This window comes from Trifolium pratense, linkage group LG5 (assembly GCF_020283565.1).
Source record: "Trifolium pratense cultivar HEN17-A07 linkage group LG5, ARS_RC_1.1, whole genome shotgun sequence".
In the NCBI taxonomy this organism is placed as follows: domain Eukaryota; kingdom Viridiplantae; phylum Streptophyta; class Magnoliopsida; order Fabales; family Fabaceae; genus Trifolium; species Trifolium pratense.
The window spans coordinates 10,012,471-10,084,559 of NC_060063.1; positions in this window are offsets into that span (position 1 = coordinate 10,012,471).

A 72,089-nucleotide genomic window follows, 5' to 3' on the forward strand; every position below is an offset into this window, starting at 1 on the left:
AGCAAAGGAAGCTGTTTGGATAAAGAAGTTCATTACTGAACTTGGCATATTCCCTAGCATTGTGGATCCCATTGAATTATTTTGTGACAACAATGGTGCAATCGCACAAGCTAAGGAACCTAGATCTCACCAAAAGTCCAAACACATACTCAGGCGCTATCATCTTATTCGAGAAATAATTGATAGAGGAGATGTGAAAATATGCAGAGTACCAACACTTGACAATGCTGCTGATCCACTTACAAAGCCTCTTGCTCAGCCGAAGCATGAGGGCCACACTAGGGGCATAGGTATTAGGAGTATGCCTGATTGGCTCTAGTGCTAGTGGGAGATTGTTGGTGTAAGCCCTAGAGGCCAATTATTTATAATTGAATAATAAATGTATTGAATAATTTACTTATCAAATAAAAGGCTTTTCTTTATTAATTTTATATATGTTAAAATGATAAAGTCCCTAGAATAGTCAGTTCACTTATGGAACGTTAAGTATGACTTAATCGTGAGATTCCATTAAATATAAGAACACTATTCTTAAACATATCCATAGTCAAGTTTTATTGTGAAATGGGATAACGATAAAGCATAAAGACTATTATGTTGGTAGACTGATGATCATATCTCACTGATCATGGATAATGAGTTATCAAGTCTTCACATAGATATAAATGTTAAGGGTAACTTTATATCGGATTGACCCACCATGAGAATACTACATAGAGTGTTATGAAATGTCATAAGTTTTCTCATAGTGATAAAAGGTGTATTCCACCCTTCGACCTGAAACCACTATGTACCCTAGATGCAGGAGTGTAATACCTTGTTGTCATTCAAACGTTATCCGTAACTGGATAATTATAAAGATGGTTGATGGGTATCCCACGAATCATGCTGAGGGACATGAGTGACCTAGATGGAATTTGTCCCTCCTACATAACGGGAGATATGTCTATGGGCCCAATATTGAACTAGACAAGGATGACATACTATGCCTTGTGTTCAATATAGACATGAGGACAAAAGGGTAATTGTGCACAAGATATTTATCACGGAAAGGTTAGTCAGATCACGTGACATTCCTATGACTTGGGTAACAGTGATGTGTTGCTAGATACCGCTCACTGTTTATAATATTACGATTAATATTATTGCCAACGTCATAAGAACCTACAGGGTCACACACATAAGGACAGTTAAGAAGGGAAAAATAAGTAAGACTTATTGTGGGGGTGCAGTTAGTGAAAAACGGTTATTGGGCTTGAGAAGCCCAATTTCGTGTGAACTAAAGACCTCATAAGAAACTCTATAAATAGAGCCTTATGAAGTTCAGAAGTTACATTTTTTGAAACCCTAACTGAGTTTAGAAAAATTCTGAATTTCTCTAAACCCTAAACCGCACAAAATTCCCTCAGCCTTCATCCAAGAACAGCTAGCACTGTGAGATCGAAGGTTCCTGTTCGTGTGGACTAAGTGGAGGTGTTGCAAGTGCGGTGCTTGTGATCGATAAAGGCGGCCACAGATTTGTTCTTCAAAGGTAATATTCTAGACCTGATCATGCTCATTCACAAGAATCCATTGATGGGAAATCTTAATTTTAAAATTCCGCTGCGTTTATAAAAGTGTTTTATGAAACGATTTTCCAACAAATTGTCCTTCGTTCGGGATATCCACTAGGTCCTTAGATTTTATTTTAATATGATCAATATTAAAATAACTAATACTAGAGAATGGAAAGAGTTTAAAGTAGAAATAACTGAATTTATATAAATAACTAATATAAATAGTACAACCAAGCATTCGTAAGGGAGTTTCTCGACTCCACCTAACCTAGGAAAATAAATTACAAAGACAGAAAGAAAAGAACCTTATTGGCCTTGGAGTTCCTTGGCCTCTTTGCCTCCTCCTTAGAGTAAATATTCAAAGTATGGAATATTTTGGAATGTTTGTGAATGAATAATAGTGGAGGAAGGAGACTCTATTTATAGTTTTACAGCTGGGTTTGGGCTTTTTCTGCGCATCCATCGAACCCATCGTGGCCACGATAGCGTGTAATTTTGCCTCATCGTGGCCACAATGGATCCTATCGTGGTGCGATGGAAGATTTGATCAGGATTTTCTGCTTATTTTTCAAGTTATCATCGTGCCACGATGACAAGCCATCATGCCACGATGATAAAGATTTTCAGCAGATTTTCTTCAATTTTAACCGTCTTCTCATCGCTCCACGTTGAACCTCATCGTGGGTACATTGGTGCGCTGCTTTTTTCCAGCGGTATTTTTCCTGCGGATTGAGGTTCCCAGCTAAAAACTTTGTGAGTAATTGTTTCCTGCCGTTTATTATGGAATCCTCGTGAAACTTTCCTGCGAAATTTCCTGCCGAAAATGAGAATAAATCCGCAGCAATGTTTTGAAATTTCCGCAGATAGTTCCGCTGTAAAATCCGCAGGAAACATGTTTCCACAGAGAAAACTGCGAAACTTCCCCAGGAAATGAGTTGCCGCTGATGAATCCGCAGGAACTTCCCCTGAATTTTTTAATTTTTTTGCAGTGATATAATATGTAATTTATACGTTTAGTTGGCTTAAATAAAAATCTACAAATATAAATTAGACCATAAAGTTAGGAACCCACTTCAATCCATGGTAATATGTTATGAAAAATGCACTACTAAATGCTACCATCATGCTGATTATTGAGACAAACAATGCTACTAATCCAGAGATCAACTTCAATGGCAATGACTTGAGAAAATCTTGAGTTAAGGATCGAAAGAAAAATTAGGATCGAAGATGAAGATGAAGATGAAATACGTGCCATGGAATCTGATAAAGCAAATATGAGGAATGATGGTAATTTGTTCAAATAATTAATTGGGAGATTATGTGTTATCATTATTGCCACCTTGCAGGGGCGCACCTATTCAAGGCTTGGTGTGGCTATAGTCACACCAGCCAAGCCCAAATTTTTCTAAAAATAAAAAAATAAATTTTTTTTAAATAATTTTAAGTCATTTTGTATACATATTCGTACAAATCTTAATATAAATATTAGTTTAGAATTTATTATTGATAACTGTAAGTATCTCGTATACAGATTAGTTTAATTTTTAGTGCAAATTAATATTAGTTCATAGTGTATTGTTGATGATTTCAAGTTTTTGGTTATACATGAAGTGTTATGTTTATTTTAGTCCCTTATGTTTATTTTAGGTTTCAATTTGGTCCCTTATGTTTAAAAAGTTTCAAGTTGGTCCCTTATGTTATTGATCTCAACATAAGTTGGTCCTTTTCGTTAAATTTGAGTTAATTTTTTTGAACTTTTTATTAAATTTTGAGTTAATTTCTTCTAAAATTTCACATAGTACTCTCCTAAGTGGCTCATGTAAGCAAATTCATTAGATATGTCGACGATTTAAGCAAAAATTTGAGGAAAATGACCAAATTGAAACTTTTTAAAGATAGGGGACCAAATTGAAACCTAAAATAAACAAAAGGGACAAAATATGTAATTAAGCTTTTAATTTTATAAAAATCAACATCGAGTTTTTTGTCAAAAAATTGTGGACAACTAATTGAACTTATAGGATTGGGTAAAATTAGTAATTGAACTAGCATATAAATATAATATGACATTGACGGTCGGCTCTGCAAGTGCACAGAATCACTACCAAGTAATAAAGTGATAAGTTATCGTTCTCCACAGGGATTGTGCCAAAGTTACTAGTTTCGTTTACGAATATGGATAGTTGTCTTCTCTTTGTTCATTTAAGAAGGTATCTTTGCGGGTACTTTAGTAAATACAGAAAATAAATGCGGAAATTAAATGACTGAAAAGTAAATGTTGTGTGTGTGACCACACAGAGTGGTTAAGTGTGGTCGGATCCCTCCCTTACTCCTGCTTGGTTGCTCAATTATTTTCCTCTTCTAGGATTTAGACTATTGAAAATAGGTGCGATGTATTTATTATCTGTGTCTATTTCTATTACAAGCTTTTACAGAGCCTAGTTAAAGCTTACCCTAATTTATTTAGACACCATGATCCAGAACTCCACTTTTTCGTTAAAATTTTGGTCTCATTGCCCTAGGGACCCCTAAATTATAAGCTGTCACGTTTGCCTAAAACTAGTCACCTACCCATAGGCAAACTCTGCAAGGTATAAATTAACATTCTTTTCCAATCTTATATTAACACCGCAAATACTGAATTTAATGCTCTCATGTAGGCCTTAGCAAATTGTCCTTCGTTCGGGATATCCACCAGGTCCTTAGATTTTATTTTAATGTGATCTGTAACGACCTAAATTTATTATTCACTATTTAAGTGTTTAATTATTTGGTGACGTGGTTTTTAAGTAAGATAGTAACTTTGAGTTATTCATCGAGAGTTTTAGTTAACGCGCGAGTTAGTGAGAGTTAACGCGAGTTGGGCCAAGCTATTGGGCTTGAGGCCCAATGGGCCTTGGACTTAAGGTGGGGGGGCGCTTATATGAAGCCCTTAGAGAGAGAAAGAATTCATTTTTCTTGTTTTTGAGAGAAGTAGAGAGAAGGGAGAGCAAGAGGAGAGCTAGGGCAAGCTTGAGCAAGAGAGATCAAGAGCAATCGTCGAGCTTTCGTCGGATCTAAGGTAAGAGAGTAGATTTCATATTCGTGGGTGATACGAGGAAGGGGAGAATGTCGATTTCTCCTCACCCGAACTTCCTCCACCCCATTTTCGTTTTGGCTTGGAATGGATTTTCTTGATGGAAATCGTTCCTAAGGTTCTTAACATGCTTAACATGCTTTTAACATGATGAATGAACGAATTTAATGGTTAAAAACGAGTTTTATGAAAGATTAAACTCAAGAACTTTGTGTTCTTGAGAGTTTTGATGAAAAAATGTTCAATCTTTACTTTTTCGATGTTTATGATGTAGATCTATGAAATGAACTGACCTTTTGTGTTTATCCATGTTTGTTATGCTTGAATACAAACTCATTTGGGATTTATAACATGAAAAATGGGATTTTTGGGTGATTGGGTGTGGAAAACGCAGGTTTTGAGTTTTCCTGTCAGGAGGCACTCGCTAGGCCTTCGCTCAGCGAACGTGTGGCGAACAGCTCGCCACAGCTCGCTGCAGCTCGCCACGAGCAGGTGATCCACTGGTGTGGTTCGCTTTGGCTCGCTGAGCCTTCGCTCAGCGAACAGCTCGCTGATGCTCGCTACTGCTCGCCATGAGTCAGTGTCTTCCTGGCGTTGTTCGCTGATGCTCGCTATGGTTCACTCAGCGAACAGCACTGTGACAGCAACATTTCTGTTAATTGTTTAAGTGTAATTGGACACTTTTAACATGTGATTAGGGTATTCTAACATACAATTAGGTGTTTATAACCATGATTAATTGTATTGTGATGATAATTGTTGATTATATGTGTGGAATATAATTGTTGTTGATTGTGTTGATGATGTTTATTTAAATGTCAAAGAAGTATATTAAGGTGTTAATCAACTTAATAAAGAAGGATATTAGGATTATATTATTCTAATAAAGAAGGATATCGAATTATGTTATTCGATAAAGACGTATATTAAGGTATAGTGTTATCTTAATAAAGACGAAATGTTGGATAGTGTTCCACATTTATAAATGACGAGCTTAATGCTAAATGTGATTATTGATGTGAGAATATTCATGAAAACATACATGCATTCATGAATTATATTAGGGATATTGGATATTCCAATAAAGAAGGATATCGGATTATATTTATCCGATAAAGAAGGATATTAGAGGTGAGATACTCTAATAAAGACGATGGTACCACATGCATTAGATATGTCTAGGGGACATAGCATGAAGATTGTGGCATTAGATTGTGAAATTCTGGTATAGCAGAACCAGATGTTGTATAGAAAGTCGAGACATCTGGTCTGACATGAATAACACGGCAAGGCATATAACATTAAAACGGATACTGAGAAATAATGTTTTATCAGATGTTCCAACATTCAACTTAAAGAGAATGTCATACTTAATGTTGGAACATCTTACGAAACATAATAAAATCAACAAGTAAATAAACTGCACAGGAAATTGTTAAACCAGTTCAGCCAAACTGCCTACTCTGGGGGATACCAATCCAGGAAGGAAATCCACTAATAGCTCTAGTCACTAAGACCTCCAGCAAACCCTTTGAATTTACGTCTTACACTAAGACCTCCAGCAAACCCTCGGTTTACGTCTTACACTAAGACCTCCAGCAAATCCTAGGTTTACGCCTTATGACCTCGACACTACTCATGCAACTTCTGCCTAGGAACTCCTAGACATGAGATCCCATCTCACTTCCACACAGCCAACACAACCTGTGTTGTTCATATAATGTTGAATAAAATGTGGCGACAATCACCGTGACATATTTTACTCTTGCTTAAAAGCTTCGAGTAAATCACACACAGTTAACTCCGTACTTCAAAGCTTAGGAGTAACCTTACACAATAACAAACTCAGTTCTTAACTCGTGTTATAGAATCCACAAGTAAGAATCACAATTAAAAAAATACAAACACTATCTCCTTGCTTAAAAGCTTCAGAGATATTACAATACTCAACTCATTACCTAAAGGTTTCTGAGTGAGGACATAGTGACCATCTCACAACCCGAGTGGTTCACTTACACCAACTCTCCTAGAGAGTGGCTTAACGACACGAAACCCTAAAGACTACATCTTTGATGAACAATGGTTTCGGTTTAAAAAAATCTTGGTCTTGAGTCTTCTTTATATAGACAGAGCTAGCACGCTCCTGATCTTCCAAGATAAGCTTCAGAACACAGCTGGTCTTTGAGTCACGTCCAGCTAAGCAAATCAGACCTTAATAAAAACTTTCCTAAAATAGTTTATCCTCTTTAGGAAATAAACAATGTGTTGAATCATTCTATTAAGTCTTGATAAGAACATATCTGCACTAATAACGTCTTGATCAGATCAAATCTTGATATACACGTTTGTAGAGTGGATTTCCATATATAGCAGATACGTGTAATAAATGCGCGAGATTTGGGCAATCTGACTGTCGTACCTAAACATGTTACAACATTTGGTCCAACATCTTTTGTACCTAACATGTTGAAACATTTGGTCCAACATCTTGCTTGTATATTTGTTTTAGCAAAATGAGGCCAACACACAAATATCCAACAATCTCCCCCTTTGGCAATTTTTGGCTAAAATAAATTCAGCCCATTAATTATCATAGAGAGATTTAAAAAACCATACAATCCTTCAAGTCAACGTGAACACGCAAATATGAAGGAAGGTAGAACATCTTCTATGTTACTTCCAAAAGAATTCCTCAAATGAAAATAACGCGCAGGGTAAAGAAATAAACTTTACCATAAACCATCAGAGGCATACACAGCAGCGGAATCATAACATACTTAGCTTCATCATTCAGTAGAGAGAAATAAACTCTCACAAGCACACTTGGGAAAAATAAATTCCCACATCAGCATCAAGATGTTTCAACATTTTGTAGCGCATCATAACATCCATACATTAAGCACACATAGGCAGAGAACTTGATATTGCATTACTCCCCCTTAATATCAGATCAGAGAAAAACATACTTTTGCTCCCCCTGAATACATCAGCTCATGCATCTCATCAGGCCATCAGAAAAACTGGTTCTTACTCCCCCTGAATTCATGCATGTCACTGCACACACTACTACTTCTTCATAGACAAGCTAGACTAGCATGTCACAACATCAGATACAACATTATAAAGTAGCAGACAAACACAAACATACTACTCCCCCTTTTTAGCCACAAAATATGCCAAACAAAAACTTCGTGCATTAAGAGCAATAGTAATGAACATCACAAAAATCCATAGTGCAGAATATCAGAGCATAACAAATCCATATATTAGTATCTAGCAATCCATAGTCTTGAAATAGCAGAAGCTTTACATCACGTACCAACAAAAAGGCAAATGTCCTCAACATTATGCTCCACATCATATAATCATCAGATACCATACATCACATACTGCTACCGCACACAAAACACATCACAGATCACAACTCCTTAAGCAAACCACAAAGTAGCAGTTGGGAAGAGTAAATTCTCACATAGCTGAGAAAAATAAGTTCTCATGCATCCAGGATGTTCCAACATATGGCAGGACATCATCCAGAGCAAACAAATAGAGCTTTGCAAAACATAATAGTATCCACTTACTGCATTATGCTACTTCCCCTCAAAATCAGAATCAGAGCAAAAATTAATTTTACTTCCTCCAAATACATTGACACATGCTTATCAGAATGATCATCAAAAAACAATTATTACTCCCCTCAATTTTATCATCCATATCAGCACATAAGCATACAGCAGCACAGATTCAATACTACACCACTCAGGTTAGCAGATGTCTAAGCATCAGATACCACATCATATAGTAGAACACATCCAACCACTAAAAGAGCATGCATATGTGTCAACATCAGGTAGCACAACAGACATTAGCAGCAAAACATATCATGTCTACCAACTACTTAAGTACTTCCCTTTTTAGTCAGAAGTGTAGACAAAATAGGGTCTTCATGCATTAATCAAATAGTACAATAGTAGAGATATCCAGGAACATAGTGCACAGAGCTACTACAAACGAAGACAACACCATGGGATACATACCTCATCATATATAAATCAGCAGTGGAGTCATCATTAAATAGCCTAAAACAGATCACACTTCATCAGCACAGAATTTTCAACGTGGTGACCAAGATCTTTCACCATCTAGTAGCACATCAGATAGCACAGGTTCCTCCGGTATGGTATTAGAGCATTGACAACAAAGATGTTTCAACACATGTTAGCACAACACATAGCACATGTTAGCAAAGATGTTTCAACATGTCTATCTAGCGTGGTATCAGAGCGAATATGAGCAATCACAAAATACGTCACATGTTATCAAAGATGTTGCAACATATGGTAGCACAGCTTCTAGCACAAGTTCTTCCAGCATGGTATCAAAGCATGTGGTCCTCCAATCAGGGCATGGAGCATCCATCTAGCAAAAACTCCTCCTGTACACATGATCCCATCTTTGTGCAAAGGAAACACGATGAAAGGAAACATTGTCACAGGGAGCAACAGGCACATTCTGAGGGATCTTTTTCCCACCAGACTTTTTCTTTGAGGCAGAGGGTGTGATGTCTGGTACATCCTCCTCAACATTATACTCAGAGTTACTTGAAGGTGCTTCCTTTCTGTTCAGACTCTATCTCTTCTTACTAGCAAGCACAATAACCTCATACATGTTCTTCAACCACTTCTTCATTAAGTGGCACAGTTTGATGCCTTTCTTTAGACTGAGAGACCCTTCTTCAACCTCAGTAGAATTCTCTTCATCAGACCCTGTTTCTTCATCAGATGAGTCAGACGGGTCAACAGATGTCCCAACATCTTTCACCACAGCAGTTTCTTGAACAGGTTTCTGGACAATAGTAACATCAGCCTTAGGTTGGTCCACAGATGTGTCAACGTCTGTCACAACATCCTTTTCAGGAACAGTTTGTTTTGATTTATCAACAACAGAACCAATAGCATCTTTTGTCTGAGATACATCAGCAACAAGAACATCTATAATTGTGTTTGTGGAATCAACAACATTCACACCAGCAGAGATAATAATGTCAGGAGCTAGTAATACTTTTCATAGCTTCTTTCTCCTTTAAAGCACAAAGGGAGAAATAAAACTCCCATATACAGAGGAAAATGAATTCTCACACATCAGAGAAAAATAAATTCTCAAAAATCAGATCAGGATGTGTAGACATCATGGATGACATCATAGCATAACATATTTCATGAGAACATAAAGCTAGAGGTTTCAGAAGCAGATCTGAAACTATCACACATAGTAGTAGTAATCACATTTAATTATCACATATCTGAGCATTATCACATCTGATTACAACACATCTGAACACATATAGTACTTCTCAACATAATGCACATCCACACAAACAGTCATAGCATGACCAGTTCTCTTTCAGTCATACTTTGAGCAATGGAAGATCATCAAGATCAGTTTCTTCCACCACAGTCTAAACTTCAATACTCCAAACCACCATCTGGTTTAAGACTCTCAGAGCCATATTAACATCAGTTTGGGGAATTGTAGAACAGGTTTCAACAACACTATCAGGTTGGTCCAAGATGTTTCAACATCTAATGTGACATTAGACTCAGGTGAGGTTTCTTTGGGGGACACAACCACAATTTTAGTGGGGGATAACAAAGTGACAGAATCAACAACTTTGAAAGATGACACATGAAAGAATTAAAAAAAATGTCATCAACAACCACAACATTCATACTAGACTGACCTATGGTTTTAAGAGATCTTGGTTTATCTAGAATTCCAATTTCAAAGGCAGATCTCACAGATTTTTCAACACTACTCACAACATTTGAACTGACAAAAACCTTTAACAGATGTAACAACATTTGATTCAACATTAGGGGTAACAACTGAATCAATGAGGTTATCAAAACGAGTTTGGTAGGTTTATTAACATCATCAACAAACATAGATAGACTTTTCTAGGACCTTTTGAGAGATAAGATTAACCTGGATAATGGATTTAGAAATAGGTTTCCTAGATGATGCACATTTAGTTCACCGAGCAATATAGAAGTAGTTTCAGATGGATTCAAAGTATTCACAGACCTTTTATGCATTCCCTTTTGACACGTGGTTGATCACACTGTCCATTTCACTTCCTTGTTGATCTTACAGGAAACATGTCTCGAATAATGTTCTAACATTCAGTCAGACATTGTCTTCTTTTACTTGCATTGATCAACACATCTTCAAACATACTGTCTTCCACTTGATTCTAAGTGTTCTTCTTTCACTTAGACTTAGTGACACATACCAAGACATCTGAATATCACATTTGTGACATCTCTCAATAATGAAGACTCCTGGAAAGTCCTTCCAAAAAAAACTGTAGAGAAAAATAAATTCTCCCAGACTCAACCATTTAACGACTCGAGAGATATGTGAATAACTGATATAATTATTAAGCTTTACATGACTAGAATCAACCATGCCTTGTTAATAATTTCATAATGTCACAACATGTTGTCTGACATCATATTCTCATATGAGGCAAAGATCTCCAGAAGCTTGTACAACACTCTAGACAATATATATGTACCAATGCAATCCACAGAAAAACACATGACTCTACCTGTCATAGATAATCAGGGCTCCAGCTGAAGATGAAAACTCGAGCACTAAATGAAAACATGTGAAAGACTTCATGCTTTCATGTTGAAGGGCAACACCAACTCCTTCAGTAGAGTCGATTCTGAGTAGATATTCTCACTTCTTGAGAATAGATTCAAGCATTCTGACCTCTTCAGTTAACAAGGACACATCTGATCAATGTCCTAGCAGAACCACACTATGTATCATGACCTTTTGAATAGGCAGGATGTCATGCATACAAGGTGTAAAGTCACTCACAAAGTCCAAAACATCTTAGTTTGCTTAAAAGCTTGACTAAGATCCTGATTATCAACCCTTTTCTAGAGTGACTTGCAACAGAAGAAAACCAAAGACAATTATCAAACCTCAGTATTTGACAATATTCTTCTGCCCTTACATTCACTAGTAGTTGTTGATACTAGTGGAATAAATAGTCATGCATTGCTAGAGCATACTATTAAAACAAGATCAGAACCTCCACATTCTGATTCACATAGTCAGAAACACGTCTTCTGACCACACAGCTTGAGCACTCCCATGCAAAGTCTCAAGCACCTTCCACAGAACAGCCATCAATAAATATGATGTTACAACATCATTTGGGACACCAGCTTCTGATTTTGGAACCCAATTACATTGATTCATAAATCACCATTCAAAAGGACTCATTGTGCATAGACATCCTTCAAGAAGCTCCCAATAGAGTACCATCAGTGCAGATCATCCAGGTTTTTCAAAGCACCTTCTCACACAAGGTAGGACATTAGATCTGACATCATTCTTCTGCACATATATGGCACCAACAGATAACATCCACTCATGACAGTTATTCTTACAAAAAGGTCATTCCAGATTAGGTCAGTTGCTTGACCTTGTACTCCACCCTGAGTAGAACCAGCTTCCTTGGCTGAAGGAGCAGATGTTAGAGAAGATGTTTCAACATTAATTCTGACATCAATCTCAATCCCATCGGTTTCATCCTGAACTATGGTCTGAAGATACCATAGTAGTCCATAACTCTTGCAAGGGGACACAGGAGAATCAACCATCAGTAGTTGATCAACCTTCAATATCATATCATCCACACATGCAGGGACGTGCATATTTTACATCTCAAAAAAAAAATTCTTCTAATGTTCCAACCCCTTGTCTTACTTTGAGATGTTTGATGGCATTCTTCTGAACCTATAGAGGAGATTCCCTCTAACAGGTATCTGGAACACTTTGATCCAACATAATATCAGGTACTACAGATGTGACAGTACTTAGCACAACATCAGTCTTAGGTGCCAAAGATGTACCAACATTCGACGCAACATCATTTTCAGAGACAGATCAACAAACTCACTTGTGACCTTAGTGGAAGCATTAAATACATCAGATGGATTTCCCTTGATTAGTGTGCACCAGACAATGGAGAGAGGGATGCAACATATACTTCCTTTCTCTTCAACACAAACACATATCATGAAGGGAAGTAAAAACTTCATCAATCTTAATTCAAAAGATATCTTTAACGCACAAGGTAAAGAATTAACTTCACCAAAAATACCAGAGAACCATAATCCTTTGGTCCCAAAAAAAATAAATCCTCCTTGTTTAATCATGCATTCATATAACTAGATATTATCACAAGAATATAACATGCATGGTTAAAACATCATATAACACATCAACACTGCGCACAACTTCAACTACCACTTACTTGGATCAGACATGAACTAACCCAAGAGGTCAACCATATGTTGATTGTGTCCCAACAAACTTATCTAAGACATGTTTCTAGCGTAGAAACCATCTCAGACACAGATGCCTCCTCTTCCAGGTCAGGAGAAGGTTCCAAACATATGTAACCAACACACACATTTGTTTAGCACCCAAGCATCTGTCATGCCCTACTGTCATCCAACAAGATTCTGCATAATCTGCTCGTCAGATGTTCCGTCAGATGTTCCAACATCTGGTAAGACATCAGTTCCCTTTTAACGGAACACACCAAGAAATCCTTTATCAAAGCCAATGGAGGTTAGCTTTTGGAAGCAAAAATAAATTGCTCATAACTTTCTTCAGATCCCTTTTCAACAAACTCATACATGAGTGCCTTTATGAGTGGACTTAAGATCACCCCCAAGTATCTTTGTCATCTCTAACAAAACTCTCCTTGAGCATCACCACACCAGGGCTTACATCATAGAACAGAGTGGTGCATCCTCAACAAACAAAACCACCAGTAGTTTTCCATCAGATATATATGCAGCGGAATTCAGACCACAAAACTCCTCAACAAACCTCAGGCACACTACAATAACACATGTTTGAAAATAAATCAAACCATACAGCAACTCATCACCAGATCTACACGCCTGACCAACAAAAGATATGTCTAATACACACCCTATCATGAATAGTCCATCCTCCACTTCTAGGGACCATTCAATCAATGTGAACTTCTCCAAGTTCAAACAAATTTTCAGTATTCCTTACTTGCCCATAACCAGAAAGTATCTTCCCTAAGATCTCATCCAGAAAACAGAACAGGATGCCTGCTCTGATACCAATTGAAATTCTGGTATAGCAGAACCAGATGTTGTATAGAAAGTCGAGACATCTGGTCTGACATGAATAACACGGCAAGGCATATAACATTAAAACGGATACTGAGAAATAATGTTTTATCAGATGTTCCAACATTCAACTTAAAGAGAATGTCATACTTAATGTTGGAACATCTTATGAAACATAATAAAATCAACAAGTAAATAAACTGCACAGGAAATTGTTAACCCAGTTCAGCCAAACTGCCTACTCTGGGGGATACCAATCCAGGAAGGAAATCCACTAATAGCTCTAGTCACTAAGACCTCCAGCAAACCCTTTGAATTTACGTCTTACACTAAGACCTCCAGCAAACCCTCGGTTTACGTCTTACACTAAGACCTCCAGCAAATCCTAGGTTTACGCCTTATGACCTCGACACTACTCATGCAACTTCTGCCTAGGAACTCCTAGACATGAGATCCCATCTCACTTCCACACAGCCAACACAACCTGTGTTGTTCATATAATGTTGAATAAAATGTGGCGACAATCACCGTGACATATTTTACTCTTGCTTAAAAGCTTCGAGTAAATCACACACAGTTAACTCCGTACTTCAAAGCTTAGGAGTAACCTTACACAATAACAAACTCAGTTCTTAACTCGTGTTATAGAATCCACAAGTAAGAATCACAATTAAAAAAAATACAAACACTATCTCCTTGCTTAAAAGCTTCAGAGATATTACAATACTCAACTCATTACCTAAAGGTTTCTGAGTGAGGACATAGTGACCATCTCACAACCCGAGTGGTTCACTTACACCAACTCTCCTAGAGAGTGGCTTAAAGACACGAAACCCTAAAGACTACATCTTTGATGAACAATGGTTTCGGTTTAAAAAAATCTTGGTCTTGAGTCTTCTTTATATAGACAGAGCTAGCACGCTCCTGATCTTCCAAGATAAGCTTCAGAACACAGCTGGTCTTTGAGTCACGTCCAGCTAAGCAAATCAGACCTTAATAAAAACTTTCCTAAAATAGTTTATCCTCTTTAGGAAATAAACAATGTGTTGAATCATTCTATTAAGTCTTGATAAGAACATATCTGCACTAATAACGTCTTGATCAGATCAAATCTTGATATACACGTTTGTAGAGTGGATTTCCATATATAGCAGATACGTGTAATAAATGCGCGAGATTTGGGCAATCTGACTGTCGTACCTAAACATGTTACAACATTTGGTCCAACATCTTTTGTACCTAACATGTTGAAACATTTGGTCCAACATCTTGCTTGTATATTTGTTTTAGCAAAATGAGGCCAACACACAAATATCCAACAGATTGCATTAGGATATGTGTACATTATTTGATATTTGATATGTGACACATATGTTTGCATTTATGTGATAATTGTTATGTGACACATATTTTGCTAAGTGTGCTTATTTCTATTCGATGAAGTGATGTTTGATTATAATGATCTAGAACTTATAATTGAATGATAGATGATGATGTATGTGTATAATGTATGATTATGCATGTTTTATGAAGAAGTGTTTAAGTACCATTTACTTACACTTGTATATTTTGAGTATGTTGTCTAACTCTCTTTTATGTGTTATGTGCTGGACCGTTGGGGGTCCAGATTCACAGGTTTTGTGGTTATCGAGGTCGAGTCGTCGATGAAGCTCCGCTCTGATTGTGACACGGGAAAAAGGAGTTTTATATGTATATAGAGTCTCCTTATCTAGGTTGCTTTGTATAGTTAATAAATACATTATTTGATTTAAGATTTGTATAAACAAGTATTTTTACTAATTAACTACATTAGTATTTTTGTAAAGAGGAGTGTAATACCTAGAACCAATGTTTATAAATAACTTTCAATTTTTCCGTTGCGTATTTTGAAAAAGATTTAATAAACGTAGAATCACTATAATAATGGGTTTGGGTGTTACATGATCAATATTAAAATAACTAATACTAGACAATGGAAAGAGTTTAAAGTAGAACCAAGCATTCGTAAGAGAGTTTCTCGACTCCACCTAACCTAGGAAAATAAATTACAAAGACAGAAAGAAAAGAACCTTATTGGCCTTGAAGTTCCTTGGTCTCCTTGCCTCCTCCTTATAGTAAATATTCAAAGAATGGAATATTTTGGAATGTTTGTGAATGAATAATAGTGGAGGAAGGAGGCTCTATTTATAGTTTTACAGCTGAGTTTGGGCTTCTTCTGCGCATCTGAAATTCCTGGCACACAGTGGACAGGTGTTGATCAAGGTGTATCAACACTTGTCTGTTGTAGACAGATGTTGTTACCGGTGCGCCAACACTTGTCTATAAACAGAGCAAATAACATAAAACAATACAAACAGTAAAGTAAATAACACACGAGAGTTGTTAACCCAGTTCAGCCTAAAGCCTACTCTGGGGGATACCAATCCAGGAATGAAGTCCACTATCAGCAGTATTACTTCGAAGCTAAACTCACCCGTTTACAACTTCTCACTTAATCACTACCCAATGACACTTCTACCTAGGAACTCCTAGATATGAGACCCCGTCCCAATTCCCACCTTAACAACACAGACAGCGTTGTTATTCAATTCAACAATCACAACAGGTGGAGACACACTCCTAAGAAACTAGGATTCACTCTTGCTTAAAAGCTTGCGAGTAAACCACACAACACACTAGAACAATCTCCGTACTTCAAAGCTTAGGAGAAGTTCACACTTACAACTCAATAAACTCAGGTCCTAAGCTTGCATCAATGAGACACAAGAAAGGCTCACAATTAACACTCTAAAATCCCTAAAACACACGCTTTGTAAGACTCGATTTTAGATGCTTGAAACCATATGCTTGCCTTCGTATTTATAGCAGTAGAATGACTTGGGCTTCAAGACAAAATTAGGGCTTCTAGAATTGCGGCAACTGTGATATATTTTTGAAAACAATAGTTATATTTTTGAAACGCAAAAATATATTTTCCAAAAATATAATTCCTTTGGAAAATAAAACTAGGGTTTGGCTGCCTCATGAAACACATTAAACACGTGCGCCTTCCTCTGTAAGAAACCTTGAAACAATTCTTCAAACAGATCTTCAAAAGATTGAGTAGAAATTTAAACCCGCTAGCTGGCGCGCACAGATACAGAGTCAGGTGTTGTTCCAAAGTGTACCAACATTTGTCACAACACTTGGGGTCAGCACATTTGTCTCAACACTTGGCTAAAATATGTTTTTGCAAAATGTAGCCAACTTACAAAAACCCAACAATCTCCCCCTTTGGCAAATTTTGGCTAAAACAATATTAGACCAGTATATAGAGAGATACAGTATTACCTTTCCTTCGAGTCAACATGATCACACAACTAGGAAAGAAAGTAACACATAATAAAACTACTTCCAAGAGAGGTAAGTAGCATCAGAGGCAATGCAACAGCGGAATAAAACAACTAGCCTCATGGAACAACACAAGGGAGAAATAAACTCCCATAGTAGATGCTAAGAAGTAGGATGTTGGAACAAAATTGATTTAAAAATGTTAGCCCCTAAATCTATAAAGGTTTTGATGATAACAAAGTATTAATAAACAATTGGAAGGACTAAAAATTTATTTTAAGTGCGCAGATATAAGCATCAGATAAGCTCTGAGTGAAGCTCAGAGGATGTGAATTCAGAAGTTCACAAGCGCTCAGAAGATGTTGGACTTCAGAAGTTACAACCTTCAGATGATGAAGTCTTCAGAACTTCTTGAGTAACTAAAGCTTCATCAACCTCTGAAGATCTTTTTGAAAGCTGTGAAGATTCCCTTTGCAAGTCAACTCTTCTACCAATGAAGAAAAGGACCTTTCAAGCCTGATCAGTTCAGCTACTCTCGTTTTGTCTGTCCTCACTTGAGAACGTGGGTCTTCAGACTTGTTAGCTGAATAAGGAAAGTCTACTCTGCAGTAGTCAAAGTATCTGAAACTCTTACTCAGTTTAGATACAAACAAACTGCATCAAGACAGACTGCTTGAAGACAAAAGATTATCAACTCCAACGGTTCTTTTTGCAACGACTCTTTTCTGGTGGTATATATACTAGAAGGATCAGTTGCATTCATATATATATAACAATCATCAAGTATTGAACGTGCGCTGAACAAACTCTGAATTCTGTGTATACAAGCTCTGAACCTCTTATCAAGTGTTTTTGCACTTTAGTCAAATACTCTGTACTCTTTGTATTTGCTCTCTTTAGGTTCATCTAAGAGCATTTATATATTTTCATATACTTTACTATTACTTGAGGAAACTTAAGCTTGTGTGCTTAAGTGTGAAGTCTCTTGCTTGTGTGCTTGAGCATTGTTGAGAAGTCTCTTGCTTGTGTGCTTGAGCAGGTGTAATCTTGTGTGATTATAGTGAAATCCCTTGGAAGTGCAAGGGGACTGGACTACTCTCGTTTTGTGAGAGGAACCAGTATAAATTGCCTGTGTACTTTCTCTCTCTATCTTGTTATTACTTGTGTTATTTATCCGCTGCTAACTTAGTTGAGTTAAGAACTTGAAAAAGTTTTAACTTAGCTAAAACACAATTCAACCCCCCCCCTTCTTGTGTTTTCACACCTTCAATTGGTATCTAGAGCTCTGGTCTGTTACTCTCACTTAACAGTGAGACAGTAAAGATCTTGTGAGAACACTATGTCTGGAGGAGACGTTAGTAGTACTAGAACTACCGGTGAAGCCGGTGAGGCCAGTGGTGCTGGTGGTGGTCCTAGAAATGCTTTTGGTTTTGACTACTTAAGTAATGAATCACATGAACATAGTGGCAATAGGAAAGCCCCTATATTCAATGGTGATGCATCATTATTTGAGTGGTGGAAGGAAAGACTGTATAGCAATATTACTGCTATTGATCATGAGTTGTGGGATTTGGTTGAGCTGGGAGTAACTTTTGAAAACTTAAATGAACATGGAAGATTGTCCATTGAGCATAGAAAGTTACTCACACCAGCTAACTTAAAAACCTACACTAAGCATCATAGAGTAAAGGACATTGTTGTTGGTGCTATCAGACATGAGGATTATGTCAGAATAGAGAACAAGTCTACTGCTAAATCTATCTTTGACTCTATGTGTGCTACCTATGATGGTAATGAAAAGGTTCAAGAGGCTAAGGCTAGTCTCTTGATAAGGCAATATGAACTATTCACTATGCAACAAGATGAAAACATTGAGACTATGTTTACAAGGTTTCAAATCCTTGTATCTGGTCTTAAAGCTCTTAAGAGAAGTTATTCCACCTATGACCATGTTCAGAAGATTATGAGAAGTCTTCCTATTGCTTGGAGACCTAAGGTCACTGCAATAGAGGAAGCTCAAAATCTCAAGACTCTGAGTCTTGAGGCTCTGATAAGCAATCTCAGAAGCCATGAGATGGTTCTGAATGCTGATTCAGAAGCTAAGAAGAAGTCCAAGTCTGTGGCTTTACAGTCAACTAGGACTCCTTCTAAAGCTCTTAAGACTCAGCTTCTTGACATTGAAGAGGAATCTTCTGCAGATGGTCAAGAGGAGGAAATGGGTGAAGATGAGTTTGCTTTATTCACCAAGTTTCAGCAATGGAACAGATTTAACAAAAGAAATTTCAGAGGTAACAGCTCCAGAAATTTTGTCAGCAAAAAGGATGATCAGAAGAACTGCTTCAACTGTAAGAAGCCAGGACACTTTATTGCTGATTGTCCAGAAATGTCTGCTAAAGACAAAAGCAAAAGATACAGCTCAAAGAAGCAACAATTCAAGAGCAAATTGAAAAAGAGTCTGATGGCTACTTTTGAAGAGCTATCATCTGAGGAAGAAGTTGAGGAAGAAGAAGAGGCAAATCTAGCCCTGATGGCTTCAACTGACTCAGATGCAGACTCAGAAGATGAATCAGAATCAGATTCAGAAGTGACTGATGAGGTATTTTCTGACTGCTCTAAATCTCAACTTATAACTGCACTTAACAAGGTCATTGAGAAACATCTCAGAGTGTTAAGTAAACAAAAAGTTTTACAAGAAAAGCTTAACACTCTGACTGAATAAGCAGAACACTTTCAAGGTCTATATCAAGAAACTCTGAATAGAGTAAATGACTTTGAAAAGGGTTGTGCTGTTTGTCACAAACCTATTGATGAGCAGGAAATAGCTCTTCAACAGTTTGTGCATCTCAACCTTGGGAAGAGCAAAGCTGCTAATAGAATTTATAATGTTTTGAGACATAGAGGAGAAGGACTTGGCTATGAATATGGTAGAACATATTCAAAGCTGAAGACCTTTGCTAAAAAGGTTGGAAAATCTTGGGTTTATTATGTTGTTCCACCAAGTGAAGAGGGAAAGAATCCTGGTATTGTTGAAAATAACAATGATGATCTGAGTGATTTAGAAGCTGACAGCTCAGAGGAACCCAGTTCCTCAGGATCTGGAAAGAAAAGTTCAGAAGATAGAAGTTGTTCAGAACCTGAGAACATCAGTTCAAAAGTTCTGAAAGCTTCAACATCTGAGACTTCAAATTCTGGATCCAAAAGAACTTCAGTACCTGAAGCTAGTCAATCTAAAAGATCAGAAGTTTTTAAAAGAAAAAATTCTAAATCTCAGATGAAGTACAGGACTCAGATTATTTATGATTCTAGAGTCAGTAGATATAATCAATCAGAACATGGGATTGATGATAAATACAAACCCTGGAATCATAAACAATCCAAATCCTGGAATAATAACGAATTTCAAAAGAAAAGGTTTCAAAAAGGTTATTATTCCAAACCAAGATCTTTCTCTAACACTAGACAACATAGTAAGCATGTATGGACTAACAAGCGTGGACCCAGAAGATGGGTACCAAAAGCTGAAATAATGTATCATTCAGATTTACCAACTAGGAAAGGATATGTCCTACCTAGAGTATGGAAACAAGTTCTATGCAAAGGAAGAAGGGCTTATGTCCTAGACAAATGGCTGACAAGTTCTCAAGTTAACAATCAGAACTTGAAAAATGAAGAGGAAGAATACTGGGATGACTTTATCATTAACTGTGATGAAGAGTTCTATCGCAATGATTAAAGTTGTTTATCATACAGCCTGCCACTCAAAGAAGTATCATGAATCATTCATGGTATCTGGATAGTGGATGTTCAAGGCATATGACTGGTGACAAACAACTATTTTCTAAGCTAACTATGAAAGAAGGAGGATCTGTTGGCTTTGGAGGTAATCAAAAAGGAAAGATAATAGGTACAGGTACAGTAGGTAATTCATCCCTATCTATTAATGATGTTTGGTTAGTAGATGGACTCAAACATAACTTATTGAGCATAAGTCAATTTTGCGACAATGGTTATGTAGTTGTCTTTAATAAGGAATCATGTACTGTATCTAAACAATCTGATAACTCCATTATATTCAAAGGTCTGCGAAAGAACAATGTTTATAAAATTAATCTTTCTGATTTGAATGAACAAAAAGTGATGTGTCTTTTGACCTTGAGTGAGGAAAAATGGATCTGGCATAAGAGGTTAGGCCATGCTAACTGGAGGTTAATCTCTAAGCTTAGTAAGCTTGACCTTGTCAGAGGTTTACCAAAAATCAAATATCACTCAAACACACTTTGTGGTTCTTGTCAAAAAGGAAAAATTACAAAATCATCTTTTAAACCTAAAAACATTGTTTCTACCTCAAGACCATTGGAACTTCTTCACATTGATCTTTTTGGGCCAGTTCACACTGCCTCTATCAATGGAAAGAAGTATGGATTAGTAATTGTTGATGATTACAGTAGATGGACTTGGGTAAAATTCTTAAGAACAAAAGATGAAGCTTATGATGAGTTTAGCATCTTCTGCAAACAAATTCAAAATGAAAAAGGCTACACTATTTTAAAAGTTAGAAGTGATCATGGTGGAGAATTTGAAAATGAACCTTTTGAAAACTTTTGTGAAAAATATGGCATTCTGCATGAATTCTCTTCTCCTAGAACACCTCAACAAAATGGGGTTGTAGAAAGGAAGAATAGAACTCTGCAAGAAATGGCCAGAACCATGATGCATGAAACTAATGTAGCAAAATTTTTATGGGCAGAAGTTGTAAACACAGCATGTTATGTTCAAAATAGAATCTATATCAGATCTAAATTGAACAAAACTGCTTATGAATTGTTCAAAGGAAGAAAGCCTGACATTTCTTATTTTCATCAGTTTGGATGTACTTGTTATATCTTAAACAACAAAGTCCATCTAAAGAAATTTGATGCTAGAGGTTATAAGGGTATCTTTATAGGATATTCTGAACGCTCAAAAGCATACAGACTGTATATTTCTGAAACACACACTGTGGAAGAAACTATGCATGTCAAATTTGATGACAAAGAGCCTGACCAAGTGTCAGAGCTTGTGGAAGGTTTGTCTAGATTTCAGGTATCAGAGGATCAATATTCAGATATTCCAAACTATTCAGAACATCCATTCTCTGAAGAACCTCTGAACATAACAGTTCCTACAGACTCTGAAGCAACTGCTGAACCTGATGTTGATGAGTCTGAAGATGATGAGCCCCCAAGAAATACTTTCAAATACAAATCATCATATCCAGAGGAACTGATCTTAGGCAACAAAGATAGTCCAATGAAGACAAGATCTCAACTGAGAAATGAGGAATCTTTAGTTGGTCTTATCTCAATGATGGAACCTTCAAAGATTGATGAAGCTCTAAAAGATGATGCTTGGATTGTAGCAATGCAAGAAGAGCTGAATCAATTTCAAAGGAATGATGTATGGACTTTAGTGCCCAAACCTTCACACAAGAACATTATTGGAACAAAATGGGTATTCAGAAACAAGCTGAATGAACAAGGTGAAGTGGTAAGAAACAAGGCTAGATTGGTTGCACAAGGTTATAGTCAGCAAGAGGGGATTGACTATACTGAAACCTTTGCACCAGTTGCTAGACTTGAAGCAATCAGGTTACTTCTATCTTATGCTGTTAATCATGGAATAACTTTGTATCAAATGGATGTTAAGAGTGCCTTCTTAAATGGTTTTATTTCTGAAGAAGTGTATGTTAAGCAACCTCCTGGTTTTGAAGATGTCTCAAACCCAGAACATGTTTTCAAATTGAAGAAATCACTGTATGGTCTGAAACAAGCTCCAAGAGCTTGGTATGATAGACTCAGTAATTTCCTTCTTGAAAAGGGTTTTGAGAAAGGGAAGGTTGACTGCACACTCTTTAGAAAAACAACCAAAGAAGACATTTTAATCATTCAAATTTATGTTGATGATATTATCTTTGGTTCAACTAATGCTTCCTTGTGCAAGAATTTTTCTAAGATAATGCAGGATGAATTTGAAATGAGCATGATGGGAGAATTGAAATTCTTTCTTGGAATTCAAATTAGTTAGAAGAAGGAAGGAACTTATGTTCATTAATCAAAATATACCAAGGAACTTCTGAAGAAGTTCAACCCAGATGACTGCAAGATAATGAACACTCCTATGCATTCAACTACCAACATGAGCAAGTCAGAAGATGAAGGAAAAGTAGATCAAAAGGTCTACAGAGGTATGATTGGTTCCTTACTCTATCTGACAGCCTCTAGACCAGATATTTTATTCAGTGTTTGCTTATGTGCAAGATTTCAGTCAGATCCTAGAGAATCTCATCTTACTGCTGTAAAGAGAATCTTTAGGTATCTGAAAGGAACAACTAATCTTGGACTTCTCTATAAGAAATCCAATGATTATGTGCTAAATGGATTCTGTGATGCTGACTATGCTGGAGATAAAATTGAAAGAAAATCCACAAGTGGCAATTGTCAATTTGTTGGTGAAAACCTTATCTCCTGGGCTAGTAAGAGACAAACTACTATAGCTTTGTCTATAGCAGAAGCAGAATACATTTCAGCAGCTAAGTGTTGCACACAACTACTCTGGTTAAAATATCAGTTAGAAGATTATCAGGTAAGCAGTAACAATATTCCTTTATATTGTGATAATACTGCAGCCATTCATTTATCTAAAAATCCTATCCTACACTCTAGAGCCAAACATATTGAAATAAAACACCATTTTATCAGAGATTATGTTCAGAGAGGCATTATAGATATTAAGTTTGTTGATACTGAAAATCAATGGGCTGACATATTTACTAAAGCCTTACCTGTTGAAAGATTTGATTTTATAAAGAAACATCTGAACATGTTTTCAATCTCTGAATGAAAATTTTTTTTTGGCAATTAAAGTGTAAGAGGTTATGTATATCAGAACTTATGATTCAGAACATCTGAAACACAAGCTCTGAAGTACTTAACTCTGATAGAGAATTTTAAATATCTCAGAGGCTCTGAACTATTTAAGTGGGAAACGTTTAGTATTCGCTACTGAACAGTTGTTCATTAAAATAGCAGTTACCGAGTAAATTTCTGCACGTGGTCTACGTGTGTCAGGTAGTGTGTGGTTAATGATGATTTTTGATATTCAACTTTTCTGTCAATTAGCGTAACTTCCCAAATTTGCTATTTTCGTGTTAACTGTGTGCATTTAAATAAAACTTACACAATACACTTGCACACTTCTCACTTTCACAACCTACACTTTCTTTTCTCTCTAAACCTTCAACAAAATTTTCTTTCTCTCTCATTAGTTCCTACCCTTACCTAAACTCCATCATGGCTGGTACTTCATCTTCTTCAACAACAATAAAGATCCCTCCGTTTATGTTCAGACACCTTCAGATTGTTGGGAACGAGATGGAATTCCCAGAATCTCAACTGACGTTACTACCTGAGAAGATGGTTGATTTTGAAAGTCTAAAGGAAAATGGGTATGATGTGAAGCCGTACTTCTCTGCTCAAGGATGGAATAAGTACTTTGATATGCTAAATGGTCCCATTTATCCAGATCTTTTGAAGAAATTCTGGATGAAAGCAAGAGTTTTTACAAAGTTTGAAGCAAAGCAAGAAGAACTTGCAGCAATCGAAAGAGATCCTAGTCTGAAAGGGAAAACTAGGAAGGAGATGGGTCTTTTGGAGTTCACTGGTACACAGATTAGGTCTAATATCTGTGGTATCAATCTTACCTTCTCTCCAATTCACTTCAATGCTTTGTTGGGTTTGGACAACTCTGGTTTGGTTCTCGATGATTTTGAGAAGGATACAAGATTCAGAGACGAACTTCTGCACAGGATGTGCATTGACATGAAGTTGAAAGGAAAGGTTAAAGGATTAACAGATGAGTGCAGGGTTCTTTTCAAGATTATTTTGTCAACTATCAGTCCAAGAGTTGGTGGTACTGATACTATTTCATGGCCTCATCGTCATTTAATTTACTTTCTTCTGACTGAAAGGAAAGTAAATCTGGGTAAATACTTCTTCGAGAGGGTCTGTGAAGCCATCTACGCAAGCAAGTCTCAGTGTAACACCCTAACCCATACTACCCTTAAAAACGTAATTTTAAAAACTTTTCAACAAGTGTAAAGGCAGAGTGCCACGCGGTAATTAAAACACAGGCATACACACAGAGCATCATGAAATTTAACATGAAAAGCAACAGCGGATTCCAATCAAACCAAGCATGCATATATATACATATATATATATATATAAGCCATATGCATCCCTAAGGATGCCACTTATACAAGAACTAGCACAACAAAAGGTAACACCGATATACGATGAAATCCAAGCGTAACCCCGACTCGATGTTACATTACCAGAGCATTTACTATTTACAAACTCTAGTCAAAAGCTAGTACTAAGAGGAGTAATCTATGCTAAGTCTCCTCACCAAAAGGTATCTTCAACACCCAGCTAATACCGCAGTCTAAACGTCGGCACAGTCCTCAGCCTGAATATCTGAACCCCCAAAGGTCCAGCAAATAACACAAAGCAGAGAGTTAGAAAACATAATCGCATATCATACGAGTATAAGAAGGCCTTACACTTTCGAGCTATCATACATATTCTAACTCACGTCAAAACATCGCACTAAACATTTATCAATTAATAAAGTTCAACACAATACAACCAAATAAATGTCACATACCATTTATCAAACATATGCGCATTTACCCTAAGGTATCTAATGCCAATTAATTCACTGTCATGCCATCCCTAGACATAACTAAATGCATGTGGTACCAAGATGTCTCACCAACGGTGGACCAAGAACAGTTTTATATCATGCTGGATATGTCGGAACTTACCGAACCATCTTATCTCCCTTGGATAAGCCAAAACAGTTTTATATCCTGTTGGATAGCAACTCCGGACTCATGGATTCATCTAATCCGATCCTCGGCTTCATTATGGACACATAATCCATTTTCGTTATTGGAACCCAAGTTTCCAATGTTCACATACAATCATGAATGCATGTATGTATACACATATCAACCATATGATATTCTCTAGCTCGAAGCTACACTTTTATGAATGCGGAAACACAATTCAAACACATTCACTCAACATTGCAAATTAATGCCAAAACATAACATTGCTCACTTAAGCTACAACTTATTGCATACACGTCTATCAATCATATAACGATTAACAATAAGCGTTAACAGTATCAACATGTATCAACAATCATGTAAGGATACCCTTAAACCACATTACAAGTGCCTAAATACACTTTCAACCAATAACAAAAGTTGCAGGTTCAGTACTGTTCGCTAAGCGAATCCATAGCGAACAGGTAGCGAACTCATTCGCTAAGCGAATCTCAGTTCGCTGTAGCGAACTACATCAGAGGATTACAGGTACATGGCGAACAGGTAGCGAGCTTGTGGCGAACACATTCGCTGCAGCGAACTCCTGTTCGCTAAGCGAACAACACCAGAAAGAAAAATCTGTTCTTGAGTTATCTAAGGCGGTTTAACCTCAAATCAACTCAAAAATTCATCCAAACATGTTATAAATTCATATAAACAGCTATTTCAAGCATGTAGGGTATCAAGGAACATTAATCATCCCTTCCAAACATCCAATTACCTCAAATAATCAAAATCATGCCAATTTCTTGGGTTTTAAGTAACTTTCATGAACTTTTCAAAAATGGTTCAAACACATACATATTTATCATGGAATCAAGCTAGTGATTAACACATACAAAGTGATGATGAAGAACATCACACTCACATACAAAAGCTTAATCAAAACCTAAAAGAAATTGAGTGGGAGAGTTCGGGAATGGAGACATAGACAATCTCCCCTCTCCTTGCCACTCAAGAATCATGAATTCTAATCTCTTACCTTAAGCAAAGATGATGATCCAAGCCTTCTCTTGCTCAAGCTTTCTCTCTTGATCAAACCCTAGCTTAGCTCTATGGTTTTGCTCTTGCTCTACTCACTCAAAACTCAAAGAAATGAATTGTAATACTATTCATATGTTTGACTTGCTACTTATACTACTTCCCATGGTCATGAACCAAGCCCAATTGGCTTAGGCCCATTACCTCTCACGCCCATAAGCCCAAAACGAGTGTTCTCGCGTCTAATAACTTACGTTCGGCTAAATAATTATTCGTCGCTCACTAAAATAATAAAAGCCAATTAATAATTAAAATAACATTTAATAAAATATACGAATACGAAAAACGGGTCGTTACAATCCTACCCCCCTTAAAAGAATTTCGCCCTCGAAATTACCTAGAAACAGATCGGGATAAGAATCTCTCATCTTGCTTTCCAACTCCCACGTCGCATTCTCACCAGCCGGTCCTCCCCACACGACTTTCACGGATGCAATCTCTTTGTTTCTCAACCTCTTCACTTCTCTTCCTTCGATTCTCAAAGGCACAGTCTCGATGGTCAAGTCATCCCTCACTTGAACATCGTCCGATTCAATCACGTGTGTCGGATCAGACACATACTTGCGCAACTGTGATACATGGAAAACATCGTGCAAATTCGCCAATGATGGCGGTAATGCAATCCTATACGCAACTTTCCCAACTCGCTTCAAAATCTCAAACGGTCCAATAAACCTCGATGTCAACTTCCTTGACTTCAACGCACGTCCTACTCCAGTAGTTGATTTAACTCGTAGGAATACATGATCCCCTTCTTGGAATTCAATGTCCTTCCTTCTCTTATCATGATAACTCTTCTGTCGACTCTGAGATGCTTTCATCTTCTCACGAATCATCCGAATCTTCTCTGTTGTTTCTTGTACAATCTCTGGTCCAAGAATTGCACCTTCTCCAGTTTCATACCAACACAGAGGTGTCCTACACCTTCTCCCATACAAAGCCTCAAACGGTGCCATTCCGATACTAGAATGGTAACTGTTGTTGTATGTAAACTCTACCAACGGCAAACAAGAATCCCAATTCACGTTTTGCTCCAAAACACAAGCCCTCAACAAATCCTCTAAGGATTGTATCGTCCTCTCCGACTGACCATCTGTCTGAGGATGATAAGCTGAACTCAACCTCAACTTCGTTCCTAAAGCTTCTTGCAAGCTTTCCCAAAATCTGGAAGTAAATCTCGGATCTCTATCCGAAATAATACTTGTTGGAATACCATGTAGCTTCACAATTTGCTCCACATAAATCTCGGCCAACTTAGGCACCAAAGTACCTTTCCTGATAGCAATGAAGTGAGCACACTTCGTCAGACGATCTACCACTACCCAAATCACCTCGTTACTTTTCTTGGTCTTCGGTAAACCTCCCACAAAATCCATTGCAATGCTATCCCATTTCCATTCGGGTATAAACATTGGTTGCAACAAACCAAACGGCTTCTGATGTTCAATTTTCGATTTCTGACAAGTTAAGCAGGAATAAACAAATTCAGAAATTTGCCTCTTCATTCCCGGCCACCAAAATAACTTCTTCAAATCCTGATACATCTTGGTTACTCCAGGATGAATACTCAAACCACTTCTGTGACCTTCTTCCATGATCATTCTCTTTAATTCGGGTACATCCGGTACACAAACTCTTCCGTGAAATCTCATGACTCCACTTTCATCAATCTTGATATTGGTCTCCTTACCTTCATTGATGAGTACCATCTTCTCCATCAATTTCTTATCCGATTTCTGACGTTCTTTAATATCTTCAAGAAAAGGATTCGTCAACTTTAACATTCCAAGCTTCACACTTGAAGAAGTAACCTCACACACAAGACTCAAGTCTCGGAATTCTTCAATCAACTCTAACTCTTTCACCATCAATGATGACATATGCAAAGTTTTCCTACTTAATGCATCGGCCACTACATTGGCTTTTCCGGGGTGATAACTCAATTCAAAATCGTAGTCCTTTAAGAATTCGAGCCATCTTCGTTGCCTCATATTCAACTCCTTCTGGTCGAATAAGTACTTCAGACTCTTGTGATCACTAAACACTTCAAACCTCGATCCATACAAGTAGTGTCTCCACACTTTCAAAGCAAACACCACTGCGGCTAACTCTAAATCATGCGTTGGATAGTTCCTCTCGTGAACCTTCAGTTGCCTTGAAGCATATGCTACCACATTACCCCCTTGCATAAGCACTCCACCAAGTCCTAACTTCGAAGCATCGCAATACACGACGAACGACTCTTTGGCATCAGGTAAAATCAACACGGGTGCAGTAGTCAATCTTCTCTTGAGCTCTTGGAAACTCTTCTCACAAATACCATCCCAAACAAACGCTTGATCTTTCTTCGTCAACTTGGTTAACGGTAAAGCCAACTTCGAAAAACCTTCGATGAATCTTCTATAATAACCGGCTAAACCAAGGAAACTTCTAATCTCTGAAACAGATTCCGGCGTTCCCCACTGTGACACAGCGTCAACCTTCGCAGGATCTACCGCGATTCCTCCACTTGAAATTATATGCCCTAGGAAACTCACCTCTTTCATCCAAAATTCACACTTCGACAACTTGGCATACAACTTCTTCTCCTTCAAGACTTGCAAAGCAATCCTCAAGTGCTCTTCGTGCTCTTCCTCGGATTTTGAGTAAATCAAAATGTCGTCGATGAACACCACCACGAATCTATCCAAAAATGAATGGAAAATTCGGTTCATATACTCCATGAAAACTCCAGGTGCATTGGTCACACCAAACGGCATAACTGAATACTCGTAGTGCCCATACCTCGTCCTAAATGCAGTCTTAGGTATGTCTTCCGTCTTCACTCTAATCTGATGGTATCCAGATCTCAAATCGATCTTACTAAACACGCAAGCTCCAACTAGTTGATCCATCAAATCATCTATCCTCGGAAGTGGATATTTATTCTTGATCGTCACTTTGTTCAACTGACGATAGTCTATACATAATCTCATGCTCCCATCTTTCTTCTTCACATGCAACACCGGCGCTCCCCATGGCGAAACACTCGGTCGAACAAACCTCTTCTCAAGCAGCTCTTCAAGTTGCTTCTTCAACTCATTCAACTCTGACGCTGACATTCGATACGGCGCCATCGATATCGGACTAGTTCCAGGTACTAGGTCGATAGAAAACTCTACCTCTCGCTTTGGAGGCACGTCAGATATGTCATCCGGAAACACATCTGGGAATTCACAAACGATCGGTAACTCTTCTATCTTAACTCCTCCTTCGAGTTTCAATGATGCAAACATCATGAACATCTCGGCATGTTCTTTCAACGCTTCTGATACTTCCTTCCCGCTCATCAAATGCAAGTTCTCCTCCGGCTTCGGAAAAACAACGGCCTTCTCACGACAATTGATATGAATCCGGTTGAAGATTAACCAATTCATACCAAAAATTACATCCATACCACTAAGTGGAATACATACTAAATCCATACCAAAGTGCTTATCAAAAATGGTTACGGGGCAGTTACGACATACTTGTCGGGTAATCACTGAACCATTAGCAGGAGTTTCTATTTCCATCCTACCCATCATATCCGTTAAAGGAATACTAAGACGCTTCGCACAATCCAAAGAAATAAAAGAATGTGTCGCTCCCGTATCTATAATCGCAATTAAAGGAGTGTCATAGATGAAACACGTACCTCTAATGAGATTGTCCTCAAGGCTAGCATCCTCTCCACTCAAAGCAAACACCTTGCCCATCACCTTCTTGGGCTTCTTACAAGTCAGACTCTTGTGACCTTCATCTCCACAATTGAAACACACCACTTTTGTCCTACACACTTCGGTCTTGTGGCCCAGCCTTCCACAATTCTTACACCTATCTCCCTTCTTCGGGCAATCATAAGACATATGACCCTTTTCTCCACAGTTGTAACAATTTCCATTCATCGGCTTCTTACCACCACTTGTATTCCCTTTACCGCGGTTGTCATAAGGTTTTCCGCGCTCTTGCCCTTTCCCTTTTCGGTCGTTCACAGCCTTGTAGTAGTTCACCTTAGCTCTACCATCTTCATCACAAATCCTACTCTTGTTCACAAGGGTCGCAAAATCCCTTATCTGTGAAAATCCAATCATATGCTTAATGTCTGGACGTAGACCACTTTCAAACTTCACGCACTTGTCGTTCTCCGCTTCCAAAGTGTTATAATGCGGGCTAAACGCACACAAAGTCTCAAACTTGACGGCATAGTCAGCTACCGTCATATTTCCCTGTTTCAACTCCATGAATTCCACTACTTTCTTGTTCTTCACATCCACAGGAAAATACTTAACCAAAAATTCTCTTTTAAACATTGCCCAGGGTATAGCCATACCACCGGGTCCTAGCCTCAACTTGGCATTCTTCCACCACACATTCGCTTCCTCACGCAACACATATGTCCCAAGGGTTGTCTTCCCTTCCTCGGAACAATCCATTGCTTCAAAAATTATTTCAAGTTCCTCCAGCCACTTGTGAGCTCCATCCGGGTTGTAACCTCCGGTAAATGTTGGCGGTTTCTGCTTCATGAATCTTTCCAACCTCATCTCTACCTCTCTTCCAGGTTGATGATCTCTAACCACAATGTTGGTGAGTGCGGCCAAAGCCTCCGCAATCTGAGCATTCGTTCTCGCAGCAGCCATGATTCCTGAACGAATCACAACTAGACGTTAGAAAGTACTAACAGTGTTCCCTACACATGCTCATACGGGGAAAAGAAAAGTCCTAGTTGGTTCACACGAACCGACCTGCTCTGATACCACTATTGTAACACCCTAACCCATACTACCCTTAAAAACGTAATTTTAAAAACTTTTCAACAAGTGTAAAGGCAGAGTGCCACGCGGTAATTAAAACACAGGCATACACACAGAGCATCATGAAATTTAACATGAAAAGCAACAGCGGATTCCAATCAAACCAAGCATGCATATATATACATATATATATATATAAGCCATATTCATCCCTAAGGATGCCACTTATACAAGAACTAGCATAACAAAAGGTAACACCGATATACGATGAAATCCAAGCGTAACCCCGACTCGATGTTACATTACCAGAGCATTTACTATTTACAAACTCTAGTCAAAAGCTAGTACTAAGAGGAGTAATCTATGCTAAGTCTCCTCACCAAAAGGTATCTTCAACACCCAGCTAATACCGCAGTCTAAACGTCGGCACAGTCCTCAGCCTGAATATCTGAACCCCCAAAGGTCCAGCAAATAACACAAAGCAGAGAGTTAGAAAACATAATCGCATATCATACGAGTATAAGAAGGCCTTACACTTTCGAGCTATCATACATATTCTAACTCACGTCAAAACATCGCACTAAACATTTATCAATTAATAAAGTTCAACACAATACAACCAAATAAATGTCACATACCATTTATCAAACATATGCGCATTTACCCTAAGGTATCTAATGCCAATTAATTCACTGTCATGCCATCCCTAGACATAACTAAATGCATGTGGTACCAAGATGTCTCACCAACGGTGGACCAAGAACAGTTTTATATCATGCTGGATATGTCGGAACTTACCGAACCATCTTATCTCCCTTGGATAAGCCAAAACAGTTTTATATCCTGTTGGATAGCAACTCCGGACTCATGGATTCATCTAATCCGATCCTCGGCTTCATTATGGACACATAATCCATTTTCGTTATTGGAACCCAAGTTTCCAATGTTCACATACAATCATGAATGCATGTATGTATACACATATCAACCATATGATATTCTCTAGCTCGAAGCTACACTTTTATGAATGCGGAAACACAATTCAAACACATTCACTCAACATTGCAAATTAATGCCAAAACATAACATTGCTCACTTAAGCTACAACTTATTGCATACACGTCTATCAATCATATAACGATTAACAATAAGCGTTAACAGTATCAACATGTATCAACAATCATGTAAGGATACCCTTAAACCACATTACAAGTGCCTAAATACACTTTCAACCAATAACAAAAGTTGCAGGTTCAGTACTGTTCGCTAAGCGAATCCATAGCGAACAGGTAGCGAACTCATTCGCTAAGCGAATCTCAGTTCGATGTAGCGAACTACATCAGAGGATTACAGGTACATGGCGAACAGGTAGCGAGCTTGTGGCGAACACATTCGCTGCAGCGAACTCCTGTTCGCTAAGCGAACAACACCAGAAAGAAAAATCTGTTCTTGAGTTATCTAAGGCGGTTTAACCTCAAATCAACTCAAAAATTCATCCAAACATGTTATAAATTCATATAAACAGCTATTTCAAGCATGTAGGGTATCAAGGAACATTAATCATCCCTTCCAAACATCCAATTACCTCAAATAATCAAAATCATGCCAATTTCTTGGGTTTTAAGTAACTTTCATGAACTTTTCAAAAATGGTTCAAACACATACATATTTATCATGGAATCAAGCTAGTGATTAACACATACAAAGTGATGATGAAGAACATCACACTCACATACAAAAGCTTAATCAAAACCTAAAAGAAATTGAGTGGGAGAGTTCGGGAATGGAGACATAGACAATCTCCCCTCTCCTTGCCACTCAAGAATCATGAATTCTAATCTCTTACCTTAAGCAAAGATGATGATCCAAGCCTTCTCTTGCTCAAGCTTTCTCTCTTGATCAAACCCTAGCTTAGCTCTATGGTTTTGCTCTTGCTCTACTCACTCAAAACTCAAAGAAATGAATTGTAATACTATTCATATGTTTGACTTGCTACTTATACTACTTCCCATGGTCATGAACCAAGCCCAATTGGCTTAGGCCCATTACCTCTCACGCCCATAAGCCCAAAACGAGTGTTCTCGCGTCTAATAACTTACGTTCGGCTAAATAATTATTCGTCGCTCACTAAAATAATAAAAGCCAATTAATAATTAAAATAACATTTAATAAAATATACGAATACGAAAAACGGGTCGTTACACTCAGAGGAAAACAACCATTGTTTATCCTAGACTGCTTTCAGATCTTCTCTTCCAAGGTCACATTGTTCAGAATCTGAAGAAGTTCTATCCAGAACTCATGGCTCAGAAGCTCTCGCCAGAAGTTCTGAATGCAAGCTTCTTAACAAAGATGCACTTAATTGACACCAAGCTGGTTCAACCTAAACAAGCATTTAGAGTTAGTTTGGAAGATCGCTTGTATGTGGATGGATATCCAGTAATCTCTGAAATGGATGCTGAGCACATCATTCAAGATTATCTGAAAGTTCTTAAGGATGAAGGGTATACTGTTGATAGGAGTATGGTCCCTCCAGCTCCTGTAAACATGTATAATCCTAAGAGGAAACCTAAGAGGAAAGCTGAACAAGATAAACCAGATCTTCTGGCTCAGAAGAAGGTTAAGGTAGAAGAAGCTGCTGCTGAGCAAAGAACAAAGAGGAAACATGAAGCTTTGACTGGAAAAGGTGCTGCAACTTCATCTAAGAAGCCCATTATTGTTGATGATGAAGAAGAAAGTGAAGATAGTGACTCCTCTGAATCTCAGTCTGATTCAGAAACTGAGTCTGATGAAGAAACTCTGAGTACCAGGATGCATCAGAAACATGTCCCTGATCCTAAAGGTAAATCTTCTCAGTACATCTTTAATGAAGCTGAAATTGGAATAGGGTTTACCAAACCACTTAGAACTATTCTTCCTGACATTTCACCTTCTGATAACCCACTTTCTGAACTAGAAAAACACCTCAGCCCTGACCCCCTCAATAATCAGCCTCTTTCTCATGAAACCCACAAATCTAGCTCACCTCCTAAACCAAAATCACCTCAACCTCAACCTCAACCACAACAACAATCACCTGACATTCCACCATCTGAACCTCAACCAGATATTCCAACTGCTGAACAAACCTCTCCCACCAAACAACTCTCTCCACACAAATCTCCTGAACCATCACCTGAACACATTTATCCTGAATCAACATCTGATATCTCTTCCTCTGAATCAACTCCTGAACCCAATCCTAATCCACGCATTCATACTTGTGCCCCTAACCCTTCAGAAGCAGAAGTTGTTATTATTGACAACCCTGTTAATGAACCAAAACTCTCTACCATTCCCAATATCTCACCCTCATCCTCTGACCCTTTTGGTAACCTCTCCAATCAGCTGTATGAAGATTTACTTAGGTTATCACACATTCAGGACAAGTTTTTGGTGTGTCCCTCTGATGTGGATCTGGAGGTGTCACTAATCAAAGCTAGAATCTGTAATGCTCTTGATGAAATGGGTGATGAGATCAAGACTGCGCTTGAGAAACGAGATTTGGATTTGGTGTATCTTCTGAAGGACAGCTTAGCAAGAGCTAATTTGAAACGACTGACTGGGTTTAATCATGAAGAACATGAGCGTGCTAAGCTTGCTGCTATTGCTGCTACTGCAAGGCATATGTCTGTCTTTAAGGAATGCTGGATTGATTCCAAGCTGTTCAAAAGTCTTGAGGATCAACGGATTGAGAATGAACGTCTAGCTGAAGCTGCTGCAAGACTTGCTGAAGAAATCCCTGAGCTGAACCAAGAGGTTACTCCTGATGCTGATATTCTGATGATCGATTATCCAGAGGAAGGTGAACCCTCTGATAAAGGCAAGGCACCTTTGGTTGAAGAACAAGCACCTTTGGTTCAAGATCAAGCTCCTGTGGTTGTTGATCAGTTGCAGATCTTTCAAGAAGCTCTGAGGGAGCAACAAGAAGGGTTGGAAAGGCAAAGGACAGCTCACCTCAACCTGGAATCCAAAGTGGATGGTCTAGTTTCCAATGTGGGATCGCTGAATGACAAATTTGACCAACTCTTAGCTTTCCTTAAGAAACCCTAGGATTCTATGCACTTGTTTTAAGCTGTTTTTGTTTTCTTGTTATCTTCTGAACAATTTTATTTTAAGCTGTTTTGTTTTCTTGTTATGTGGTTTGTTATATTTTTTGTTTGTGCTAATTTTCTTTGATAAATAAGAACATAAGAACACAAGATGCTTTTAAACGAAATTTTTTTTAATCTAACAATGTTGGGTACATTGGTAAAAAGAAAAAGAAAAAGACAACCTAATCCTAATCAGATGGATAATACTCAGAAGAAATCTCAGATTTCTCCTCAGCATCCTCTGATGAAATTTCTATGGGATCTGGGTTTTGCTCTTCTTCTTCTTCTTCTTGTTCTTCTTCTGGAACATAGCCAGCCAAGAACTCAACATAGTCAGCATCATCTTTATTCTCTTCAGTTTCAGAATCTGATGAGATGATTATTATCTCAGCATCTTGTGGTTTCTTGTCGTCTTCTTTATCTTTCTCATCTTTTTCGCGTTTTTCTTCTTCTTTCTTTCTCCGAAACTCTGCGATGCGTGAACTAAACCTTCTCATTCTTCTTGCTCTTTCTTGATATACTCGTTTATTCTTGTTTTTATGTGAAGAATGCATGTTAACTCGTTCACCTTTTATAAACCTTTGAGCGCGTTGCTTTTTGTTTTTGAAATTAATTCACCTTTGTAACAACCACTCTTCTTCTTTGACTGTCTTGGTTATATAAATTTTTTTTTTTCACTTTTTGATAATGACAAAAGGGGGAGTAGTTACGCATTAATTGATTAGTGATAAGTTTCAAAGCTGAAACCACACTTTTATCTCGCTTTTATCCGTTAAGTTAAAAGTTGTTACTTTTAAGTTGTTTTACTTATTTCAATGAGGAGACTAAGTTAGTTGAAACTGAAATAAATTTCATAAGTAAGGATAAGTTAAGAGTGCAATTTTAACTTAACCTTATGAGACTTAGGGGGAGAGCTTGCAAACCTCTCACTCTAAAGAAAGATATAAAATTTGTTTTATCTCAAATTATCTTAATCTTATACTAAATTAAAATATCATGGATATAACTTATAGCTTTGGCTTTAAGAAGTATCAATCTTAGGGGGAGCTTGCAAACCTCATAAACCTAAGAGAAACATGATAAGTTAATTTAACAACAATTGTCAATTAATACTTATGTTTGTCATCATCAAAAAGGGGGAGATTGTTGGAACAAAATTGATTTAAAAATGTTAGCCCCTAAATCTATAAAGGTTTTGATGATAACAAAGTATTAATAAACAATTGGAAGGACTAAAAATTTATTTTAAGTGCGCAGATATAAGCATCAAATAAGCTCTGAGTGAAGCTCAGAGGATGTGAATTCAGAAGTTCACAAGCGCTCAGAAGATGTTGGACTTCAGAAGTTACAACCTTCAGATGATGAAGTCTTCAGAACTTCTTGAGTAACTAAAGCTTCATCAACCTCTGAAGATCTTTTTGAAAGCTGTGAAGATTCCCTTTGCAAGTCAACTCTTCTACCAATGAAGAAAAGGACCTTTCAAGCCTGATCAGTTCAACTACTCTCGTTTTGTCTGTCCTCACTTGAGAACGTGGGTCTTCAGACTTGTTAGCTGAATAAGGAAAGTCTACTCTGCAGTAGTCAAAGTATCTGAAACTCTTACTCAGTTTAGATACAAACAAACTGCATCAAGACAGACTGCTTGAAGACAAAAGATTATCAACTCCAACGGTTCTTTTTGCAACGACTCTTTTCTGGTGGTATATATACTAGAAGGATCAGTTGCATTCATATATATATAACAATCATCAAGTATTGAACGTGCGCTGAACAAACTCTGAATTCTGTGTATACAAGCTCTGAACCTCTTATCAAGTGTTTTTGCACTTTAGTCAAATACTCTGTACTCTTTGTATTTGCTCTCTTTAGGTTCATCTAAGAGCATTTGTATATTTTCATATACTTTACTATTACTTGAGGAAACTTAAGCTTGTGTGCTTAAGTGTGAAGTCTCTTGCTTGTGTGCTTGAGCATTGTTGAGAAGTCTCTTGCTTGTGTGCTTGAGCAGGTGTAATCTTGTGTGATTATAGTGAAATCCCTTGGAAGTGCAAGGGGACTGGACTACTCTCGTTTTGTGAGAGGAACCAGTATAAATTGCCTGTGTACTTTCTCTCTCTATCTTGTTATTACTTGTGTTATTTATCCGCTGCTAACTTAGTTGAGTTAAGAACTTGAAAAAGTTTTAACTTAGCTAAAACACAATTCAACCCCCCCTTCTTGTGTTTTCACACCTTCATAGGAGAAATAAACTCCTCATAGTGTAAAGCGCATTTCTTCAACATAAGAACATCAGGGAAAAATAAATTCCCATAAACATCTGAGAAAAATAAATTCTCAGTCATAGTGGATAGTGGACTCAATAGTCAGGTGCCATAACATTTGGCACAACATTTGTCATCAAATACATTCAGGCGATCAAGAGATATTATCACTCACACTCCCCCTGAATTCATGCATACTTATCATTAGATAGAGAAAGAATATTCACTACTCCCCCTCAACACATGCATATTACTCACGCTCCCCCTCAATACGAGCATAGATCATTAGCGCAGAAACAGTCACCAGATGTAAGAACATCTGTCCACACACTTGTCACACACACACACTACTCCCCCTTTTTAGCCATAATTTAGACAAACATCATGCATAGGAAATCATAGGGTAGCAGACAATAGATGTAACACCCAAACCCATTATTTATATATTTCTACCTTTAGTAAAATCTTTTTCAAAATACGCAACGGAAAATCACATTTAATTTATTGAATATCGGTTCGAGTATTACACTCCTCTATCAAAATAATACTAATGTAATTAATTAGTAAAAATAGTGTTTATACAAATGTTAAATCAACTAATGTATTTATTAGCTATACAAAACAACCTAGATAAAGAGACTCTATATACATATAAAACCCCTTTTCCCGTGTCACAATCAGAGCGGAGCTTCACCGACGACTCGACATCGAATACCACAAAACCTGTAAATCTGGACCCCCAACGATCCAGCACATAACACATAAAAGAGAGTTAGATAACATACTCAAAATATAAGTGTAAGTAAATGGTACTTAAACACTTCTTCATAAAGACATGCATAATCATACATTATACATATACACCACCATCCTTCATGCATATTCATATATCATGCATATACTTCATTTATCACATAATCAATCATCCACAATTATACACCAAACATATAGTTTCACGTCGTCTCGGACAATACCAAAACATCAACAAATACACATAACTCAATTACAAATAGGAATACACATAAAGTTCCTAATGTAATCTAACACCACAAATACACGGTTCAGATTATGGTCATGACGGACCCTGCATTGTTCATTTTATAGTCATGACGGACTCTGCTCCTCACATACGGATTAACAATCAACATTTACCAAGTACGTGTCAAACATTATTTATCATAAAATGCACACATAATCCCTAATGCAATCTAATGCTTCACATTCATGCTATGTCCTCTAGACACCTCTAATGCATGTGGTACCATCTTCTTTATTAGAGTATCTCACCTCTAATATCCTTCTTTATCGGATAAATATAATCCGATATCCTTCTTTATTGGAATATCCAATATCACATATATTCATGAATGCATGTATATGTTTTTCATGAATTCACTCACAATCATTTTAATTAGCATTAAGCTCTTCATTTACTAATGTGGAACACTATCCAACATTACTTCTTTATTAAGATAACACTATACCTTAATATCCTTCTTTATCGAATAACATAATTCGATATACTTCTTTATTAAGTTAATTAACACCTTAATATACTTCTTTGACATTTTAACAAACATCATCAACACAATCAACAACAATTATATTCCACACACATAATCAACAACTATCATCACAATACAATTAATCATGGTTATAAACACCTAATTGCATGTTAGGATACCTTAAATCCATGTTACAAGTGCCTAATTGCACTTAAAACAACTATCAAAAAGTTGTTTGTTGGGTTTTTGAGATTGGCTAAAATTTTGCAAAAGCCAACCAGCCAGATGCTGGATCGCGATGCTGTAGCATCATCGTACAGCATCCTGATACTCTGTTTTGCGCAGAATTTCTTTTTCAAATCAAAGGAAGATTTAAGTCGTTTTTATATTTAAGCACGTGCGACTATTCAAGACGTGGCTTGTTCTACAAGTTTTCCTGAAGGCGGTTTGAGAATTATTATTGAAAACAAAAATATAACTTGTTATATTTTTGAAAATAATAATTTATGTTTTTTTTGTTTGGTACAACATGAATTATATTTCTGGAAATAATTTAGGGTTGGCCACAATTCCTACAGCTGTATTTGTCTGAAGACCTAGCTTGCCCATCAAGACAATTGAAGACTATAAATATGTGAAGCCTCAAGCTATTCTACTCATGTATTCTAAACCGTGTTTTTTACAAAGTGTGAGTTTTTAAGGTTTAGAGTGTGTGTCTTTTGTCAGCCTTTCTTGTGTCACTTTGATGCAAGTTTAGGACTGTGTTTTATTGTTAATTGTAAGCTACTCCTAAGCTTTGAAGCACGGAGTTAGTGTGTGTGATTCACTCATAAGCTTTTAAGCAAGAGTGTGGTCTAGTTTCTAGGAGAGTGTCTCCATCTTGATTATTATTATTGACAGCAACATGGTACGTGTTGTTAGAGGGAATTTGGGACGGGGTCTCATTATCTAAGAGGTTCTTAGGTAGGATTGCACGGGTAGTGTCTAGGTGATAAGTCAAGTACCGGGTGTTGGTCGAGGGCTTTGAACTAGAGCTATTATAGTGGATTCATTCCTGGATTGGTATCCCCCAGAGTAGGTGACGTTGCACTGAACTGGGTTAACAATTGCCTGTCTTATTTATTGTTCTGCAATTTATTTATTTATTTACTGTGTTCTGCGACTGTCTTGCCGCAACGTGTGCTATAGCATCTTGTGCAGCATTGTGTTCACTGCGTGCCAGATTTCATTGTTGTCACAGTGCTGTTCGCTAAGCGAACAGGTGGCGAACAGGTAGCGAACAGGTAGCGAACACGTAGCGAACACGTTCGCTGTAGCGAACAGGTAGCGAACACGTTCGCTGTAGCGAACAGGTAGCGAACAGACACAGAGCCAAAATCCAATTAGCGAGCAGGTAGCGAACAGGTGGCGAACACGTTCGCTGTAGCGAACAGGTGGCGAACCACACCAGAAGAACATCTGTTCTTGAGTTTTCAGAAAATGATTTTCCACTCAAAATCACCCAAAATCCCATTTTTCATGTTATAAACCCCAAATAAGTTTATATTCAAGTGCAACAAGCATATCTAAACACAAAAGGACGGTTCATTTCTCAGATCTACATCATAAACATCGAAAAAGTAGAGATTAAACACTTTTTCATCAAAACTCTCAAGAACACTAAGTTCTTGAGTTTAATCCATTAGAAAACTCGTTTAAACCATTATTTCCGTTCATTAATCATGTTACAAGCATGTTAAACATATTAAGAACCTTAGGAACGATTTCCATCAAGAAAATCCATTCCAATCTAAAACGAAAATGGGGTGGAGGAAGTTCGGGTGAGGAGAAATCGACATTCTCCCCTTCCTCGAGTCACCCACGAATATGAAATCTACTCTCTTACCTGGATTCGAAGAAAACTCGACGAAGATCTCGAATCCCTAGCTCTCCTTCTCGCCCTAGCTCCTCAAGCTCTCTCTCCTTTCTCTCAAGAACACAAGGACAAAAGAGAAATGAATTTCTCTTCTCCCTCTCATGGCTATATGGCGCCACACACACACACAAGGCCCATTGGGCCTCAAGCCCAATTGGCTTGGCCCAATAACACGCTAACTCGCTCTACTCGCGCGTTAACTAAAACTCTCGATAAATAACTTAAAGTTACTATCTTACTTAAAAACCACATCACCAAATAATTAAACACTTAAATAGTGAATAATAAATTTGGGTCGTTACAACTCTCCCTCACTTAAAAGATTTTCGCCCTCGAAAATTACGCAACTAAAACAACTCCGGATAACTCCTGTATCCGATCCTCCAACGAAACGCTCAAAACGCTACACATTACCAAGTATGACAAAATTAGTTTATCCCATCCAACACAATTTTTGTCCATTTATCAACAAGAGATCAAGGACGGCCAGTTCCTCAATTTGTCGATAGATAGTCAACAATCATGATATCGGCATAAACCATTCTTATCAAACCGCTAAAACGTCAACTTCGCACGAAACATCCATAGACTCACATTCTACGGCCTCACAACGTTACCCTAAAACTGGTACAACCAATCGAACACTCTCCGAAAGATACTTCCACAACTCCATAATTCTCATAAATCTTTGATTCCCTCATGAATCACTTAACTGTGCTACACCACTTATTCATATTCGAATCTTATTCCAACATATCACTCGATAATTCAATTCCAACAATCACTTGATGACCAACATTCTCAAACTTCATTGACACATGCTAAAAACTACCGTCTCTAACCGTCAAATTCCTTTTCTCACATTGAGTCGAATCCAATACGACTACTCTGTTCCCAAGTAATCTCTTAACCAACCTTTGCATTCCTTAACACAAACAATTTCCAATACCACTTCTTAATCTTTTAGTAATTCGCCACTTCAAAATTAGACCACTGCCTAAAATTGGTTCTCCAAACAATCATAACCTCTATCTCGTTGATTCCAAACGACATCTTCAATTTGCCCATAATCCATCTATCCATGTTCCTCATCATCTTGCATTGCAACAAGTATACTCTTCTTCGTTTATTCACTCATCGAATTCTTATTCACCTCTGACTTCTACCAATCAACATCTCTCTATGGATAGCTATCTTTAAACTCCTCCTTAGTACATTCGATACCCAAAATCAAACTCTTGAATTTAAATCCACAAGGCTTCAAATACTCGTCATACGATCTAACTCTATCCATTAAATTCTAATATAAGGTACAAGGTCTTCCAATATCAATTCTTTGTCTTAGTATTCTTACTAGCGACTCCTTGTCTACTCCCAATATGACATCTCTAGAAAATTTCCAAAATTCTCGTCCAAAATACATCTCAAGTTTATTCCTCGAATCACTCTCATTCCGTCGTCCACGATGAGACCATACTATATCAACATCCACGGTGCATCTAACAAAACTAGTCTCTACCGACTCTTCCATTCCATGAATCAAATTCCTTAGCAAATACTTACTCACTCTTATCTTGTGGGCACTACCAAATGCTCTCTGACACTTACCTTAGGCATCGCCTTCAACTCCTTACTATATGTGCTCAAACACAACATCTACTCACATGTGCGATAATCCTTTTCGCAAATTCTCACCTAACACAAGTCACTTCCAACATGACCTCATATACTCATTCTCAACACGTTCTCCAACGGCTAACTTTCTTATTCTTCATCATTCAAAAATGATACCTCTCATTTAGCTTCATCTCCACCTCTAGGATCTCATTCAACTTTGACACAATTGCCATGTCATTATCCAAATCCAATTACCCTTTCTTCGGCAAGCCTCTCACAAAATCTTTCGAATTGTTATCCTACTTTCATCTTCGAATAAACTCGACTACTCATACAATCCTTACTTCCAACGATTCAACAAACATACCAATCCTATTATGATATTTCTCAATTCCATTCTCGTCTACCTTAAAGCCTACTTCCCTTCATCGATTAATGAACACCAACGGTTCACTAATCTTCACATCTCTTATGAAAATTACTTCACACACTAGACTTATAACTCCAAATTGTTCAACCAATTCAACCTACTACCAAATGCACGACTCACATAAAGCTTCTTACTCAAGAATCCGGTACAACATCCGATCCACTTGGATGACAACTTACTTCAAAATCATCACCTCCTCAAAATCTTAATCACTCCCTCTTCTTCATATTCGACTCATTTTGATCAAACAGATACTTCAACTTTGGTCCACAAAACACGCCTCCATACTTTTAGTGCAACACACGATTTCCAATCATTCCGAATACTCTTCATCTCACTTAACCAATCTCACTAACGCCTCACGGCGAAACACTTGGTCCGACAACTCCTCCTCTAATAGTTTCTCACAACTTGTTGTTCCCATTCATTCCACTTCGAACAACGTCGCCAATTCCTGAATATTCCGCTTCAAGAACATCTCTACTCATCTCATCTTCTCACGTTCGAAACGTCCCGGAGGGATATAACCTTCTCCCCCACTTATCTCAAACTCACTCGTACTCTTCCACTAGAACTTCCGGTGCTCACACCTAACGGTTCTATCGTCTCTAAACATATTCTTCCCAAAAGAAGAAACTAGTATCGACATCGTTTACACGCATGTCGCATACAGGGGCAAAACCTAACCCACGATACCTAAACACTAACACAAATTCATGCAAGCATTCAAGTAACCTATACTTCCCTCACTTCTCAAAGTTAGGAAATCAAAACAACACAAGAAAAATGAACATTGCATAGCAATAATTCATACTCACATTCAATCAACTCAGAACAAGACATCAACAAAATAAATTTCTTGTCTGGCTCCCTCGCTTAGCAAAAGCTAGCGAGCTCCCGGCGAGACAAGTCAAAAACATTCACAGGATATAGCAAGACTTAGCGAGACTCAGCGAGGTTCATTCTTCGCCTAGCGAGCACATCCAAAAATTTGGGTGCTCTGCAACGGTTTTGAACTTACGCTCACTAAACTCTCGTTTTCTCGACTCACTAATCCACAAAATCCAAAACATCAAGCATATAACATCATTATAGACTTGAAAGCACAATTAGAATCATGCATCACAATTACAACATAGGATTATGAGATCTTCATGTTTTTACTCATAAAACGCATAGCAATTCAAATGCCTAGTAATCATCTAGCACATGTTATGAACAAACATATAACAAACACATACCAGGACACATTAATATCCTACTCTTCTCACCGTTTTGAAAATTAATTTTCACCCACCCAAAAGAAAATAACTCTATATTTTCACCAACATCTTCAAGAAATAATATTAGTTTTTAAAATTATTTCAAATCATTACCACAGGCAGTTTTATATCATGCCGGATCATCACATGCAGTTTTACATCATGCCGGATCATCAACAATTAGCAAATAAGCATCAATCAACCAAGTCTAAACTCTAAGCATATTCAACTATTATAGCATAGAAGTATAACACTCACACCATTACTCAACAAAAGAATGGATCAATTTATCAATTCACACCACTCATAGTTCCTAAATGAACAACATAAGTGATTTCACAAAACAAACACAACCAAATCGTTAGACAAACACGACTGACACACAACACTCACTTGGTCTGATTGCACAGACCTGCTCTGATCGACACATAACCCACACAGTCCGAAGACAACGGGGCTCTGATACCAATTGTAACACCCAAACCCATTATTTATATATTTCTACCTTTAGTAAAATCTTTTTCAAAATACGCAACGGAAAATCACATTTAATTTATTGAATATCGGTTCGAGTATTACACTCCTCTATCAAAATAATACTAATGTAATTAATTAGTAAAAATAGTGTTTATACAAATGTTAAATCAACTAATGTATTTATTAGCTATACAAAACAACCTAGATAAAGAGACTCTATATACATATAAAACCCCTTTTCCTGTGTCACAATCAGAGCGGAGCTTCACCGACGACTCGACATCGAATACCACAAAACCTGTAAATCTGGACCCCCAACGATCCAGCACATAACACATAAAAGAGAGTTAGATAACATACTCAAAATATAAGTGTAAGTAAATGGTACTTAAACACTTCTTCATAAAGACATGCATAATCATACATTATACATATACACCACCATCCTTCATGCATATTCATATATCATGCATATACTTCATTTATCACATAATCAATCATCCACAATTATACACCAAACATATAGTTTCACGTCGTCTCGGACAATACCAAAACATCAACAAATACACATAACTCAATTACAAATAGGAATACACATAAAGTTCCTAATGTAATCTAACACCACAAATACACGGTTCAGATTATGGTCATGACGGACCCTGCATTGTTCATTTTATAGTCATGACGGACTCTGCTCCTCACATACGGATTAACAATCAACATTTACCAAGTACGTGTCAAACATTATTTATCATAAAATGCACACATAATCCCTAATGCAATCTAATGCTTCACATTCATGCTATGTCCTCTAGACACCTCTAATGCATGTGGTACCATCTTCTTTATTAGAGTATCTCACCTCTAATATCCTTCTTTATCGGATAAATATAATCCGATATCCTTCTTTATTGGAATATCCAATATCACATATATTCATGAATGCATGTATATGTTTTTCATGAATTCACTCACAATCATTTTAATTAGCATTAAGCTCTTCATTTACTAATGTGGAACACTATCCAACATTACTTCTTTATTAAGATAACACTATACCTTAATATCCTTCTTTATCGAATAACATAATTCGATATACTTCTTTATTAAGTTAATTAACACCTTAATATACTTCTTTGACATTTTAACAAACATCATCAACACAATCAACAACAATTATATTCCACACACATAATCAACAACTATCATCACAATACAATTAATCATGGTTATAAACACCTAATTGCATGTTAGGATACCTTAAATCCATGTTACAAGTGCCTAATTGCACTTAAAACAACTATCAAAAAGTTGCTGTCACAGTGCTGTTCGCTAAGCGAACAGGTGGCGAACAGGTAGCGAACAGGTAGCGAACACGTAGCGAACACGTTCGCTGTAGCGAACAGGTAGCGAACAGACACAGAGCCAAAATCCAATTAGCGAGCAGGTAGCGAACAGGTGGCGAACACGTTCGCTGTAGCGAACAGGTGGCGAACACGTTCGCTGTAGCGAACAGGTGGCGAACCACACCAGAAGAACATCTGTTCTTGAGTTTTCAGAAAATGATTTTCCACTCAAAATCACCCAAAATCCCATTTTTCATGTTATAAACCCCAAATAAGTTTATATTCAAGTGCAACAAGCATATCTAAACACAAAAGGACGGTTCATTTCTCAGATCTACATCATAAACATCGAAAAAGTAGAGATTAAACACTTTTTCATCAAAACTCTCAAGAACACTAAGTTCTTGAGTTTAATCCATTAGAAAACTCGTTTAAACCATTATTTCCGTTCATTAATCATGTTACAAGCATGTTAAACATATTAAGAACCTTAGGAACGATTTCCATCAAGAAAATCCATTCCAATCTAAAACGAAAATGGGGTGGAGGAAGTTCGGGTGAGGAGAAATCGACATTCTCCCCTTCCTCGAGTCACCCACGAATATGAAATCTACTCTCTTACCTGGATTCGAAGAAAACTCGACGAAGATCTCGAATCCCTAGCTCTCCTTCTCGCCCTAGCTCCTCAAGCTCTCTCTCCTTTCTCTCAAGAACACAAGGACAAAAGAGAAATGAATTTCTCTTCTCCCTCTCATGGCTATATGGCGCCACACACACACACAAGGCCCATTGGGCCTCAAGCCCAATTGGCTTGGCCCAATAACACGCTAACTCGCTCTACTCGCGCGTTAACTAAAACTCTCGATAAATAACTTAAAGTTACTATCTTACTTAAAAACCACATCACCAAATAATTAAACACTTAAATAGTGAATAATAAATTTGGGTCGTTACAACTCTCCCTCACTTAAAAGATTTTCGCCCTCGAAAATTACGCAACTAAAACAACTCCGGATAACTCCTGTATCCGATCCTCCAACGAAACGCTCAAAACGCTACACATTACCAAGTATGACAAAATTAGTTTATCCCATCCAACACAATTTTTGTCCATTTATCAACAAGAGATCAAGGACGGCCAGTTCCTCAATTTGTCGATAGATAGTCAACAATCATGATATCGGCATAAACCATTCTTATCAAACCGCTAAAACGTCAACTTCGCACGAAACATCCATAGACTCACATTCTACGGCCTCACAACGTTACCCTAAAACTGGTACAACCAATCGAACACTCTCCGAAAGATACTTCCACAACTCCATAATTCTCATAAATCTTTGATTCCCTCATGAATCACTTAACTGTGCTACACCACTTATTCATATTCGAATCTTATTCCAACATATCACTCGATAATTCAATTCCAACAATCACTTGATGACCAACATTCTCAAACTTCATTGACACATGCTAAAAACTACCGTCTCTAACCGTCAAATTCCTTTTCTCACATTGAGTCGAATCCAATACGACTACTCTGTTCCCAAGTAATCTCTTAACCAACCTTTGCATTCCTTAACACAAACAATTTCCAATACCACTTCTTAATCTTTTAGTAATTCGCCACTTCAAAATTAGACCACTGCCTAAAATTGGTTCTCCAAACAATCATAACCTCTATCTCGTTGATTCCAAACGACATCTTCAATTTGCCCATAATCCATCTATCCATGTTCCTCATCATCTTGCATTGCAACAAGTATACTCTTCTTCGTTTATTCACTCATCGAATTCTTATTCACCTCTGACTTCTACCAATCAACATCTCTCTATGGATAGCTATCTTTAAACTCCTCCTTAGTACATTCGATACCCAAAATCAAACTCTTGAATTTAAATCCACAAGGCTTCAAATACTCGTCATACGATCTAACTCTATCCATTAAATTCTAATATAAGGTACAAGGTCTTCCAATATCAATTCTTTGTCTTAGTATTCTTACTAGCGACTCCTTGTCTACTCCCAATATGACATCTCTAGAAAATTTCCAAAATTCTCGTCCAAAATACATCTCAAGTTTATTCCTCGAATCACTCTCATTCCGTCGTCCACGATGAGACCATACTATATCAACATCCACGGTGCATCTAACAAAACTAGTCTCTACCGACTCTTCCATTCCATGAATCAAATTCCTTAGCAAATACTTACTCACTCTTATCTTGTGGGCACTACCAAATGCTCTCTGACACTTACCTTAGGCATCGCCTTCAACTCCTTACTATATGTGCTCAAACACAACATCTACTCATATGTGCGATAATCCTTTTCGCAAATTCTCACCTAACACAAGTCACTTCCAACATGACCTCATATACTCATTCTCAACACGTTCTCCAACGGCTAACTTTCTTATTCTTCATCATTCAAAAATGATACCTCTCATTTAGCTTCATCTCCACCTCTAGGATCTCATTCAACTTTGACACAATTGCCCTGTCATTATCCAAATCCAATTACCCTTTCTTCGGCAAGCCTCTCACAAAATCTTTCGAATTGTTATCCTACTTTCATCTTCGAATAAACTCGACTACTCATACAATCCTTACTTCCAACGATTCAACAAACATACCAATCCTATTATGATATTTCTCAATTCCATTCTCGTCTACCTTAAAGCCTACTTCCCTTCATCGATTAATGAACACCAACGGTTCACTAATCTTCACATCTCTTATGAAAATTACTTCACACACTAGACTTATAACTCCAAATTGTTCAACCAATTCAACCTACTACCAAATGCACGACTCACATAAAGCTTCTTACTCAAGAATCCGGTACAACATCCGATCCACTTGGATGACAACTTACTTCAAAATCATCACCTCCTCAAAATCTTAATCACTCCCTCTTCTTCATATTCGACTCATTTTGATCAAACAGATACTTCAACTTTGGTCCACAAAACACGCCTCCATACTTTTAGTGCAACACACGATTTCCAATCATTCCGAATACTCTTCATCTCACTTAATCAATCTCACTAACGCCTCACGGCGAAACACTTGGTCCGACAACTCCTCCTCTAATAGTTTCTCACAACTTGTTGTTCCCATTCATTCCACTTCGAACAACGTCGCCAATTCCTGAATATTCCGCTTCAAGAACATCTCTACTCATCTCATCTTCTCACGTTCGAAACGTCCCGGAGGGATATAACCTTCTCCCCCACTTATCTCAAACTCACTCGTACTCTTCCACTAGAACTTCCGGTGCTCACACCTAACGGTTCTATCGTCTCTAAACATATTCTTCCCAAAAGAAGAAACTAGTATCGACATCGTTTACACGCATGTCGCATACAGGGGCAAAACCTAACCCACGATACCTAAACACTAACACAAATTCATGCAAGCATTCAAGTAACCTATACTTCCCTCACTTCTCAAAGTTAGGAAATCAAAACAACACAAGAAAAATGAACATTGCATAGCAATAATTCATACTCACATTCAATCAACTCAGAACAAGACATCAACAAAATAAATTTCTTGTCTGGCTCCCTCGCTTAGCAAAAGCTAGCGAGCTCCCGGCGAGACAAGTCAAAAACATTCACAGGATATAGCAAGACTTAGCGAGACTCAGCGAGGTTCATTCTTCGCCTAGCGAGCACATCCAAAAATTTGGGTGCTCTGCAACGGTTTTGAACTTACGCTCACTAAACTCTCGTTTTCTCGACTCACTAATCCACAAAATCCAAAACATTAAGCATATAACATCATTATAGACTTGAAAGCACAATTAGAATCATGCATCACAATTACAACATAGGATTATGAGATCTTCATGTTTTTACTCATAAAACGCATAGCAATTCAAATGCCTAGTAATCATCTAGCACATGTTATGAACAAACATATAACAAACACATACCAGGACACATTAATATCCTACTCTTCTCACCGTTTTCAAAATTAATTTTCACCCACCCAAAAGAAAATAACTCTATATTTTCACCAACATCTTCAAGAAATAATATTAGTTTTTAAAATTATTTCAAATCATTACCACATGCAGTTTTATATCATGCCGGATCATCACATGCAGTTTTACATCATGCCGGATCATCAACAATTAGCAAATAAGCATCAATCAACCAAGTCTAAACTCTAAGCATATTCAACTATTATAGCATAGAAGTATAACACTCACACCATTACTCAACAAAAGAATGGATCAATTTATCAATTCACACCACTCATAGTTCCTAAATGAACAACATAAGTGATTTCACAAAACAAACACAACCAAATCGTTAGACAAACACGACTGACACACAACACTCACTTGGTCTGATTGCACAGACCTGCTCTGATCGACACATAACCCACACAGTCCGAAGACAACGGGGCTCTGATACCAATTGTAACACCCAAACCCATTATTTATATATTTCTACCTTTAGTAAAATCTTTTTCAAAATACGCAACGGAAAATCACATTTAATTTATTGAATATCGGTTCGAGTATTACACTCCTCTATCAAAATAATACTAATGTAATTAATTAGTAAAAATAGTGTTTATACAAATGTTAAATCAACTAATGTATTTATTAGCTATACAAAACAACCTAGATAAAGAGACTCTATATACATATAAAACCCCTTTTCCCGTGTCACAATCAGAGCGGAGCTTCACCGACGACTCGACATCGAATACCACAAAACCTGTAAATCTGGACCCCCAACGATCCAGCACATAACACATAAAAGAGAGTTAGATAACATACTCAAAATATAAGTGTAAGTAAATGGTACTTAAACACTTCTTCATAAAGACATGCATAATCATACATTATACATATACACCACCATCCTTCATGCATATTCATATATCATGCATATACTTCATTTATCACATAATCAATCATCCACAATTATACACCAAACATATAGTTTCACGTCGTCTCGGACAATACCAAAACATCAACAAATACACATAACTCAATTACAAATAGGAATACACATAAAGTTCCTAATGTAATCTAACACCACAAATACACGGTTCAGATTATGGTCATGACGGACCCTGCATTGTTCATTTTATAGTCATGACGGACTCTGCTCCTCACATACGGATTAACAATCAACATTTACCAAGTACGTGTCAAACATTATTTATCATAAAATGCACACATAATCCCTAATGCAATCTAATGCTTCACATTCATGCTATGTCCTCTAGACACCTCTAATGCATGTGGTACCATCTTCTTTATTAGAGTATCTCACCTCTAATATCCTTCTTTATCGGATAAATATAATCCGATATCCTTCTTTATTGGAATATCCAATATCACATATATTCATGAATGCATGTATATGTTTTTCATGAATTCACTCACAATCATTTTAATTAGCATTAAGCTCTTCATTTACTAATGTGGAACACTATCCAACATTACTTCTTTATTAAGATAACACTATACCTTAATATCCTTCTTTATCGAATAACATAATTCGATATACTTCTTTATTAAGTTAATTAACACCTTAATATACTTCTTTGACATTTTAACAAACATCATCAACACAATCAACAACAATTATATTCCACACACATAATCAACAACTATCATCACAATACAATTAATCATGGTTATAAACACCTAATTGCATGTTAGGATACCTTAAATCCATGTTACAAGTGCCTAATTGCACTTAAAACAACTATCAAAAAGTTGCTGTCACAGTGCTGTTCGCTAAGCGAACAGGTGGCGAACAGGTAGCGAACAGGTAGCGAACACGTAGCGAACACGTTCGCTGTAGCGAACAGGTAGCGAACACGTAGCGAACACGTTCGCTGTAGCGAACAGGTAGCGAACAGACACAGAGCCAAAATCCAATTAGCGAGCAGGTAGCGAACAGGTGGCGAACACGTTCGCTGTAGCGAACAGGTGGCGAACCACACCAGAAGAACATCTGTTCTTGAGTTTTCAGAAAATGATTTTCCACTCAAAATCACCCAAAATCCCATTTTTCATGTTATAAACCCCAAATAAGTTTATATTCAAGTGCAACAAGCATATCTAAACACAAAAGGACGGTTCATTTCTCAGACCTACATCATAAACATGGAAAAAGTAGAGATTAAACACTTTTTCATCAAAACTCTCAAGAACACTAAGTTCTTGAGTTTAATCCATTAGAAAACTCGTTTAAACCATTATTTCCGTTCATTAATCATGTTACAAGCATGTTAAACATATTAAGAACCTTAGGAACGATTTCCATCAAGAAAATCCATTCCAATCCAAAACGAAAATGGGGTGGAGGAAGTTCGGGTGAGGAGAAATCGACATTCTCCCCTTCCTCGAGTCACCCACGAATATGAAATCTACTCTCTTACCTGGATTCGAAGAAAACTCGACGAAGATCTCGAATCCCTAGCTCTCCTTCTCGCCCTAGCTCCTCAAGCTCTCTCTCCTTTCTCTCAAGAACACAAGGACAAAAGAGAAATGAATTTCTCTTCTCCCTCTCATGGCTATATGGCGCCACACACACACACAAGGCCCATTGGGCCTCAAGCCCAATTGGCTTGGCCCAATAACACGCTAACTCGCTCTACTCGCGCGTTAACTAAAACTCTCGATAAATAACTTAAAGTTACTATCTTACTTAAAAACCACATCACCAAATAATTAAACACTTAAATAGTGAATAATAAATTTGGGTCGTTACAATAGAAGTGTCAGGGTGCAATTATTACAGACCAAAAATGCACACACAGGTGCTAAAAATCCAGGGCCTTGCCCATAGAATCAACAAAGAAAACACCAAAAATACATCAAAAACACATAAGAAAACATCAGAAATCATATGGATGAACTTTCATCAGAGTCCTCCATCACATCCTCAGTGTCATCATCAGAGCCACTAGTTCCTTGTCCTTCTTGTCCATCAGGCTCACCCTCAGCAGTCTCAGCAGCCTCCTCAGCCTTGAGTGCCTCAATCACACGATCTATTTTCAGTTTCCTGGCCTCAAGAGCTCTGCTGGTCTCAGTCAGATCTGCAATCATCTGCTTTCTTGACAGTACTCCAGCCTGGGCAGATGTGCCAACACCTGCTGCAGCATTTGTCCCATCCAGCAGTCTCTGCTCAATAACCAACACCCCTTTCCTTTTACAAGGAACATCAGTACTTCTCAGAATATCTGGGTGTTGCTCAAGGATGATATTGCATAGCAGAGTAGGAAGAGCAACTGGCTTCTCAACAGCATAAGTCAGGGCATGGCTTAAGGTTTCTTGAAAGAAATAGGACCCATAATCAAATTTTGCTTTTGTACCCACAGCATAGATAAACTTTCCCAATCCTCTGGCCACATCACCTGAGTGGGTTGTAGGCACCCAATTACGTGCAGCAATCCTATTCAGAACAGCATAAAATGGAGAGAGGGAAGTTGCAGCCAACTTAGCCTTGCTTGGCCATACCTTTATTCTTCCACCAGTGAGGACCTTGCAGACCTCATTGTCTGTGACTTTTAGAGGAGCCACTTCATCAGAATTTCTTTGCAAATATAGGTTGATTACAGTTGGTGAGAACTTAACACATTTACCACGAACAAATACCTGCCTGTATTCAGGACTTGCTGGATCATTACAGTTGTCAGCCACATTAATCAAGAATTCTTTGACAAGCCTGTCATAGCACTTGTCCAAACCCATAACAGTTTTCATCAAACCAGCATACTCAAGAGCTTCAACAACACTTGGACATTCAAGAATATCATTCTTTAAATTCCTTTCCAGAGCTAACCTCCTGTGATACACAAACTTCCATCTTGCAGACCCATTTTCTAGATGGAATGAGACATTATCTAAAGGAGCATAGGGAACAGATTGAGGGATCTTCTTTCTTCCTACACTCTTCCTAGATGTGCTGCCAGATGCAGCAACATCTGTCTCTGGCTCAAAATCAGAATCACTATTTGGTGGAGCTTTCCTTTTCTTAGTTTCAGTCCTAGGAACCACCTTACTGACAGGTTTGGGAGGTCCATAAAGAGGCTTTTTACCAGTATCTTTTCCAGCCTTAGAAGGTTTGGGTGTTTGGACAGGTGTGTTAGCAGTCTCTACACCTTTACCAGCCCTACTTCTAGTCCTCCTAGCCACACTAGCTTCAGAATTTGCAGGAATAGACTTTTCACTCACAGTTGTTTCATTAACAATTATAACCTCAGGATTTTCATTCACAATCTTATCAGGAACAGTTTCTTTATCAGCATCCTTAGGTTGGGGACTCTCATCAGACTCAGAATAGTCCACCATATTCTCCTGTGCCAAAGATGTGGTAACATCTGGCACAACATTTGGCGCAGCGCCATGTGTTGCAACACTTGGCGCAACATGAGTCTCAGGAGCAGTTTTCTTGAGAGACTCATCAGCAACAGCATCATTGGTCTCAGTGGAAGCACCAATATTAGCATCAACAACAGTAGGGGAATTAGGAACACTTTTCCCCAAATTTTCAGTCACAGAAGGGTTCTCTAAACCTAGGGTTTCACCAGGATTTGGAACATTAAGGTTTTGATTAAGAGAATTCTTACCAGATGCGTCAACATTAACCTCTGCAGCTTTCACGACAGGAGTAGCAACACCACTCGATGGAAGTGGATCAACATGCAGTTCAGACATTGTAAAACTTCTCCTTGATTCAGATTTCGATTTCTTGCTCTTACGCTTTGAAACTTTAATTGAAGCGGAGGGAGATGAAGGATTTGTACTTGTTCGGGATGATTTATCCTTCTTTGCAACTGATTTTCTCCTCATCGTTGGACTTGTGGAAGGTATGGTGTTGAGAGGAATAGCATTTATCGCCATTTGTGGTGATGGAACACCTTCATTTTTCGTTGGTGAGGATTTTGCAGAATCAGACATGATTATTGAGTTAGATTTTCTAAGAAATGTAAAGACTAGAGAAATGTTGATGAGGAAGATGGAGAGTTTTTGAGCGTGAGAGAGAGAATGGATGAAAAACAATGATTGTGGTTGATGGAGGTTGTGGGAAGTTGAATGAAAACTTCCTTGATTAGCGTGTAACTTTAAGTGAAGAGAGGTAGTTACACGCATTACATGCTGTAACTGCTATTTGTCTTCAAAAAGGCAAATTCCAAGTTTGCCTCTCAAATTTTCAAATTGATTCGCATCTAAAGCCTTTGTAAAAATATCTGCCAACTGTTCTTCGGATGCAATGTGTTCAAGTATAACAATTTTCTCTTCTACAAGTTCTCTTATAAAATGATGACGTATGTCAATGTGCTTAGTCCTACTATGTTGAATAGGATTTTTAGAAATGTTTATAGCACTCAGATTGTCACAGTAGAGTGTCATGACATCTTGCTCCACACTATACTCCTTCAACATTTGTCTCATCCATAACAATTGAGAGCAACTACTACCAGCTGCTATATATTCTGCCTCAGCTGTGGATAGAGACACACTATTCTGTTTCTTACTAAACCAAGATACTAGATTGTTTCCCAAGAAGAAACATGCACCAGAGGTGCTCTTTCTATCATCTGCACTTCCTGCCCAATCTGCATCACAATAGCCAACTAAGGTAGAATCATTACCATGAGAGTATAAAATTCCATAGCCACATGTTCCATTGACATATTTGAAAATCCTCTTTACTTGAGTCAGATGACTCATCTTGGGTTCAGATTGATATCTTGCACAAACACCAACTACAAACATGATATCAGGGCCTGCTAGCTGTGAGATATAGCAAGCTCCCAATCATACTTCTGTAGAGACTTTGATCCACATCAATCCCTTTCTCATCTTTGGTAAGCTTCAAGTGTGTAGGTGCAGGTGTCCTTTTGTGACTACCACCTTCCATTCCAAATTTCTTCACAATGTTTCTTGCATATTTTTCTTGAGAGATAAATATGGTGTCTTCCATTTGTTTGACCTGAAGACCTAAAAAATAAGTTAGCTCACCTACAAGACTCATTTCAAATTCAGATTGCATTTGATGCACAAAATGTTCCACCATTTGTCGCGACATTCCACCAAATACAATATCATCCACATATATCTGAGCTATCATTAGCTTCCCTTTCTCTTCTCTTACAAACAGGGTTTTATCATTACCACCTTTCTTGTATCCATGGCTGACAAGGAATTCAGTCAGTCTTTCATACCATGCTCTAGGGGCTTGTTTCAATCCATAGAGTGCTTTCTTTAGTTTGTAAACATGGTTAGGAAAGCTTGGATCTACAAACCCTTTTGGTTGTTCAACATATACCTCTTCATTTAGATAGCCATTTAGGAATGCACTTTTTACATCCATTTGGTATAGCTTGAATTTTAAGATGCATGCCACAGCCAAGAGTAATCTTATGGACTCCAAGCGAGCAACTGGAGCAAAAGTTTCATCAAAGTCTACTCCTTCTATCTGGGTGTATCCTTGTGCTACAAGTCTGGCTTTATTTCTAGTAATGTCACCATTTTCATCAGTTTTGTTCTTGTACACCCACTTTGTACCAATAACATTTATACCATCTGGTCTAGGTACTAGATCCCATACCTCACTTCTTTTGAACTGAGTTAGTTCATCCTGCATAGCATTGATCCAGTATTCATCAGTCAAAGCTTCTTTAACATTCTTTGGTTCAATCTTTGATATGAAACATGAATTGGAGATTGCTTCTTTTGATCTTCTTGTTGCAATTCCTTGATTTGGATTTCCAATGACAAGTTCCAGAGGATGATTCTTCTGTGTTCTAGTAGATGGTCCCTTGTTTGGTCTAGGAACCTCTGTAGTAGATTCAGAATGTTGATCAGGTTCAGGTTCAGTTTGATCATCATCTGGTGTTGGGACAGGTGTTATGACATCTGTCTCTTCAGCTGGATCTGCACTTGTTGTATCACTATCATCAACAACAACATTAATTGATTCCATCATAGTTCTTGTTCTGGAGTTAAAAACCCTGTAGGCTCTGCTGTTGGTTGAGTAACCTAAAAATATCCCCTCATCACTTTTGGGGTCCAATTTTCTCCTAGGTTCTCTATCTGCCAAAATATAACATTTTGACCCAAACACATGGAAATATTTTACAGTAGGCTTCCTATTCTTCCATAGTTCATACAATGTTGTAGCAGTACCTTTTCTTAATGTTACTCTATTGTGAATGTAACATGCTGTATTCATGGCTTCAGCCCAGAACTTGTAAGGAACATTTTTGGCATGCAACATCACTCTAGCAGATTCTTGTAAGGTTCTGTTCTTTCTTTCAACCACACCATTTTGTTGAGGTGTAATTGGTGAAGAAAATTCATGAGTTATTCCTTCAGCAGCACAAAAGTCAGCAAATTTAGAGTTTTCAAACTCCTTACCATGGTCACTTCTGATTCTTACAATACCACAATCTTTCTCTTTTTGAAGTTGTAAGCAAAGATTTTTGAATTCTTCAAAAGTCTCAGATTTTTCCCTAATGAAATTGACCCAAGTATATCTAGAGAAGTCATCAACAACAACAAGAACATATTTCTTACCTCCAAGACTCTCAACTTGTATGGGCCCCATCAGATCCATGTGTAGTAACTCAAGAACTCTAGAGGTGGACAAGTGTTGCAACTTCTGGTGCGACACTTTGGTTTGCTTCCCAATCTGAAATTCACCACAGATATTGCCTTCCTGTATCTGTAAACTTGGTAGTCCTCTGACAGCTTCTTCTGATATGACTCTCTTCATGCTCTTCAGGTTAAGGTGTCCTAATTTTTGATGCCACAGCTTAACCTCTACATTAGCTTCTTCACGAGGGATCCACAAGCAGCAGTTGTCTTTTGATCTAACACCCCTCATAAGGATGTCTCCTTCATTATTGCTGACCAGACATTCATTTTTTGTAAAGTTGACTTTCATGCCTTGATCACATAGTTGGCTTATACTGATTAGATTGGCAGTTAGTCCTTTTACAAGGAGAACATTTTCAAGTTTTGGTAGACCATGGTCAATCAGTCTTCCAATACCTTTGATTTCCCCCTTTGCTCCATCTCCAAATGTCACAAAACTTGTGGCATAGGATTTTACCTCTTTCAAATACTTTTCAACACCAGTCATGTGTCTGGAACAACCACTATCAAAGTACCAATCTTCTTTTGATGAGGCTCTGAGTGACGTATGGGCAATCAGACTTTTCCCACTGCTTTCAGCTGTATACTCCTTGGTATTGGTTGTATCATCTTTTTGCTTCCATTCCATCCTTGTTTTAGTAATGGATGGATCAGACTCTTGAGAAATTTCACTTGGATACCCATACAATTTGTAGCAGTAGGGCCTTATGTGCCCCTTTCTTCCGCAGTGATGACATCTCCATGAGTGGTACCTGCTTCTAGGTCTAGGTATAAATCTAGGTCTCTGCCATCTTTGCTGATGTGGTGCCACATGTGGTAACACTTGTCTCTGCTGTCTAGGAGACAGGTGTGACGACATCCTGTCATGCATTTTTGGAGACGGTTGTTTACTTATCTCAGGCATATATTTCCCCTCTTTGTTGTAATCCATAATCCTATTAACATTTTTGTATTCATACCCAATGCCTGTTTTGGATCTACTAGGAGCAGGCAAAGTTTCCAGGATTTCATCTAGATCACTTCCTTTGAATAGCCTAAGAACATGCTTCTTTAAATTCTCAAGATGAGAGTTTAATTCAGTTACCTCTTCATTCAGATGGGCTATCTCAGTCAGTTGTTTGATCTTGTCAGCTTCTAAGTTGATGATAGTTGCCTTCTGTTCCTCAATGATCTTTAAACTATCTTCCCATTTAGTACTAAATTCAGAGATTCTTGACAGATTAGCAGCTCTCTCAGTTTGCAACTTAGTGATTGTTTCTTTTTGCTCTTCAGAGACTCTGCAGACTTCTGCACTCTTCAGACACAACTTTTTATATGATTCAGCAAGTTCATCAAAGGTCAGTTCTTCTTCACATGATTCAGTGTCAGATGTGCAAACACTTGTCAATACATGTATAGCCTTTGCAGTATCGGCTTCTCCCTCAGAATCTTCATCTGACCAAGTTACAGTTAACCCCTTCTTTTGTTTCTTCAGGAAGGTTCCACATTCACTTCTAATGTGACCAAACCCCTCACATTCATGGCATTGAACACCTTTATTTGGAGCTGATTTCTCATCTGTTACAGGTTTTCTGAAATTCCTGTAAGTGTTGCGACAAATGTCAGCTGCACCTGTCTTAGAGCGAGCGTTTGTCCATTCTCTTTAGCACCTTATTAAATTGTTTTCCCAAAAGAACCATTGCATCAGAGATGCTGTGTTCAGACTCTGTGTCACTCAGTTGATCTTCTTCCTCAGCATTTGAAACAAAAGCAATGCTTTTGTTTTTCTTATCCATCTTTTCATTTGTAGCTACCTCATAGGTTTGTAGTGAACCAACCAGTTCATCTAGCTTCATATCTGTGATATCCTTTGCTTCTTCTATAGCTGTGACTTTCATGTCAAACTTCTTAGGTAGAGACCTGAGCATTTTTCTTACCAGCTTTTCTTCAGGTATCTTTTCACCCAAGGCATCAAATTGATTGTCAAAATCAAGTATGGTCATGTGAAAATCCTGAATGGTTTCATCATCATTCATTCTAAGATTCTCAAACTTAGTTGTTAGGAGTTGTAGCTTTGACAGCTTTACTTTAGAGGTACCTTCATGAACAGTCTCAAGAATTGTCCAAGCTTCTTTAGCAGAGACACACTTTTTGATGAGTCTGAATATGTGCTTGTCAACACCATTATATAGTGCATATAATGCTTTTGAGTTTGCAAGAGCAAGCTCATCCTCTTCTTTGGACCATTCTTCAGCAGATTTCAACTCAAGAGTTGGTTTACCATCTTTATCCATCTTCACAGGTGGAGTCCACCCTCTCAGAACTTCCTTCCATGTCTTACTATCAATTTGTTTTAGAAAGGCCATCATGCGGGACTTCCAATAGTCATAGTTTGAAGCACCAACCAGAAGAGGTGGTCTGGTATAACAAACCCTCCTTCTTTGTCCATCCTTGCCAGAAAAAGTTTCCCTGGAGCTCACCCTAAAATTAAGAACAGGGTGCTTGCTCTGATGCCAATTGAAATTCCTGGCACACAGTGGACAGGTGTTGATCAAGGTGTATCAACACTTGTCTGTTGTAGACAGATGTTGTTACCGGTGCGCCAACACTTGTCTATAAACATAGCAAATAACATAAAACAATACAAACAGTAAAGTAAATAACACACGAGAGTTGTTAACCCAGTTCAGCCTAAAGCCTACTCTGTGGGATACCAATCCAGGAATGAAGTCCACTATCAGCAGTATTACTTCGAAGCTAAACTCACCCGTTTACAACTTCTCACTTAATCACTACCCAATGACACTTCTACCTAGGAACTCCTAGATATGAGACCCCGTCCCAATTCCCACCTTAACAACACAGACAGCGTTGTTATTCAATTCAACAATCACAACAGGTGGAGACACACTCCTAAGAAACTAGGATTCACTCTTGCTTAAAAGCTTGCGAGTAAACCACACAACACACTAGAACAATCTCCGTACTTCAAAGCTTAGGAGAAGTTCACACTTACAACTCAATAAACTTAGGTCCTAAGCTTGCATCAATGAGACACAAGAAAGACTCACAATTAACACTCTAAAATCCCTAAAACACACGCTTTGTAAGACTCGATTTTAGATGCTTGAAACCATATACTTGCCTTCGTATTTATAGCAGTAGAATGACTTGGGCTTCAAGACAAAATTAGGGCTTCTAGAATTGCGGCAGCTGTGATATATTTTTGAAAACAATAGTTATATTTTTGAAACGCAAAAATATATTTTCCAAAAATATAATTCCTTTGGAAAATAAAACTAGGGTTTGGCTGCCTCATGAAACACATTAAACACGTGCGCCTTCCTCTGTAAGAAACCTTGAAACAATTCTTCAAACAGTTCTTCAAAAGATTGAGTAGAAATTTAAACCCGCTAGCTGGCGCGCACAGATACAGAGTCAGGTGTTGTTCCAAAGTGTACCAACATTTGTCACAACACTTGGGGTCAGCACATTTGTCTCAACACTTGGCTAAAATATGTTTTTGCAAAATGTAGCCAACTTACAAAAACCCAACAGCATCCATTGAACCCATCGTGGCCACGATGGCGTGTAATTTCGCCTCATCGTGGCCACATTGGATCCTATCGTGGTGCGATGGAAGATTTGATCAGGATTTTCTGCTCATTTTTCAAGTTATCATCGTGCCACGATGACAAGCCATCGTGCCACGATGGTAAAGATTTTCAGCAGATTTTCTTCAATTTTAACCATCTTCTCATCGCTCCACGTGTGTACGATGGTGCACTGCTTTATTTCATTTTTGCCCTTTTTTGCTGCTTTTTCCACTTTTCTTGCTTCTGGTCCTTGTGCCTTCACTTTTCCCGATATTTGCTTGCTTTTGGTCTTTAATTACTATAAAAACTACTCTAATCTATTATTAAAAACATCATAGAATTGGTTGTCATCAGACATAAAAAAATGTTTAATATATTTGAAATCTGGCACGCAGTGAACACAATGCTGCACAAGATGCTATAGCATATGTTGCAGCAAGACAGTCGCAGAACACAGTAAATAAATAAATAAATTGCAGAATAATAAATAGCACAGATAGTTGTTAACCCAGTTCAGTGCAACGTCACCTACTCTGGGGGATACCAATCCAGGAATGAATCCACTATAATAGCTCTAGTTCAAAGCCCTCGACCAACACCCGGTACTTGACTTATCACCTAGACACTACCCGTGCAATCCTACCTAAGAACCTCTTAGATAATGAGACCCCGTCCCAAATTCCCTTTAACAACACGTACTACGTTGCTGTCAATAATAATAATCACGATGGAGACACTCTCCTAGAAACTAGACCACACTCTTGCTTAAAAGCTTATGAGTGAATCACACACACTAACTCCGTGCTTCAAAGCTTAGGAGTAGCTTACAATAATACAAGGTTTAGAACACACGAGTTGTAAAGGCTTGAGGCTTCACATATTTATAGTCTTCAATTATCTTGATGTCCAAGTTAGGTCTTCAGACATATACAACTGTAGGAATTGCGGCCCAACCCTATATTAATTTCAAAAATATAATTTGTTTGTTTCATGTGTTACCAAACAAAAAAAACGCCAAAAATATAATATAATTATATTTTTGTTTTAAATAACATTCCTTCAGCCGACTTCAATAAAACTTGCTGAGCAAGGCTCGTTTTGCCCAGGCGCACGTGCTAGAATATATAATTGAAGCAAATCTTGACTGAGATTTGAAATAAAAATTCTGCACGAAAACAGAGCATCAGTATGCTGTACTATGATGCTACAGCACCTTAGTCCAGCATCTGGCTAGTTGGCTTTTGCAAAAATGTAGCCAATCAAAACACCAACAATATTTAACTTTTCAAGTAAGATAATACGGGTAAAATTGGTATGCATGATTTAACATATATTTAATAAATTATAGTTTTTTTTTTCTTTTTTTTTTTCGAATAGAAATTTTGTGGTTTTTAGATATAGTTTATTGGTTTCTTTTTTTGAATAAATAGTTTCTAGTTCGTTGGTTTGTTGTTCCTTTTTTGGATATACATATTGTATTAGTAGTAATTTCACATATTGTTTGTTGTTTAACTGAATTATTATTAAGATGAAAAAATTGTAATGTCTAATATGTTTTTATCATGACTACCTGATCAAAATCAAACAGTCAGAAACATGTGACTCTACGATGGCATGCGGTCAGTGACTGCACAAGATTCGGGTCCATTAAGCATAGGGTCCATTAAGCATAGTTAGAGAGAAAGACTACTCATTAGTGTAGTTCAGTTGATTGCATGCATGCTTATAGTGTGAGTTTAGGCACTAGGATACTGGAAACAAAAAAGGCATGGTGTTGAAGAGGGATCAATTAAGATAGGACCTGTCCAAATTTAAAGTCATTATTTTGATGCATTTACGCATTCAGGACATCGAAAGCCATTGAGGTCATCCATTACCATCCGATTTAAAAATGAACCATTCGATCATGATCAAAACATTGGTAGCTATTTGATCAAGATCAAATGGTAATAGATGACTTGAATACGTGAAAATGTTGACAATAAGCAACCCGATTTCGGGGTGTTCAAGAAGACTAGAAAAACAACAAAAATATGTAAAGAAAACTATATATAAATTAGGGGAATAAATTAAAGAAACTATATGTATTATATATACCTCAAACCATGACAGCTCGAGCATCATTTGTAGAGCTGCTCCAGAAACCATGTTGAGTCGATCGGGTGGTGCTGATTAATTTTGCAGCAGAATGCAACAAATTATTTTTGTTATCATCTAGAAAACCAGTTATGAAATCTTTGAAAGGGCCAATTTCATGTCTTCCTTAAATCCACAGATCTACGGTGAAACCAACTTTCTGATTCACCTTTCAGTGAGTTTCGATCTCTGAGTAATGTACATCTCTACATCCTACATCCTCTTGAACATGCTATTTCCTAATTTCTGTCATTTCTGAGCTCGAATTGTGGAATAGAAAATATTTTGTGCTTATTCATGTGTTAGGTGTTAGGAATTAGGAAACAGCGTGTTCAAGAGTGCCACACTGGAAACAGTTCATTTTATCAATAAATATCTCTGCTTAGAGAGAGAGAGGTAGGGAGGGAGGGAGAGAGGGGGGATGTAGAGATGATACTCAGAGATCGAAGCTCACCGAAAGGTGAATCAGAAAAGTTGGTTTCATCGTAGATCTGTGGATTTGAGGAAGAATAAAAGAGAAACGTCATCGATGGTGAGAATAAAATTCTGAAATCATTGTTATTTTGATGGTTCACGATGATGAAGATGAGTTTCGTCGGAGAAGGATTGAGTCTCACGGTGAGATCGAGGTTGTTCTAGGGTTCGCGATTGTGATCGATGAGTTTCACGGTTGTGCTAGTGTTTCTGGAGATTTTGAATGTTTGAAAAGAAAAAGGGTTCAACGTTGATGAAAAGAAGTTTTTTTAGTTTATTCACAATAGTTTGTCTTCTAATCAGGGAAATAAAATTTAATTTTGTTTCGATAAATCTTATCAAAATTTTTATATTTAAAAAAGAAATTCAAAAAGTTACATGCGGAATTTCCTGAAGTAGTAACATTCGCAGGAACGTGGCTCCAAAATCCGTAGAAAGATCTTTGGGAATACTTGCGGAATTTCCTGAAACAAAAGAAACCGTAGGAAACTGCACAATCAACATGTTTTTATACCGTTTGCATTTGACACTTTTGGCTTTCTTGCACCGGAGGCTGTAAACCTTTTAAGCAAAGTTTAAAAGGTCATGCATAGTAATGTTGTGTCGCCTAGGTCAATTGATGACATTCCGTCATTTGAGTATTTTTAATTATTATTTTATAGTATTTTAGTTAGTTTTTAAGAGTATTGCATGGTCAAGGAGAAAAATTTATGAAGAAAATAACACATAAAAGAATTTGAAGACAAAAGACCAAAGGAGAAAAACACTTAGAAAAAATCCCAACATTTTGAAGCTAAAAGAAGCTTTATTCTCTGTTTTTCTCGCGTCCCCAGCTGATCCAATAGTGGTGCGATTTTCGACCTTTCAGAGCATGACATCAGCGCACGTTCAGCATGACATCATCAGCTTTATTCTATATTTAGATGACGTGTCAAAAGGTAATGGGAGGAGGACTTGCTTCTAGTGGCACGGATTGTAATTCTTAAGGATCTTGGTTCCCTCATATAAATAGGAACTTTTCATTGACCTAGAAAGATCCCGCAGGCACGGAGAAAAGAGCAAAAACCCAGTCACACACCGACGGCTTGCACAGCAGAGAGAATTGGTGATTCAAGTCATTCGACCGTAATTTTATGTGTAATTCTGAATACTCTTTTTATCTCTAATCAATATTATGAGTAGCTAATTTCTTAATTGTTAGGGATGAGTAAACCTAGATGACTATTCTTATTTTATGATTTGATTTATGACTATTGAAGAATTCTATTGATTATTTTTCTTATATCTGTGCTTAATGCTTTTATCGATTGATCACCGTTAAATTGATATACGATTCATATTGTGATACGGGAGTTGAATTTATGAATGCTTTGATATAAGAAATTCTTGCCTTTGTAATTTAGGAATAGATGCAAACCCTTGAAACCAATTTAGAATTCTTGTTCATTCATGCTTAGTTCTAATCTTAAATTCACTAAGGAATTAGGAATTATTTTAGAATTAACGACTCTGTCACTAAGGAATTAGGGCACGAATACTTTAGGGAATTCGGTAATAATTTGATAAATACCTTCAATAGTCATAATCAAGTCACTACATTAAGATAGTAGTCTAGTGAAACTCATCCCTGACATTTTTATTATTATCAAATACAAAGTAATTTTCGTTATTATTATTATTATTGCTATTGCAACCAATCAAACTGAAACCTTTTGTTCAATCGAGTAAAAATCACAATTCAACAGTATAACGCGATCCTTGAGTTCGACACTCGGTCTTACCGTTTTAAATATATTACTTGCACGATTTCGTACACTTGCGAAAATCGCCATCAAGTTTTTGGCGCCGTTGCCGGGGATTGCCATATCACTGTTGAATTTTTGTTTTTGCTTAATTGAAATTTTTTGCTCTGCAACAAAATTCTAGTTTTTCTTTTATTTTTATATTTATTTTTTTTTTTATTTGTTGAGTTTACTAATGTTGTGTGCTAGTGGTGTTTTTCTTTTGTTTGAGATACTTATCCACCATATAGCATGAAAGACTTTGATGATTCTGTCCTACGACAAATATTGGAAGAGCTTGATACTTGTCTTCTAACTGCTCAATGTCGTATACTTGAGGGACAAATCACGAGAGATGAACTTGAACAAGAGCTTCTTCAGGTGCAATTTGTTAAGGATGATTTTTATGATGAAGAATATAGGGATGATATTGTTGATTATATTGTCCCACCACAAGAAGAGGAGGAGTGTTACATGAAAAAGATCAATTGGGAACAAATATTACCTCCTCAAGTGTTACTGAAAGATTCATATGACAAGAACTCTCACATCAAAGATGTTTTGATTGAATTCATGAATATTAATCAAGGGTCAATTGACAAATTTGAAAGCCAATGTGAAAGGTTATATGAACAAATTGTGGAATTTGAAAAGATGAATGAGAAGTTGGAGATTGGAGATGACCTCATTGATGTGAAAAAGAAAGATGAGGAGGAAGAATTAATAAAAGTTGAGGATGATCTAGTTTGGAAGGAAACTCAAAAGTCTCAATTTTTGAGAAGTGAATATGTCGAACAAGAAATTTCTCAACATAAAAACATTCCTCAAATTTTTTTTAGCAACAAGGTTGAGAAAAAAGATGAGATTGATGAAGTTCTGGATGCCATTTATGCCTTGTTCATCAATTTCCACTTGAAAAAGTTATGGAGGAAACATCATCTATATCTCAAGTTCATGGAGTTCTTACCCAACAAAATGAAGAAGGATGATGTGTTCTTTGTGTCATATATGCCACCTTAATAGTGGTTGAGGCGTCAAGCTAATGACGTTAAAGAAGCGCTTGATGGGAGACAACCCATCCATTATGCTTTACCGTTCATTTTTCATTCAAAAAAAAAAAGAAAAAAAAAGAAGAAGAGAAAATAGAAAAAAAAAAAAAAAAAGAGACTATCAATGATTTCACCTGCTGACAATCCCTTGTGTTTCATCTTTTTGTTGTTTTGTTTATTATCAAGTTTAATGTTTTATATCTTTTCAGAATTGTCAGTGTGTTAATACCTGAATTTGCATGATGAAAATCTCTTTGACTTGCACATAAAAGAATAAGGACGTGTGACTGCTCATGAAAGTGCGATGGTTAAAGAGACAAAGAGATGATTAGGAAAGATGGAGTTTTGCACGGTGTACTAGTTCAACCTTCAGATACCTCAGTTGGTGAGCACTTTGAGCCAAATAAATTCCACGGTATACTATTTCTTTCACATCTTATGAGTGTATCCATGTTTTGTATATTTTCTAGAACTTGCGACTATTCTCTATTGTTGATTGGTTTTACATTTACACACATAGAGGCACATTTGTTTGGTACCCTGAGCCTTTTCAAGCTACCCTGTTATTATATATCTGTTGCTAAACCACTTTGAGCCAAAAAAAAAAATCCCCTTTCTTTCGGTGACTATCTCAATTATAAGCCTTTTAGACCTGAAAATTTTTATCTGTTTACCCTCCTTGGAGTTAGGTAGAAGCTTTAAATTTCCTTGTCATGGTATCATTTTAAGTTTGGGGTTGCTTCTGGAATTAGCAACATCTTAAGTTTGGGGTAGGGGTACTAGAGAACTAAAAAAAAAAAAAAAAGTAATAATAGAGACTCACAAAAAAATAATTGAGTTTCTTAAAAAAAAAAAAGGAAAAAAAAAAGAATAAAGAGCCATTAAGCATGAAAAATAGTGGCATCTTAAACAAAAAAAAAATGATGAAAAATAAGTTCTCTAAGTACCTAATCAACAATGAATTGAGTCCCGGTTACGGTAATTTTTCAATAAGGAATAGTAGTTGATACCTAACTCCAATTTAGCCTACTTTTCCTAAATTTATCCCACCATTTACCCAAGCCAAGTTACAACCTTTAAGACCTCAAAAATGTGTGTCATGTATTTACTTTGATTGACGGTTTAGAATTTTTTCAAGCTTATGGTAAAATAGCATTTGCATGTTGATGGAGTGAATACCCTGTCAAAATTGAGTGAATTAGTGAGTGAGAGATAAGGTTGAACTTTGAACATCGTGTGGAATGGTCATTGAACCGAAGCTGATTGAAGTCTTGAAAACCAAAGCATTGATTGAGCATGATCACTGAAGTTAAGACCGGTGCTTCTATTGCCGGATGAAGAGAAAAAGTTTTTGAGATTTGTATCATTCAAATTAATTTGTTAATTCACTGACAGTTTTGTTTCGACAGACATATTACTTGAGGACAAGCAACAATTCAAGTTTGGGGTTGTGATGACATTCCGTCATTTGAGTATTTTTAATTATTATTTTATAGTATTTTAGTTAGTTTTTAAGAGTATTGCATGGTCAAGGAGAAAAATTTATGAAGAAAATAACACATAAAAGAATTTGAAGACAAAAGACCAAAGGAGAAAAACACTTAGAAAAAATCCCAACATTTTGAAGCTAAAAGAAGCTTTATTCTCTGTTTTTCTCGCGTCCCCAGCTGATCCAATAGTGGTGCGATTTTCCACCTTTCAGAGCATGACATCAGCGCACGTTCAGCATGACATCATCAGCTTTATTCTATATTTAGATGACGTGTCAAAAGGTAATGGGAGGAGGACTTGCTTCTAGTGGCACGGATTGTAATTCTTAAGGATCTTGGTTCCCTCATATAAATAGGAACTTTTCATTGACCTAGAAAGATCCCGCAGGCACGGAGAAAAGAGCAAAAACCCAGTCACACACCGACGGCTTGCACAGCAGAGAGAATTGGTGATTCAAGTCATTCGACCGTAATTTTATGTGTAATTCTGAATACTCTTTTTATCTCTAATCAATATTATGAGTAGCTAATTTCTTAATTGTTAGGGATGAGTAAACCTAGATGACTATTCTTATTTTATGATTTGATTTATGACTATTGAAGAATTCTATTGATTATTTTTCTTATATCTGTGCTTAATGCTTTTATCGATTGATCACCGTTAAATTGATATACGATTCATATTGTGATACGGGAGTTGAATTTATGAATGCTTTGATATAAGAAATTCTTGCCTTTGTAATTTAGGAATAGATGCAAACCCTTGAAACCAATTTAGAATTCTTGTTCATTCATGCTTAGTTCTAATCTTAAATTCACTAAGGAATTAGGAATTATTTTAGAATTAACGACTCTGTCACTAAGGAATTAGGGCACGAATACTTTAGGGAATTCGGTAATAATTTGATAAATACCTTCAATAGTCATAATCAAGTCACTACATTAAGATAGTAGTCTAGTGAAACTCATCCCTGACATTTTTATTATTATCAAATACAAAGTAATTTTCGTTATTATTATTATTATTGCTATTGCAACCAATCAAACTGAAACCTTTTGTTCAATCGAGTAAAAATCACAATTCAACAGTATAACGCGATCCTTGAGTTCGACACTCGGTCTTACCGTTTTAAATATATTACTTGCACGATTTCGTACACTTGCGAAAATCGCCATCATCAATGAATGTAGTTTTTCAAAGATTGAGTTTTGCTATCCAAAAAGGTTTAGCGGCGCAGCTTGTTGTCCGTCTACCTTTTATTCATATGTAATTATTATAATTATAATATTAAAAGTGATTTATATATATTAAAAAAGAAACTGCACTCAGTGACAAAATCCGCAGGAAAATCCTTGGGAATACCTGCGGATTTTTGTGAAACAAAACAATCCACAGGAAATGTCTAAGTGGCAAAATCCGCAGAAAAAACCTAGAGAATTCCTGCGAATGTTTTTCCGCAAGGAAATAAGCCCATTTCCAATAGTGCTCTTACATATATGTTTTGGATTTTAAGAAAGGGAAAGAATCTTACTACTGGAAACTAAATGGAGTTGAGACCTTCTAAACTGAGCTGAAGCAACTCTATGCAAATGTTGTTGGCTCGAGTTATGGTCTTCTATAGTCATTTCTCTGCGAAAGAAACAAATAATATGTATAAATAAAATGACAACCACCTAGAGCAGACAATAGAAGGAGTGGTGAAACCAGAGAAATTCTAGACAAAATTTTTCAGGCGACATAATATATAAATAGTCCAACAAAAAATATCAATTTTACCATAAACACTAGCCGTTCGCGTCAGAGAAAACGTTTCCGACACACATTTCCTTGGAAATGTTTATCCTTTGCGACGAAATCGGATTTCCTCGGAAAGGCACAAGATTCTTGTAGTGTATTTAGCTTTAAATAGAGTTTAACTTTATAAACTATGTTTGTAGTGGAATTATTTGATGTAATGAATACACAATTAATCTTAATAAGTAATTTAATATAATTGTTTTAAATAAATTTAATTTGATGAGTGCTACTGATCTTTTAATTTGATGTAAAGAAAAACTGTTGCTTAAACGTTTAGGCAACTGTTTTGGTGCTTTTAGCCACGGAGAGTGAAAAATGTTGTCATGTCTCTCAACACAAAAAGATGTGGGTGAGAGGGAATGTAGTATTTTTATGGTGAGAGTTGGCGTTGGTTAGCTTGGAGGATGAGGCTTTTCCAATGGCACTTGTTCGCAAATTATCTATTTTTTTTATAATGGAAAATTATATATATTGATGATGGTGGTGGGGTATGAATGGTTGTGGTGGTTAGGTCAAAGAGACAAAAAAAGGAATTGAAGAGACAAATCGAGGAAGAAGATGATGACGAAAAATTGACGAAGAAGATGAATTTTTAGGTTTGTTTGAAGGTTGATTGAAGATTTGAGTTTATTTTTTTATTATGATATTTATGAAAAAAATAAGAAGAATGGAGGAAGAAGATAAAGTTTTTGTATTTTTTTCTAGAATTTCTCGGACCAAGAGAGATGAAGAAATGATGAAAAAGATTAATAGTGCTATTTGTGCATCATTTAACGTTTTTTGCCAAAAACTAATGGAAGAGACCAAAATGACTAACATAGATGTCTTCAAGGGACCAATTCAGATCTTTTTTTTCTTTAAGGGACCATTGTAAAACCTAAAATGTCTTTAAGGGACCATTAGACTAATTAAGCTTAAATATAAATATATAAAAGGTCACGTATATACATATAAGAGGAAGTACGTGCTTAAGCCCAAATAGAAAGAAAAGTAAGAGAAATGAATATATAGAAGATATCTAAGAGGATCCCCGAGAAACGAGCACCATCTACGATCGAGGAGAGAAAAAGAAGAGAAACAAAAAAAGGAGGCAAAAAGTAGGCCCACGCTGCACCAAGACCTCCAAGATTGAGGGTCACCACCACGACGAACCACTCCATCAAGTCCAGCATAAAATAGGTTCCACCTCTCACTGATAAAAGGTACAGGGGTACAAGCTAGGGTTTTTGGCCATATACCACTTGCAAGAGAAAAGTTTCGCCCTATATATCGATCAAGTATTTAACAGATAATTT